Source organism: Bombina bombina, chromosome 4, assembly GCF_027579735.1.
Source record: "Bombina bombina isolate aBomBom1 chromosome 4, aBomBom1.pri, whole genome shotgun sequence".
Classification (NCBI taxonomy): domain Eukaryota; kingdom Metazoa; phylum Chordata; class Amphibia; order Anura; family Bombinatoridae; genus Bombina; species Bombina bombina.
In genome coordinates, this window is record NC_069502.1 from 638,774,048 (window position 1) to 638,846,136 (window position 72,089).

Here is a 72,089-nt window from a genome sequence, read left to right on the forward strand (position 1 = left end):
TCTTAAAATCCATCTCATTGTGTACCGCTATTTCTGTACCTAGAGCTACTGAATTTTGCGGTGGTATACAAATAAATGACATTAATAACTATAAGTAGGGTGGAACTACAGGGGGTGCAGAAGTCGCAATTGCGACTGGGCCCCTGAGGGTGGGGGCCCAGCTTAAATTTTTTTTTTTTTAATAAAAACGTTGACCTGCCACTGCCTGTACTGATATCATGTGAGTGTGACATGATGCTTCGCTAGTGTCTCTGACTACAGGGGTTAGTGTTTCTGTTTTACCCATTGGTGTTTATGTGTGTGTGTGTATGTATGTATGTGACTGTGTCTGTATTTATGCATGTATGTGTGTGTGTGTATGTTTGTGGAACCAGCAAATTACAGACCTTGTTACTACAGCATGGGGGGCAGGGGTAAAAAGTGTCACTATACAGTACCACTATATACAGTATGGGGGGGCTGGACCATGTCATTGACTACTGTGGTCACTTTATAAAGTACTGGGGCAGGTAGGGTCAGGCCAGCCATCTCACCAGCAGATTACAGACTGTGTCACTAACTCACTATATACAGTACTGGTAGGTTAAACAGTGTCACTATATACAGTAATAGGGGGTCAGACCATCTCACAGACTGTGGGCACAGGGCACCTCTTTTGCAGACATGATTCACATTTTTTTTCTGTGTTAAATGTAAAAAAAAAAAAAAAAGATATGTATCAAATTCACCTTTTTTTTGGGGGGGGGGGGGGCGGGGTAGGGGGGCCCTTCTTAGATTCTTGCACCTGGGCCCTGTGGTTTCTAGTTATGCCTCTGACTATAAACTTTGATGTATTGTAAAGATATTGGGGCATATGTATCAAGCTCCGAATGGAGCTTGATGCCCCGTGTTTCTGGCGAGCCTGCAGGCTCGCCAGAAATAGCAGTTATGAAGCAGCGGTCACAAAGACCGCTGCTCCATAACCTGTCCGCCTGCTCTGAGCAGGCGGACAGACATCGCAGGAAATCAACCCGATCGAGTACGATCGGGTTGATTGACACCTCCCTGCTGGCGGCCTATTGGCCGCGAGTCTGCAGGGGGCGGCGTTGCACCAGCAGCTCTTGTGAGCTGCCGGTGCAATGCTGAATACGGCGAGCGTATTGCTCGCTGTATTCAGCGATGTCTGTCGGAACTGATCCGCACTGTCGGATCAGGTCCGACAGACATTGATAACTGGAGGCCATTGACTCTTGCCTCAATTTTCTACTTTTTAGAAGTGGCCAATGCTACTTATCTAAAATGCGCAATATGAACCATAGAAAACATAAAGTGAAATTGACATAATATTAGGATTCCAATTAAATGTATTATTTATATCTAAATATATTCTTCTACATAATTTGAGTTTGCTTTTCCAAAAACAGAATTTTCACCTGCAACTAGTTACATAAATATTCATGTGTTCGTTTTTTTATTTAATGGATACACCAGAAATACAAACATATTTAAATTTTCAATATGAAATAAACATAACATTGAATGACTGTCCTAAATTAGTATTAATAATGTAAAATTGCTTTGACATGGTATATCTTAATTTAGGCTATAAGATAAATCACCAATAATGGGCCAGATTACGAGTTGAGCGCAAAATATCGCTTACGCGAAAGCCATATTTGAGCTCAACTGAGTAATACCAGTGCTGGTATTTTAATGGAGGTGCAATGCGAACGCGACCTTGCATTCGCATTGCACGGAAGCATTGTGCTCAAGAAAGTGCACTTCTATAGGCTCCAATGGAAGCCTTGTTCTCATACGATCAGACACGGCATGAGAACTAGCGCAGCAAAGGGGGGTATGTCACGCAGTGATGGGCAGCAATTTTAAATATATATGAATATGAATATATAGTTCTGTATGAAAAAATACCGGCACCCTCCTAGACGTTAACATTTTTTTCTTTTTTGGTCACATTAAATAACACAAAGGTAGCACGCCTGACATGTTTTGGCTTGGTAGCCTTAATCATTGACGTCTATGATTAAGGCTACCAAGCCGAAACATGTAAGGCGTGCTCTGGCTGTGGTACCTTTGTGGTTTTTAATGTCACCAATAAAGAAGAATTGTTTTAACATCCAGGAGGGTGCCGGTATTTTTTCATACAGAACTGTGCTATTATTTTCTTCCAAACACCTGGCACCTCCATATTGACTACTACGGATTCTTTTCCCATCCTGGATTGGCCAAACACGGTCAGGTGTGATACATACACCGTTCATAGCCCTTTCTGTGCAGTCGCACTCCAACGGAGGTTCTAATCCGGAATAGTGTACGCAGCCGGCTCTGGCAAGCATTGCTGAATCGTAGTGAAGACAAACAACAATCGGGTGTACTTGCGGACCCCAGAGGCATATGGATGCAGGAACAGAGCTCACTATAGCTTGCCCAGAGGATCGGTGAGGAACGGTTCATCTGGTGGGTAAGCTGTGCAGTGTTGCTTCCCCGCAAGTCTGAATGTGCCGTGTACTGGGGAGTCCGAACTTTCAAAAGTTGTTTGGGTTTGTCGATTCTGCTAGTCCTGTTTAGCTGTGTTCACACACTATAAGTTCTGGTGGTATGAACGGATAGCTGATAGTCACTAAAGGGGCTTTTGATTGTGGTAATCTAAAGAAGCGTTTATGAGTGGGCTTGACCTTAGAACACCAGTGTTGGACTTTTTATTTGTTAATATGAATATATACATATATATTTATGTGTTAATATGTGTTTCCATAGATCACAATGTAAAGGCACTTTTCAGTGCCATTTTTTTTCTAACACCCCTCATTCGCCACTTTCAGTCCCTTATAACTGTTTTTTGCAGTTACTTTAGTAAAAAATAAAGATGCTACCATTTTTATTTTTTAACAAAGATTACTATATTGAATTTTGGGGGCATTTGGGGCACTTTTAGAAAATTAACCAGAGATCTGATCTATACTTAATTTTCTGAGCAAACTTGTGGTAGCAATAACCAGCCATTTTTAATGGCTGGTTATTTATCGTGCCCGCAAACATCAAATTTGCCCGTTTGCATGTGCGCTCCACTTGTTATTTAGCCCAATATATATAAGCGCCAATCATTATCTTATGTGATCCAGACATTACTTTTAATAATGTAGAAATAAATAAACAGAAAACAATTCTATGCAAAAACGTTTGCTTTTAATAAAAAAAATATTGATTTTTACCACTGAGATGGTAATTAAAAAGCATTCAGTTTTCTATTAATTTATACAAGATACATCTGCCAGTATTTGTTCATAACATACTCTCAACCTACTGTAACTGCATATAATTCTATACCCACATTAAATCGCTGCGGGTGACCACAAGAGAGCACTAATTGTTGCCACCTTTGGGTCTTCCTTGAGGATCCTGGGAATACCACCATGAAGCGCAAACCTTTCATTTGTGACAATCTTGTATCCAAGTGTTTTGCTCTTTAGAGACATCTGTTTTATGTTTTATATGTGTGAGCACACCATGTTCAGACCAAACACTGACTTTAATGATGTATGTTATACAAGTTATGGACATGACATAAAATAACAAGTATTATGCTATAATTAACCTCACACACAGCAAGTCTCCATGTTATGCTGCTGGACACAGGTGTTATGGTTTCCTGTCTTCCACAGAGAAATGTCTGAAAATAGAACACACATCTGTGTACCATAATGAGGAAAAAGATTAAAAATGTTATCACAATAAAGGTTATGTTTTTCCTTTTTTTTCTCTCTGACTAAAGCAATTAACTATCCAGTAGGACAAACCTCCTCAAATGTGTTGTGTAGCTGAATTTTATAAAATGTAACCGCTAGATTTAGAGTTCTGCGGCCAAAGGGGTGCGTTAGCTACGCGTGTTTTTTTCCCCCCGCACCTTTTAAATACTGCTGGTATTTAGAGTTCACAGAAGGGCTGCGTTAGGCTCCAAAAAGGGAGCGTAGAGCATAATTTACCGCCACTGCAACTCTAAATACCAGCGGTGCTTACGGACGCGGCCAGCTTAAAAAATGTGCTCGTGCACGATTCCCCCATAGGAAACAATGGGGCCGTTTGAGCTTGAAAAAAATCTAACACCTACAAAAAAGCAGCGTTCAGCTCCTAACGCAGCCCCATTGTTTCCTATGGGGAAACTCTTCCTAAGTCTGCACCTAACACCCTAACATGAACCCCAAGTCTAAACACCCCTAACCTTACACTTATTAACCCCTAATCTGCCGCCCCCGCTATCGCTGAGCCCTGCATATTATTATTAACCCCTAATCTGCCGCTCCGCACACCGCCGCAACCTACATTATCCCTATGTACCCCTAATCTGCTGCCCCTAACACCGCCGACCCCTATATTATATTTATTAACCCCTAATCTGCCGCCCCCAACGTCGCCGCCACCTACCTACAATTATTAACCCCTAATCTGCCGACCGGACCTCACCGCTACTATAATAAAGTTATTAACCACTAATCCGCCTCACTCCCGCCTCAATAACCCTATAATAAATAGTATTAACCCTAATCTGCCCTCCCTAACATCACCGACACCTAACTTCAAGTATTAACCCCTAATCTGCCGACCGGACCTCACTGCTACTCTAATAAATTTATTAACCCCTAAAGCTAAATCTAACCCTAACACTAACACCCCCCTAAGTTAAATATAATTTTTATCTAACAAAATAAATTAACTCTTATTAAATAAATTATTCCTATTTAAAGCTAAATACTTACCTGTAAAATAAACCCTAATATAGCTACAATATAAATTATAATTATATTGTAGCTATTTTAGGATTAATATTTATTTTACAGGTAACTTTGTATTTATTTTAACCAGGTACAATAGCTATTAAATAGTTAATAACTATTTAATAGCTACCTAGTTAAAATAATTACAAAATTACCTGTAAAATAAATCCTTACCTAAGTTACAATTAAACCTAACACTACACTATCAATAAATTAATTAAATAAAATACCTACAAATAAATACAATTAAATAAACTAACTAAAGTACAAAAAATAAAAAAGAACTAAGTTACAAAAAATAAAAAAATAATTTACAAACATTATAAAAATATTACAACAATGTTAAGCTAATTACACCTACTCTAAGCCCCCTAATAAAATAACAAAGCCCCCCAAAATAAAAAATGCTCTACCCTATTCTAAAATAAAAATAGAAAAGCTCTTTTACCTTACCAGCCCTTAAAAGGGCCTTTTGTGGGGCATGCCCCAAATAATTCTGCTCTTTTGCCTGTAAAAAAAACATAAAATACCCCCCCAACATTACAACCCACCACCCACATACCCCTAATCTAACCCAAACCCCCCTTAAATAAACCTAACACTAAGCCCCTGAAGATCTCCCTACCTTATCTTCACCACGCCGGGTATCACCGATCTGTCCAGAAGAGGCTCCGAAATCTTCATCCAAGCCCAAGTGGGGGCTGAAGAGGTCCATCATCGGGCTGAAGAGGTCCATCATCCGGCTGAAGTCTTGATCCAAGCGGGGGCTGAAGAGATCCATCATCCGGCTGAAGTCTTCTATCAAGCGGCATCTTCAATCTTCTTTCTTCCCAATCCATCTTCATCCCGCCGACGCGGAACATCCATCCTGGCAGACGACTTCCCGACGAATGACTGTTCCTTTAAGGGACGTCATCCAAGATGGCGTCCCTCGAATTCCGATTGGCTGATAGGATTCTATCAGCCAATCGGAATTAAGGTAGGAAAATTCTGATTGGCTGATGGAATCAGCCAATCAGATTCAAGTTCAATCCGATTGGCTGATCCAATCAGCCAATCAGATTGAGCTCGCATTCTATTGGCTGACCTCTTCAGCCCCCGCTTGGGCTTGGATGAAGATTTCGGAGCCTCTTCTGGACGGATCGGTGATACCCGGCGTGGTGAAGATAAGGTAGGCAGATCTTCAGGGGCTTAGTGTTAGGTTTATTTAAGGGGGGTTTGGGTTAGATTAGGGGTATGTGGGTGGTGGGTTGTAATGTTGGGGGGGTATTGTATGTTTTTTTTTACAGGCAAAAGAGCAGAATTCTTTGGGGCATGCCCCGCAAAAGGCCCTTTTAAGGGCTGGTAAGGTAAAAGAGCTTTTCTATTTTTATTTTAGAATAGGGTAGGGCATTTTTTTATTTTGGGGGGCTTTGTTATTTTATTAGGGGGCTTAGAGTAGGTGTAATTAGCTTAAAATTGTTGTAATATTTTTATAATGTTTGTAAATTATTTTTTTATTTTTTGTAACAGTTCTTTCTTCTGTTAAGTGTGATCAGTCCACGGGTCATCATTACTTCTGGGATATTACTCCTCCCCAACAGGAAGTGCAAGAGGATTCACCCAGCAGAGCTGCATATAGCTCCTCCCCTCTACGTCACTCCCAGTCATTCTCTTGCACCCAACGACTAGATAGGATGTGTGAGAGGACTATGGTGATTATACTTAGTTTTATATCTTCAATCAAAAGTTTGTTATTTTAAAATAGCACCGGAGTGTGTTATTATCTCTCTGGCAGAGTTTGAAGAAGAATCTACCAGAGTTTTTGTTATGATTTTAGCCGGAGTAGTTAAGATCATATTGCTGTTTCTCGGCCATCTGAGGAGAGGTAAACTTCAGATCAGGGGACAGCGGGCAGATGAATCTGCATAGAGGTATGTAGCAGTTTTTATTTTCTGACAATGGAATTGATGAGAAAATCCTGCCATACCGATATAATGTCATGTATGTATACTTTACACTTCAGTATTCTGGGGAATGGTACTTCACTAGAATTACACTGTAAGAAATACATAAAGCTGTTTAATAACTAGAGATTATGTTTAACGTTTTTGCTGGAATGTAAAATCGTTTTCATTTACTGAGGTACTGAGTGAATAAATGTTTGGGCACTATTTTTCCACTTGGCAGTTGCTTAATCTGTTTTCTGACAGTTTCTGTTCTCCCTCACTGCTGTGTGTGAGGGGGAGGGGCCGTTTTTTGGCGCTTTTACTACACATCAAATATTTCAGTCAGCAACTCATTGTATTCCCTGCATGATCCGGTTCATCTCTACAGAGCTCAGGGGTCTTCAAAACTTATTTTGAGGGAGGTAATTTCTCTCAGCAGAGCTGTGAGAATTATAGTTTGACTGAGATAAAAAACGTTTATTCTGTAATTTGTTTCCTGCTTTCAGAATTTGTTATCTTTGCTAATGGGATTAAACCTTTGCTAAAGTTGTGTTATTTACAAGGATTGAGGCTATAACTGTTTCAATTTATTAATTTTCAACTGTCATAGATCTTCTGTGCTTCTTAAAGGCACAGTACGTTTTAATATTATTCTAATTGAATTGTATTTCCAAGTTACAAGTTTATTTGCTAGTGTGTTAAACATGTCTGATTCAGAGGATGATACCTGTGTCATTTGTTGCAATGCCAAAGTGGAGCCCAATAGAAATTTATGTACTAACTGTATTGATGCTACTTTAAATAAAAGTCAATCTGTACAAATTGAACAAATTTCACCAAACAACGAGGGGAGAGTTATGCCGACTAACTCGCCTCACGTGTCAGTACCTACATCTCCCGCTCAGAGGGAGGTGCGTGATATTGTAGCGCCGAGTACATCTGGGCGGCCATTACAAATCACATTACAGGATATGGCTACTGTTATGACTGAGGTTTTGGCTAAATTACCAGAGCTAAGAGGTAAGCGTGATCACTCTGGGGTGAGAACAGAGTGCGCTGATAATATTAGGGCCATGTCAGACACTGCGTCACAGGTGGCAGAACATGAGGACGGAGAGCTTCATTCTGTGGGTGACGGTTCTGATCCAAACAGACTGGATTCAGATATTTCAAATTTTAAATTTAAACTGGAAAACCTCCGTGTATTACTAGGGGAGGTGTTAGCGGCTCTGAATGATTGTAACACAGTTGCAATACCAGAGAAAATGTGTAGGTTGGATAAATATTTTGCGGTACCGACGAGTACTGAGGTTTTTCCTATACCTAAGAGACTTACTGAAATTGTTACTAAGGAGTGGGATAGACCCGGTGTGCCGTTCTCACCCCCTCCAATATTTAGAAAAATGTTTCCAATAGACGCCACCACAAGGGACTTATGGCAAACGGTCCCTAAGGTGGAGGGAGCAGTTTCTACCTTAGCTAAGCGTACCACTATCCCGGTGGAGGATAGCTGTGCTTTTTCAGATCCAATGGATAAAAAATTAGAGGGTTACCTTAAGAAAATGTTTGTTCAACAAGGTTTTATATTGCAACCCCTTGCATGCATTGCGCCGATCATGGCTGCAGCGGCATTCTGGATTGAGTCTCTGGAAGAGAACATTGGTTCAGCTACTCTGGACGACATTACGGACAGGCTTAGAGTCCTTAAACTAGCTAATTCATTCATTTCGGAGGCCGTAGTACATCTTACTAAACTTACGGCGAAGAATTCAGGATTCGCCATTCAGGCACGCAGGGCGCTGTGGCTAAAATCCTGGTCAGCTGATGTTACTTCTAAGTCTAAATTGCTTAATATACCTTTCAAAGGGCAGACCTTATTCGGGCCCGGGTTGAAAGAGATTATCGCTGACATTACAGGAGGTAAAGGCCATGCCCTGCCTCAGGACAAAGCCAAAGCCAAGACTAGACAGTCTAATTTTCGTTCCTTTCGTAATTTCAAAGCAGGAGCAGCATCAACTTCCTCTGCACCAAAACAGGAAGGAGCTGTTGCTCGCTACAGACAAGGCTGGAAACCTAACCAGTCCTGGAACAAGGGCAAGCAGACTAGGAAACCTGCTGCTGCCCCTAAAACAGCATGAATTGAGGGCCCCCGATCCGGGATCGGATCTAGTGGGGGGCAGACTTTCTCTCTTCGCCCAGGCTTGGGCAAGAGATGTTCAGGATCCCTGGGCGCTAGAGATAATATCTCAGGGATACCTTCTGGACTTCAAATACTCTCCTCCAAGAGAGAGATTTCATCTGTCAAGATTGTCAACAATCCAGACAAAGAAAGAGGCGTTTCTACGCTGCGTACAAGAGCTCTTGTTAATGGGAGTAATCCATCCAGTTCCACGATCGGAACAGGGACAGGGGTTTTACTCAAATCTGTTTGTGGTTCCCAAAAAAGAGGGAACTTTCAGACCAATCCTGGACTTAAAGATCCTAAACAAATTCCTAAGAGTTCCATCGTTCAAGATGGAGACTATTCGGACAATTTTACCTATGATCCAAGAGGGTCAGTACATGACCACTGTAGATTTAAAAGATGCTTACCTTCACATACCGATTCACAAAGATCATTATCGGTACCTAAGGTTTGCCTTTCTAGACAGGCATTACCAGTTTGTGGCTCTTCCATTCGGATTGGCTACAGCTCCAAGAATCTTCACAAAGGTTCTGGGTGCTCTTCTGGCGGTACTAAGACCGCGGGGAATCTCGGTAGCTCCATACCTAGACGACATTCTGATACAAGCTTCAAGCTTTCAAACTGCCAAGTCTCATACAGAGTTAGTGCTGGCATTTCTAAGGTCACATGGATGGAAGGTGAACGAAAAGAAAAGTTCACTCGTTCCACTCACAAGAGTTCCCTTCCTGGGGACTCTTATAGATTCTGTAGAAATGAAGATTTACCTGACAGAGGACAGGCTAACAAGACTTCAAAGTGCTTGCCGCACCCTTCATTCCATTCAACACCCGTCAGTGGCTCAATGCATGGAGGTAATCGGCTTAATGGTAGCGGCAATGGACATAGTACCCTTTGCACGCTTACACCTCAGACCACTGCAACTGTGCATGCTAAGTCAGTGGAATGGGGATTACTCAGACTTATCCCCTTCTCTGAATCTGGATCAAGAGACCAGAAATTCTCTTCTATGGTGGCTTTCTCGGCCACATCTGTCCAGGGGGATGCCATTCAGCAGACCAGACTGGACAATTGTAACAACAGACGCCAGCCTTCTAGGTTGGGGTGCCGTCTGGAATTCTCTGAAGGCTCAGGGACAATGGAGTCAGGAGGAGAGTCTCCTGCCAATAAACATTCTGGAATTGAGAGCAGTTCTCAATGCCCTCCTGGCTTGGCCCCAGTTGACAACTCGGGGGTTCATCAGGTTTCAGTCGGACAACATCACGACTGTAGCTTACATCAACCATCAGGGAGGGACAAGAAGCTCCCTAGCTATGATGGAAGTATCAAAGATAATTCGCTGGGCAGAGTCTCACTCTTGCCACCTGTCAGCAATCCACATCCCGGGAGTGGAGAAGTGGGAGGCGGATTTCTTAAGTCGTCAGACTTTTCATCCGGGGGAGTGGGAACTTCATCCGGAGGTCTTTGCCCAAATACTTCGACGTTGGGGCAAACCAGAGATAGATCTCATGGCGTCTCGACAGAACGCCAAGCTTCCTCGTTACGGGTCCAGATCCAGGGATCCAGGAGCAGTCCTGATAGATGCTCTGACAGCACCTTGGGACTTCAGGATGGCTTACGTGTTTCCACCCTTCCCGTTACTTCCTCGATTGATTGCCAGAATCAAACAAGAGAGAGCATCAGTGATTCTAATAGCACCTGCGTGGCCACGCAGGACTTGGTATGCAGACCTGGTGGACTTGTCATCCTGTCCACCTTGGTCTCTACCTCTGAAACAGGACCTTCTGATACAGGGTCCCTTCAAACATCAAAATCTAACTTCTCTGAAGCTGACTGCTTGGAAATTGAACGCTTGATTTTATCAAGACGTGGGTTTTCTGAGTCAGTTATTGATACCTTAATACAGGCTAGGAAACCTGTTACCAGAAAGATTTACCATAAGATATGGCGTAAATACCTATATTGGTGTGAATCCAAAGGTTACTCTTGGAGTAAGGTTAGGATTCCTAGGATATTGTCTTTTCTACAAGAAGGTTTAGAAAAGGGTTTATCTGCTAGTTCATTAAAGGCACAGATCTCAGCTCTGTCCATTCTGTTACACAAACGTCTGTCAGAAGTTCCTGACGTCCAGGCTTTTTGTCAGGCTTTGGCCAGGATTAAGCCTGTGTTTAAAACTGTTGCTCCACCATGGAGTTTAAACCTTGTTCTTAATGTTTTACAGGGCGTTCCGTTTGAACCCCTTCATTCCATTGATATAAAGTTGTTATCTTGGAAAGTTCTATTTTTAATGGCTATTTCCTCGGCTCGAAGAGTCTCTGAATTATCAGCCTTACATTGTGATTCTCCTTATTTGATTTTTCATTCGGATAAGGTAGTCCTGCGTACTAAACCTGGGTTCTTACCTAAGGTAGTTACTAACAGGAATATCAATCAAGAGATTGTTGTTCCTTCTTTATGCCCAAATCCTTCTTCAAAGAAGGAACGTCTACTGCACAACCTGGATGTAGTCCGTGCTCTAAAATTTTACTTACAGGCAACTAAGGAATTTCGACAAACGTCTTCTCTGTTTGTCATTTACTCTGGGCAGAGGAGAGGTCAAAAAGCTTCCGCTACCTCTCTTTCTTTTTGGCTTCGTAGCATAATTCGTTTAGCTTATGAGACTGCTGGACAGCAGCCTCCTGAAAGAATTACAGCTCATTCTACTAGAGCTGTGGCTTCCACTTGGGCCTTCAAGAATGAGGCCTCTGTTGAACAGATTTGCAAGGCTGCAACTTGGTCTTCGCTTCATACTTTTTCCAAATTTTACAAATTTGACACTTTTGCTTCATCGGAGGCTATTTTTGGGAGAAAGGTTCTTCAGGCAGTGGTTCCTTCTGTATAAAGAGCCTGCCTATCCCTCCCGTCATCCGTGTACTTTTGCTTTGGTATTGGTATCCCAGAAGTAATGATGACCCGTGGACTGATCACACTTAACAGAAGAAAACATAATTTATGCTTACCTGATAAATTCCTTTCTTCTGTAGTGTGATCAGTCCACGGCCCGCCCTGTTTTTAAGGCAGGTAAATATTTTTTAATTTATACTCCAGTCACCACTTCACCCTTGGCTTTTCCTTTCTCGTTGGTCCTTGGTCGAATGACTGGGAGTGACGTAGAGGGGAGGAGCTATATGCAGCTCTGCTGGGTGAATCCTCTTGCACTTCCTGTTGGGGAGGAGTAATATCCCAGAAGTAATGATGACCCGTGGACTGATCACACTACAGAAGAAAGGAATTTATCAGGTAAGCATAAATTATGTTTTTTTTATTTTTTGTACTTTAGTTAGTTTATTTAATTGTATTTATTTGTAGGTATTTTATTTAATTAATTTATTGATAGTGTAGTGTTAAGTTTAATTGTAACTTAGGTTAGGATTTATTTTACAGGTAATTTTGTAATTATTTTAACTAGGTAGCTATTAAATAGTTATTAACTATTTAATAGCTATTGTACCTGGTTAAAATAAATACAAAGATACCTGTAAAATAAATATTAATCCTAAAATAGCTACAATATAATTATAATTTATATTGTAGCTATATTAGGGTTTATTTTACAGGTAAGTATTTAGCTTTAAATAGGAATAATTTATTTAATAAGAGTTAATTTATTTCGTTGGATAAAAATTATATTTAATTTAGGGGGGTGTTAGTGTTAGGGTTAGACTTAGCTTTAGGGGTTAATAAATTTATTAGAGTAGCGGTGAGGTCCGGTCGGCAGATTAGGGATTAATACTTGAAGTTAGGTGTCGGTGATGTTAGGGAGGGCAGATTAGGGGTTAATACTATTTATTATAGGGTTATTGAGGCGGGAGTAAGGCGGATTAGGGGTTAATAACTTTATTATAGTAGCGGTGAGGTCCGGTCGGCAGATTAGGGGTTAATAATTGTAGGTAGGTGGCGGCGACGTTGGGAGCGGCAGATTAGGGGTTAATAAATATAATATAGGGGTCGGCGGTGTTAGGGGCAGCAGATTAGGGGTACATAGGGATAACGTAGGTTGCGGCGGTGTGCGGTCGGCAGATTAGGGGTTACATTTTTTTATTAGAGTGGCGGAGATGTGGGGGGGCCTCGGTTTAGGGGTACATAGGTAGTTTATGGGTGTTAGTGTACTTTAGAGCACAGTAGTTAAGAGCTTTATGAACCGGCGTTAGCCCAGAAAGCTCTTAACTCCTGGCTTTTCTACCGGCGTTAGGAAGATCCCATTGAAAAGATAGGATACGCAAATGGCGTAGGGGGATCTGCGGTATGGAAAAGTTGCGGCTGGAAAGTGAGCGTTAGAGCCTTTCCTGACTGACTCTAAATACCAGCGGGCGGCCAAAACCAGCGTTAGGAGCCCCTAACGCTGGTTTTGACGGCTAACGCAGAACTCTAAATCTAGGCGTATGTTAGTTATGCAAATCTTAATGAATCATTACTTTACACAGGAATGTGGTAGATACAGTATGTCCAACAGGACAATGATTTGAATCCTTCATGACTCTATGCTACTATGAAGCTATGATTGAAAGAGAATTTTCAAAATCTGGCATTTCCTGATTAATCTTCCTTTATGGACAACTTCTGATAAACAGATCATATGCAAAAATGGTGCAGTATAATTATACTTAATTAATTCACTTTTAATTAACTTTTTAATTTATAACAATACATTTTTCCCAAATCATTGCTGTTATTTTAAACAGTTAGTTGTCTTAAAATTTTATGACAAAATACAGTAGTTCCATTGATCAGAAAATAAATCAAAAGATTTCTGAAAGGATGATATGATTTCTTTATCTCATTCTACCAATGCCTTTAGCATTAGATGTGGCAAATAAGAATTCCAAATGGGAATAAAAAATAAAGTTTGTATAACTGGTGCTGAGAACGTGGACATAAATATTACTAGACGCAATGCATAATCAAAATATGTTGGCCTAGATTACAAGTGGAGCGCAACTGATTTAATGCCTTTTGAAACCTGAAATAAACCATTATCATTAATAGTATAGAACAGAACTGCATGAAGAACTCCGCTACTTGTGCACCAGCTGTTTAGCACACTGATGGCTTAGATTTAGAGCAATATGCAACATTAATTTTGCTGCAGGCCCCATAGATATCTATGGACTATTGCTCGAGCGATTAAAAAATAACTTTAGAATTTAATGTGAATACAAAAATAGAAGTGCTTTGTTTGTGCTTTAACAATATTAAAGCACAATAACTCATATTTCCTTCTAAAATGTGTTCCATTCTTACGATAACTTTATGCATATAAAATACCCCACTGAATCCCTTGATTTCCAACTGCCTTACACATGGGAGCAGAAAAACCAATACTTTAGAAACCTTTAGGGCAACATAATAACTGATCAGTATTAAAGGGATATAAAACCCAACATTTTTCTTTCATCTTTCAGATAGAGAATAAAATTTTAAACAACTTTTCAATTTACTTTAATTAGCAAATTTGCTTAATTCCTTTGGTATTCTTTGTTAAAGGAGCAGCATTGCACTACAGGAAGTTAGCTGAACATATTGGGGCCTATTTATTACGGTGCAAACGGAAATGATCCTATATAGCGGATCATGTCCGCTGCACATCGATAAATGCCGACAGCATACGCGGTTGGCATTTATCATTGCACCAGCAGTTCTTGTGAACTACTGGTGCAATGCCACCCCCTGCAGATTTGCGGCCAATAGGCCACTAGCCCCCCTGCAGGGGGTGGCATTGCAATCAATCCGATCGTATTCGATCAGGTTGATTTCTGTTCGCCGCCTCAGAGCAGGTGGACAAGTTAACTTTAGACCGCTGCTTCATAACTTCTGTTTCTGTTTCCGGTGAGCATGAAGGCTCACGGGAAACACCGGGTATCAAGCTTCTTACGGACCTTGATAAATATGCCCCATTAGGTGAACCAATGACAATAGGTATTTATGTGCAGCCACCAAAAAGCAAGCGCAACTCAGGTGCTGAAACAAAAATGGGCTGGCTCCTAAAATTAGATTCCTGCTTTTTCAAATAATGATAACAAGAGAACGAAGAAATATTAATGAGGAGTAAATTAGAATGTGGCTTAAAATTGCATGCTCTATCTGGAAGAAAAAATGTGGGTTTAGTATCCCTTTAAACACACAAATAATATATTTCTTAAAGCGTGCAGAGGCCCAGATTCAGACTTTGATAAGGTTGCAGGATACATCCTGTATGCTGTTTCCCCCTCCAAAGAGCTTTTTTTGAGTTGAGCCCACCTTGTTTTTACCCTTTTCTATAAATCCCCAAAGCACAAATTTTTTGTTCCAGTTTTCCCAGTTGACCATCCCTGCCTTTGAGCATTTGTTAATACGACCTCTATTGAAAGTTTGTTAATTCAACAACGCTTGCTGTAAAAAAGTGTTTCCTTAAATTGCATCTAATCTAAAACTATTTCCCTACATCCTGCAGCAAAGACCTGTTCTTTGGTTAAAACAAAAATGCTTTCATCCTAAATATAATTGAATTTTCCAATCATATCCTACTCTCTCCTGTAAGTTATATATATATATAGCATGAACAGTTTTAGTGGCCTTCCTTTGAACAGTTTGTAGTTAACATATACAGTAGGAGATATAGGGCACAATTACTAAAAACGTACTAGCAAGGAGAGAGATCACACAAAAACTTTTCTTCTTTTGTTAGCATTAAATTCTAATGTGTGTGTTTCTCCTTCACATCCAGAAACCCATTTAGTGAAACAGATCTCAAATTAAAATGTGTCTTTATACAATGTTTTGAGGGTCCTTACAATACTGACAAGACTTCTTATATAATCTCACCAGACTAGAGAGCTATGGGGGCATATTTATCAAGCTCGGTATGGAGCTTGATGCCCCATGTTTCCGGCGAGCCTGAAACAGAAGTTATGAAGTCCATAACCTGTCCGCCAGCTCTGAGGCGGCGGACAGAAATCAACTCAATCGAATACGATTGGGTTGATTGACACCCCCTGCTAGCGGCTGCAGGGGGTGTCAATCAATGGCTGCTAATCTGCAGGGGGCGGCATTGCACCAGCTGGTGCAATGATAAATGCAGCGTATGCTGTTGGCATTTATCGATGTGCAGCGGACATGATACGCTATATCGGATCATGTCCGCTCGCATCATAATAAATAGGCCCCTTAGAGTCAAGCCAATAGTCACTAGAACTGTACACAGTATTCAAGATGAAGTCTAACTAGTAACCTACATAGGCTTCAAGGTATAGGAAACCCAACATTTTTCTTAAATGATTTAGACAGAGCATACAGTTTTTAAAAAGTTTCTAATTTACTTCTATTATCAAAGTGTCTTTGTTTTTATGTTATTCTTTGTTGAAGAGATATCTAGATAGGTAGCGTGCACATCTGAAGCACTACATGACACGAAATAGTGCTGCCATCTAATGCTCCTGCTAATGTATAACATTCTTGCAAAACTGCTGCCATATAGTGATGCACACACGTGCAAGCTCCTGTGCTTAACTTCTTGCTTTTCAACAAAGGATACCACAAAAACAAAGGAAATTTGATAATAGATGTAGTAAACTGGAAAGTTGTTTAAAATTGCATGATCTATCTGAATGATATCTCTCTCTCTCTCGAGAGAGAGAGAGAGAGAGAGAGAGAGAGAGAGAGAGAGAGAGAGAGAGAGCTGCAAGGTGTTTTCTCAGCTCGGAGGCGCGCGTGCGAGGATCTAAGGCCAAGTGTGTTTGTCTCTACTGCGCATGACGGCTTCAGACAAACACACTTGGCCTTAGCCTTTTATAATATAGGATGGAATCCATACACCATACAACAGTTACCTTGCAATGTATGGCAGTTGGCACAATATGTTCTTTCTGCTTAGCCAAAAATAGCTATTGCTATGAGTTAATACAATTTTATCGTAAGCATCTTTATCTGCTTTATACACCAGACTAAATGAGACATTGATGTAATGAAAAAGAGGACATTTCAAATTTGGAGCATTGACATTTTCCAAAGCAGACTGGTTGATGCAGCAAACGTGTGTTTTCTTTTCATTTGAGTCATTTTGGTAAAACAGATTACATCAAATATCACAGTTTTGTTGCTACTCGTTACCTATGTTTGAAAACAAAACATTAGTGATGTCATCATGATTAGCTAGCAAGTTATTAATTATTTATATCTAAACAAACATTTGGGAACAATATTTACGTTTAAAACGTCTAAGACCACAAAAACAGTATTTTTTCGTAAATCTTTCCTGGTAACATGACAAACCTAAACATTATTATACATTAATTATAGTTAGATTTTACAAACTTTGTTTTAATGTGCTTTTGTGTATTTATGTATATATTTAAATTAAAGATAACGAACAATAATAACAAGGAAGAACTGTAATAAAGAAATAAACATTATTACTTTTTTTTTAATAGATATGAAATTACAATAGAGCTAAATACATTTTACCAATGATTTACTTACTTTTAACAAAATATTGTAAAATTTATGTATAGGTGTTGAACAATCAGCCAAGAAGAGTAAAAAAAACATTAACTACGCTTCTATAGTGTATTCATCTATGTGTGTTGCTATCACAACAAGATGATAAAATCTTCCTCTTTGCATGTTGATAAATACATATAAAGTATGTTGATAGTGCAAACAAAACACAGAAGGGCACCTCCTAGTGTAATACAGTACAGACTGTATACAAATATACAATGGTAATACTCACAAGTGTGGCAGCACTCACTCGTGCTTAGTAACACCTACTGGGATCTCACAGTGTCCCAGCTCACTGCTCTTGGGCTCCCACATACCTCCGTCTGGGGCGTTGTCTCCAACCGTAAAGAACTGTCTCTCAGTCAAGTGAAATGTATAAAATCACTTTAATATAAAATAATATAAAAACACAGTGTACAGAAGTTACCACTATGTATTAAAATCATGCAACTAGTTTCTCAGCTGGCACGCTGTTTCTTCAGCCATGTCTATTGCCATTGTATATTTGTATACTGTCTGTACTATATTACACTAGGAGGCGCCCTTCTGTATTTTGTTTGCACTATCACAGATTCGTTTTTGACCTCTTTTTGGGAAGGAGCGACCGTCATCTGAGGATAAAGACATCAATAGGTGCAAGTCCAAGTGGAAACCACATCAACAGAGACTGATCACTCTATGGACTGATAAGTCATAGCATTATATATGCACTGTAACTATTGATTTATATTAAAAGTAGAAAAGATGAGGCAGTAGTCGTTCCTGATGTGAATAAAAGTCCAATCTTTATTTCTCAATTAAAACATCACAGCAAAGGGTAAGAAGGTGCAGGCTGGCACCTTCTTACCCTTTGCTGTGATGTTTTAATTGAGAAATAAAGATTGGACTTTTATTCACATCAGGAACGACTACTGCCTCATCTTTTCTACTTTTGTTCATTTTGGGATAACAAGGAGTCCCTCAATTGGCAGCAGTTTTCCTTATGTTTCTCACACTCAAGCTAAACCAAGTGGATCAGTGATTTTCGAGTTTCCAGGAATCTGATTGGCTGACCGCGACACCCCCCCGGCTTCACAGGCCCCCGATGACGTCACACGTTACGCTACGGAGATCCGGAAGTCTGGCACTGTAGGAGAAACGGAGAGAAGCTAATCCTTGCAGGGGACCTGGCAGCTTAGCCGTTGTTTGTCCCCATTTAGGAGCACACCTCTGAAGAAATCCTTACTGACCAGACACGGACTTTAGCGAATCCTCACGGCAGAAGGGTGAGTTTTGAATTTCACCCTATTCCGCAATAGTGGATGCCTGAAAGGACTGGGGCTTACATGAATTCAAAAACAAGAAAAGTCCTTGATGGAGGTGCGCCCACGGTGACGAATGCGAGAATCAATAACAAACAATCCGATATAAGGCTGCTCTTCTGTAGCGTGCGTCGACGGTTAGGAAATCTGTAGTGGGGAAACAGGAAGGCGCCAATAGGGTGATAACGTAAGGAACCCTGACAGGTAAGTATGAAGAGAGAAAGGTACTCACAAGCAGGGCGGCACTTGAACGTGCCTAACCAAGCGGGCCGGGACCACAGCGTCGCCCGGAAGACTCACAACGGCAACAACAACCAATCCTCGAGCCGGACCAAGTTCCGTGTGGCCAATCAGGAACGCTGGATGATAACACACCTCCCTCTTCGTATGCCGATTCCGAACACTGGCAAAAAGGGTAGGAGATAGGGATATACTGTGTATGGCTCTCCCGAATACCGAGAGTTTGATTTACACAAGCCAACAAGCTGGAAAGAGGAAGGAGCAAACTCCAGCAAAGTTACTTAAACCAATTTATTAAAAAGTTTAAAAACAATGCTTAAAAGCAACGCGTTTCTCGGCTACACAGAGCCGTTTCATCAGGCTGTTATACATATTCTAAAATGCCTACTGCTTTAAACACTTCCTCTAACCAATCAAAACACTAGAAATTTTCACACACCCTCCCCACCTCAGCGTGCGTGTCAATCACAGCTGATATGGAGAGTGCAAGAAAACAATGCGTGCCATTTGAAATTAACAATTTGAGATCACCTTATATTTAGTGTCTATTCTAATTTAACATAATATTGTTGGTCACTTCACAACTAGGATCAAATACAGTTATTGCGATTTTTTCTGTGTGTTTCATGTGAATAGACATAACATATATTTACAGATGAGCATTCGTTTCAGAGTTAAATACACCATAAATCTAGCACATTAGCTGCTAATCGGAGCTTACATAATATTCTCGGTTGGTCAAATAACATATTAATAAATATTGTTCTTCATTAAAGACTCACAGATTAAACAGTAGATACTGTTCACCCATATAACATACAATAATTAATCAATCACAGTGGAGAAATTAATCTAAGCCAAACCGATGACACATTATTTAATCTCTATACTGATGATAAATGTACCCTAGAAACCCTACAGATCTACAGTTACACAAAACAAAAAAAGAGAATAATCAACTATGAAAAGCTGCAAGGTCAATATTGGCATTGAGACCTGAAGGATGTAAAGTCTGAAGCCTATAGATCCAAAAGGTCTCTCTCTGTCTAAGTCTATAAAAACGATTATAAAAGTCTGATCTAGGAATGTGTTCAATGGGAGTTATTTGTAAACAATGTAAGTTTCCACTATGTTTGATATTACAATGTCGTGGTACACTATGTAATTTGTAGTTCTTTTTGATGTTTCTAAAGTGTTCTGACCACCTAATACTCAGGCGTCTGCAAGTGCGCTCTATATATTGAAATCCACAAATGCAGGACAATAAATAAATCACATAATTCGACGCGCATGTCATCCGATAACTCATTTTATAAGTTTTGGAAGTTGTATTTGATTTAAACGTATCTACATTATGTGTTATATAGTCACACATTTTACATTTTTTATGGTTACATTTGAAACTACCCTTTCTTTGTGTTTTGCAGGTAACATCATTGGCCTTATTGGTATTACTACTAGTCATATTGGTCCTATTTTTAACCACTTTACTAGGTGCCAAAATCCTTTTCAAATTGGGTGCTCTTTTGTAAATAATGGTGGGTTTATTATCCAATAGTGGGCCTAAAATAGGATCTTTTAATAGAATTTTCCAGTGTTTCATGATACTCCTTTTAATTATACTGTGATTACAATTGTATTCAGTAATGAACATGGTCCTGTTACCCATGCCCACCTGAGTTTGTGTGTCAACTACCCTTTTCTCAAAATATTTATTTCTATCGTCATTTTTTGCCCTGTTAAAGGCACTGGTGATAATATGTTCTGGATATTTTTTCTCTTCAAATCTATCCTTGAGGATATTACTCTGTATCTCATAATCTGTTATACTACTGCAGTTCTGGCGAACTCGCTTGAACTGCCCATATGGTACATTTCTTTTCCAAGGGAGGTGGTGATTGCTTCTAAAGTCCAAATAACTGTTGCAATCAACCTGCTTGAAGTGAGTACTGGTCGAAATCCTCCCCTCAGTGAAACTTAACTCTAAGTCCAGAAATACCACAGTATTAGAGTCTATTGTGCTGGTGAATTTCAAGCCCTTGTTATTGCTATTCAAATGTCTCACAAAGTCTTCGGCTAGCAGTCTATCACCCTTCCACACCACAACCAGATCGTCTATATATCTGCCATAGTACACCAGGTTCGCCCCAAACGCAGAATTGTAAACATATTGTTGTTCAAAAGATCCCATAAAAAGGTTGGCGTAACTTGGGGCGAACCTGGTGCCCATGGCCGTCCCTTTTATTTGAAGGTAATAATCATCCTGATAGACGAAATAGTTATGATGTAGGATAAATTAAATTAATGACAAGATAAAATGTTTCTGGGTGTCTGATAAATACATGTCTGTTTCTAAAAAACTGGAAATCGCTTGTAGTCCAAGGCTGTGTGATATATTAGAATATAAGGCTTGGACATCACACGTAATCCAAATTAGGTCTTGTGTGATATTAATCTGTTCTAGTTTATTTATGAGGTCTGAGGAGTCTCGTATATAAGATTCAAGGCCAACGACATATTTTTGCAGGAAGAAATCGACATATGAGGATGCATTATCTGTTAAGCTGCCTATTCCCGATATTATCGGGCGGCCCGGGGGGCATTTGGGGTCTTTGTGCAGCTTCGGTAAGTGGTAGTAAAATGCACGATTTGGTTCTATCGGGATAAGATAATCTTTTTCTTTTTTGGTGACAATACCCCCTTTAAACGCACCCTCTACTAAATCCCTCAAAGTCGCCAAAAATTTGGAGGTCAGATCGAAAGTCATTTTGGTATAGTAATTTTTGTCATTCAGGATCCTATCGGACTCTAAAAGGTAGTCCCCAAGATCCTGGATGACAATCCCTCCGCCTTTGTCGGCTTGTCTAATGACTATAGATTTATTCTTTTTTAACATTTCTAAAGCACGTTTCTCGTTCCCAAACAGATTCCCTTTACCATTGATACCCTTCAGCAATTGATCAAATTCATCGCTCACCAGCTGCCTGAAAATCTCTATATGGGCATTATTCACTAGTTTTGGGGTGAAATTGGACTTGTTCCTAAAACCTGTATGTACAAAACCTTCACATAAGTGATTAAGTAGGGATTCAGGTTCATACACCGGAGTTATTTGATTATTAAGCCTAGAGTCCATTGAATCTGTCAAAATTGGTCTATTACCATCGTCTTTAATTTTCTTTTCTGCAAAATACTTCTGCATCGAGAGTTTTTGTGTGAACCTATTAAGATCTACAAAGAGTGAAAACATGTTATGTGTATTGGACGGGCTAAAAGAAAGCCCCTTTCCTAGGACCCTGATCTCATCATTGGTCAAGGGATGAGAAGATAGATTATAGATCCCACTACCTAGGGCCTGTAGTCGTGCCTTTTTGAGGGCTGTGTTTCTTCCTCTACATCCTCGTTTATGTGAGGTCTTTTTCCTTTGTATGAGGGGGTTAGGCTGACTACAGGCTCTAGGTAGCTCGCAATCTTTTTTTGTTTCCAGACCGGTTGTCTGGGGCGTTGATCTAAAAAATGTTGTTGTGAAGTTGCAGATTGTGGTATGCTATTAGCTTCACTATTGTCAAACTGTCTTGTGTCATATTCGTGTGGATCTAAATTGTTGAGAGCTTGGAACCTATTGGAGGTACTAGCCTCAACAAAATTGTAGTCTCTCCTGTCTTGAGGAGATTCAGAGTTCATCTCCCCTAATGTAGATCTCAAATAGACTTGTTGATTTTTGGGAGTGAGCTTCATGTTATACCATTGTTCATTCTCATGAGATTTATACCGATTGGATTGTTCAAAAGGGTTATTCGCCCTATTAGATTGTTGTTGGTAGTATCTTGCATCCCTATTATGCCCATATGGGGCAGAATAAGAGGGTCCATTCTGAGACCAATTTCGCTGGTATGCCTGATGAAAATGGTCAGGGAATCTTTGGTGGTGATGTTGAAATGGTCTATAGTCCCTATCCTGATGGGGCATTGATTGTCTGTTATTATTATGCCAATTATTAGGATTGTTTTTATTGCCATTTCTATTTTTATTTCTATTTTTGTGGTGGTTGACTACCGTCCACCTATCTTCTTGTTGTATATTGGGTATAGGTGGGGAAGTACCCATAGTCATCCTCTGTCCCTCGTCTATATGATTTGTCACATTAGGTGTTTCTATCTGTACTTTCTTTTTGTTGTATGTATATACTTCCCCTTTCAGATAATCTTCATTGTCTCTAGCTAATTTCCGATTTTTAATCTCCATCAATTCTTTTTGATAATTCTCAGTTTTTTGCAAAACTATATAATTAAGTTCTTCATATTGCTTTGTGTTTTTGAATTTATCAAGGCTTTGTTGGACAATCTCTATTTCCTTAGAAATAGTGTCCACTAAAGACTTGCGATATGTGATCAAAATTTTCATAAGAGTCACGGAACACGTGGTGAGAGTTTCCTCCCACTTTGTATTAAGGGACTGATCATCCTTAAAAGAACAACTTTTAAAGACTCTGAGGCCTCTCGGGACTAAATTAGAATCAACATATTTTTGGAGCATTTCTGCGTCCAACCAGTGTCTACATTCGTCATTGGTTAGATCCTCTAATTTAGCGAACAAAGTGTGAATGGGCATGTTTTCAATTGCCACATCTTCACTCGGGGCCACCACAGTGGATCCCACATGTGAAACCAATAATAACCTCTTATTTTGTCTTTCATTAATAGACAACATAATGAGGTTATAAGTCAAAGTGAAAGACTAATATCGGAAAAGTGTTTATAATAAAGTGATGAGCAAACCAAATCACAATAAGAATAATAGTGAGTGCTAAATTACAAAAATACGAAAATACAGATAATATGATCTAAACAAAACAAAAATGTAAAGGTGGTGATATAATGGTGATCTCAAATAATATAAAAAATATCAAATCTCTTTTGGTGTTATCATACAGTGTAAAAGTGTCAAGTGTATATATAAAATCTAAACAAACACACTTTTCAATATTTAAATGAGAGGTATGCCTCAAAAAATTATAAGTGATATGGTTATAAAAATGTGCCTTAGATAATTATAAGTGATATGTGCTTATTGTAAAATAGTCACAGACAGTTTGACTATGTAAAAGTTCAGACAAAACCTGCAGAAAAAACTTTCCACTAAGCCTCAAAATATTTGGCAAAGTAGATCTGCAATCGTAGATCTATAGCTGTGGTCATCTACTAACTCGCTGAAATATTTATACACTTAGTGTGTTGTGATGAATCTGTAAATCTTAAAAAATAGACAACCGTGCTGTAACTAAAGAACCAACGTTTGAAAAAAATATGCGTTAGATATTTCTGCCATAAATACGTAAATCCTACAAAAACATGTGCGTATACAAAATATTACAAAATGATTAAAGATAGCCCCAAGTGGGTGTTACACGCTCAAACAAAACTGAGCCCAGATACGCTATTGAATTAAGGCAAATAGTTAAGGCAAATAGTTAATGACACTGGTAAGCTGCTAATTAGGACAAATAGATACTTATCAAATATACATATATACTTAGCATATGGAAAGTCCTTGGTAGGAGACCTGGCAGCAACCTCAAGCTGAAAACAACAGCAATTCGTGGGAAAGAAATCAAAAACAAGAAAAGTCCTTGATGGAGGTGCGCCCACGGTGACGAATGCGAGAATCAATAACAAACAATCCGATATAAGGCTGCTCTTCTGTAGCGTGCGTCGACGGTTAGGAAATCTGTAGTGGGGAAACAGGAAGGCGCCAATAGGGTGATAACGTAAGGAACCCTGACAGGTAAGTATGAAGAGAGAAAGGTACTCACAAGCAGGGCGGCACTTGAACGTGCCTAACCAAGCGGGCCGGGACCACAGCGTCGCCCGGAAGACTCACAACGGCAACAAAAACCAATCCTCGAGCCAGAACCAAGTTCCGTGTGGCCAATCAGGAACGCTGGATGATAACACACCTCCCTCTTCGTATGCCGATTCCGAACACTGGCAAAAAGGGTAGGAGATAGGGATATACTATGTATGGCTCTCCCGAATACCGAGAGTTTGATTTACACAAGCCAACAAGCTGGAAAGAGGAAGGAGCAAACTCCAGCAAAGTTACTTAAACCAATTTATTAAAAAGTTTAAAAACAATGCATAAAAGCAACGCGTTTCTCGGCTACACAGAGCCGTTTCATCAGGCTGTTATACATATTCTAAAATGCCTACTGCTTTAAACACTTCCTCTAACCAATCAAAACACTAGAAATTTTCACACCCCCTCCCCACCTCAGCGTGCGTGTCAATCACAGCTGATATGGAGAGTGCAAGAAAACAATGCGTGCCATTTGAAATTAACAATTTGAGATCACCTTATATTTAGTGTCTATTCTAATTTAACATAATATTGTTGGTCACATCACAACTAGGATCAAATACAGTTATTGCGATTTTTTCTGTGTGTTTCATGTGAATAGACATAACATATATTTACAGATGAGCATTCGTTTCAGAGTTAAATACACCATAAATCTAGCACATTAGCTGCTAATCGGAGCTTACATAATATTCTCGGTTGGTCAAATAACATATAAATAAATATTGTTCTTCATTAAAGACTCACAGATTAAACAGTAGATACTGTTCACCCATATAACATACAATAATTAATCAATCACAGTGGAGAAATTAATCTAAGCCAAACCGATGACACATTATTTAATCTCTATACTGATGATAAATGTACCCTAGAAACCCTACAGATCTACAGTTACACAAAACAAAAAAAGAGAATAATCAACTATGAAAAGCTGCAAGGTCAATATTGGCATTGAGACCTGAAGGATGTAAAGTCTGAAGCCTATAGATCCAAAAGGTCTCTCTCTGTCTAAGTCTATAAAAACGATTATAAAAGTCTGATCTAGGAATGTGTTCAATGGGAGTTATTTGTAAACAATGTAAGTTTCCACTATGTTTGATATTACAATGTCGTGGTACACTATGTAATTTGTAGTTCTTTTTGATGTTTTTAAAGTGTTCTGACCACCTAATACTCAGGCGTCTGCAAGTGCGCCCTATATATTGAAATCCACAAATGCAGGACAATAAATAAATCACATAATTCGACGCGCATGTCATCCGATAACTCATTTTATAAGTTTTGGAAGTTGTATTTGATTTAAACGTATCTACATTATGTGTTATATAGTCACACATTTTACATTTTTTATGGTTACATTTGAAACTACCCTTTCTTTGTGTTTTGCAGGTAACATCATTGGCCTTATTGGTATTACTACTAGTCATATTGGTCCTATTTTTAACCACTTTACTAGGTGCCAAAATCCTTTTCAAATTGGGTGCTCTTTTGTAAATAATGGTGGGTTTATTATCCAATAGTGGGCCTAAAATAGGATCTTTTAATAGAATTTTCCAGTGTTTCATGATACTCCTTTTAATTATACTGTGATTACAATTGTATTCAGTAATGAACATGGTCCTGTTACCCATGCCCACCTGAGTTTGTGTGTCAACTACCCTTTTCTCAAAATATTTATTTCTATCGTCATTTTTTGCCCTGTTAAAGGCACTGGTGATAATATGTTCTGGATATTTTTTCTCTTCAAATCTATCCTTGAGGATTTTACTCTGTATCTCATAATCTGTTATACTACTGCAGTTCTGGCGAACTCGCTTGAACTGCCCATATGGTACATTTCTTTTCCAAGGGAGGTGGTGATTGCTTCTAAAGTCCAAATAACTGTTGCAATCAACCTGCTTGAAGTGAGTACTGGTCGAAATCCTCCCCTCAGTGAAACTTAACTCTAAGTCCAGAAATACCACAGTATTAGAGTCTATTGTGCTGGTGAATTTCAAGCCCTTGTTATTGCTGTTCAAATGTCTCACAAAGTCTTCGGCTAGCAGTCTGTACTATGTACTATGGCAAATATATAGACGATCTGGTTGTGGTGTGGAAGGGTGATAGACTGCTAGCCGAAGACTTTGTGAGACATTTGAATAGCAATAACAAGGGCTTGAAATTCACCAGCACAATAGACTCTAATACTGTGGTATTTCTGGACTTAGAGTTAAGTTTCACTGAGGGGAGGATTTTGACCAGTACTCACTTCAAGCAGGTTGATTGCAACAGTTATTTGGACTTTAGAAGCAATCACCACCTCCCTTGGAAAAGAAATGTACCATATGGGCAGTGCAAGCGAGTTCGCCAGAACTGCAGTAGTATAACAGATTATGAGATACAGAGTAAAATCCTCAAGGATAGATTTGAAGAGAAAAAATATCCAGAACATATTATCACCAGTGCCTTTAACAGGGCAAAAAATGATAGAAATAAATATTTTGAGAAAAGGGTAGTTGACACACAAACTCAGGTGGGCATGGGTAACAGGACCATGTTCATTACTGAATACAATTGTAATCACAGTATAATTAAAAGGAGTATCATGAAACACTGGAAAATTCTATTAAAAGATCCTATTTTAGGCCCACTATTGGATAATAAACCCACCATTATTTACAAAAGAGCACCCAATTTGAAAAGGATTTTGGCACCTAGTAAAGTGGTTAAAAATAGGACCAATATGACTAGTAGTAATACCAATAAGGCCAATGATGTTACCTGCAAAACACAAAGAAAGGGTAGTTTCAAATGTAACCATAAAAAATGTAAAATGTGTGACTATATAACACATAATGTAGATACGTTTAAATCAAATACAACTTCCAAAACTTATAAAATGAGTTATCGGATGACATGCGCGTCGAATTATGTGATTTATTTATTGTCCTGCATTTGTGGATTTCAATATATAGGGCGCACTTGCAGACGCCTGAGTATTAGGTGGTCAGAACACTTTAAAAACATCAAAAAGAACTACAAATTACATAGTGTACCACGACATTGTAATATCAAACATAGTGGAAACTTACATTGTTTACAAATAACTCCCATTGAACACATTCCTAGATCAGACTTTTATAATCGTTTTTATAGACTTAGACAGAGAGAGACCTTTTGGATCTATAGGCTTCAGACTTTACATCCTTCAGGTCTCAATGCCAATATTGACCTTGCAGCTTTTCATAGTTGATTATTCTCTTTTTTTGTTTTGTGTAACTGTAGATCTGTAGGGTTTCTAGGGTACATTTATCATCAGTATAGAGATTAAATAATGTGTCATCGGTTTGGCTTAGATTAATTTCTCCACTGTGATTGATTAATTATTGTATGTTATATGGGTGAACAGTATCTACTGTTTAATCTGTGAGTCTTTAATGAAGAACAATATTTATTAATATGTTATTTGACCAACCGAGAATATTATGTAAGCTCCGATTAGCAGCTAATGTGCTAGATTTATGGTGTATTTAACTCTGAAACGAATGCTCATCTGTAAATATATGTTATGTCTATTCACATGAAACACACAGAAAAAATCGCAATAACTGTATTTGATCCTAGTTGTGATGTGACCAACAATATTATGTTAAATTAGAATAGACACTAAATATAAGGTGATCTCAAATTGTTAATTTCAAATGGCACGCATTGTTTTCTTGCACTCTCCATATCAGCTGTGATTGACACGCACGCTGAGGTGGGGAGGGTGTGTGAAAATTTCTAGTGTTTTGATTGGTTAGAGGAAGTGTTTAAAGCAGTAGGCATTTTAGAATATGTATAACAGCCTGATGAAACGGCTCTGTGTAGCCGAGAAACGCGTTGCTTTTATGCATTGTTTTTAAACTTTTTAATAAATTGGTTTAAGTAACTTTGCTGGAGTTTGCTCCTTCCTCTTTCCAGCTTGTTGGCTTGTGTAAATCAAACTCTCGGTATTCGGGAGAGCCATACACAGTATATCCCTATCTCCTACCCTTTTTGCCAGTGTTCGGAATCGGCATACGAAGAGGGAGGTGTGTTATCATCCAGCGTTCCTGATTGGCCACACGGAACTTGGTCCGGCTCGAGGATTGGTTGTTGTTGCCGTTGTGAGTCTTCCGGGCGACGCTGTGGTCCCGGCCCGCTTGGTTAGGCACGTTCAAGTGCCGCCCTGCTTGTGAGTACCTTTCTCTCTTCATACTTACCTGTCAGGGTTCCTTACGTTATCACCCTATTGGCGCCTTCCTGTTTCCCCACTACAGACTTACATGAATTATAGTTCCTGTTTGAGGGGGGTGTGTTGTGCCACTGTTACAGCCTTGTTCTATGTGGTTTCTGCTACTCACCACTGATGTCCTGGCTTTGAGTGCTATTATCCTATTGAATGTGACTTTATACCTGGGACTAGTTTTCTCATTTCATATTGATTTATATTGTTATCATTATATTGTCTTGTATAGTGTTACTTGGACCATTGGGTCTTTTTGCGACCCTTGAGTGGTGACGAGGGATTGTCATCAGTCTGGTTTTAAAGTATGTTGATAAAGTACTTATGATTTGTTTATCATTTAATTTCCTAATAAATGTTGGGATTATTTTTTACACATATTAAGTCTTTACAAACTATTTGTTAAGTAAAAATAGTTTTATTTGGTCCAGGAACAACTTTAACCGCAAAACAAAGACATTTTACATCTGCTTCAGACTACACCTTGGGAAAGGATAGCCACATTCTAAAAAAAACATTTGCAGTGTTGTGATAGATGATTCACAGATTGTTTATTCTATCAACATATTTCCTAGTCCAGAATAAAATTGTGAAATTATGACACCATTGTACCATATTTGTGGAGGATCTCTCCACATCTTGTAGAATTATCCAGATGGACACAGGAAAACCATTATCATTATTTTACATGTGGTGACTCAAACGTTAACAAATATTCATAAGTCAGGAAAATGTTTATTTATATCAGGGCTGAAGATAAAATACAGCAGAGAGAACAGCATGCATGCAGGTGTGGTTTATCAAGTAGCTAAGAGTATTGCCCCTTCTTAATAGATCAATTTGTTTAATTTGTTAAAGGGACACTAAAGTCAATTTAAAAAAAAAAAAAACTTTCCAATGTACTTCTATTATTAATTATTAAATATTCAATCATTTTGTTAACTCAGCTGTACAAAGTCAGTAAATCAGAATCAGCAAAATTACAAGTTTTGTGGTACGACTATATCGCTGAAAAATTGGCCATTGCGCGCGGAATATGCAGGTCTCCCATATTACAAGTTGCGGCGGTACAGCTAGCGTTTTATCCGTTACGCAACTCTCTCTCAAAAAGATTAAACTATAAATTAACCTATCATTACTATTTAAAAAAAATGAAATAAACAAAAAATAAAAATTACAAAAAAAACCCACTAAATTACAAAAATTTAAAATAATCTAACATTACAAAAAACACTAAAATTATGAAAAATAATATTTTCTAAATTATAAAAAATAATAAACGAAATTATCCAAAATAAAAAAAATTATACTTATTCGAATACCCCTATAAAAAGAAAAAAGACCCCCCAAAATAAAACAATAAACTACCAATAGCCCTTAAAAGGGCCTTTTGTAGGGCATTGCCCTACATTAAACAGCTCTTTTACATAATAATCTTACAAAGATCTCCCTAAAAGTAAACCCCCCCACCCAACCAACCCCCCAAAATAAAAAAACCTAAGTCTAATAAAAATCTAAGCTACCCATTGCCCCTAAAGGAGTATTTGTATGGGCAATGATCTTAAAAGGGCAATTGGCTCTTTTGCAATCAGCTCTTTTGCGCCCAATAAAATAAAAAAAATCCTAATCTGAAAAAAAAAAAACCAAAAAAACTCCCAAAAACTAACACTAACCCCAGAAAATGTACTCACAGTTCCTGAAATCCGGACATCCATTCTTCATCCAGGCGGCGAGAAGTCTTCATCCAGGTTGCGGCATCTTCATCCATCACGGGGGAATCTTCTATCTTCATCCCAGTGGCGCAGAGCTGTGGCGGCGCAGAGTGGAGCTGACTGACTAGGACCGGTGGCGACATCCAGCGCAAAGCCTCCTCTTCATGCGATCGTCTGCCGCACACTGAAGCTTGAATGCAAGGTACCCGTTTTTTATAGGGGTACCATTGCATTCCTATTGGCTGAAATATTCAAATCAGCCAACAAAAGAAGGTTTTTCAGTAACTTGTAATGGCAGCACTATGGAGAGTATGATACCGCTCATTTTTTTGCGTTATTTACGCAACCCGGTTTAGCGCACAACTTGTAATCTTGGTCAAAATAACAAACAAATTATCAAAAATAATAAAAAGTATTCCTATTCTAATACCCATTTTAACAAACCCACCCCAAAATAAAAAACCTAATCTAGAATAAAGACCCACTAACATTACAAACCCCCACCCCCCCAAAACCCACAACTAATCTACCCATTGCCCTGAAAAGGGTATTTAGCTCTTTTGCTGCCCAAACCCTAATCTAAAAAAAAAACAACACCCAAAAAAAAACTTAAAAAACTAACACTAACCCCCGACGATCCACTTACAGATTTTAAAGTCCCGCTTGAACGATCTTCATCCAGAAGGCGAGAAGTCTTAATCTAGGCGGCCTCTTCTATCTTCATCCTGGCTGCGAAGTCCTCATCCAGGCGGCGAGAAGTCTTCATCAAGACGGCCTCTTCTATCTTTATCCAGGCGGCATCTTCTATCTTGATCCAAGCGGCGAGGAGCGGGTCCATCCTGAAGACATCCCGCTCGGAGCATCCTCTTCATACGGTCGTGGCCGTACACTGAATCTTCAATGCAAGGGAGCCATTTCAAAATTGCATTCCTATTGACTGAAAATTTTGAATCAGCCAATAGAAATTAGAGCTGCTAAAATCATATTGGCTGACAAATCCTTTTAAGGGCTATTGGTAGTTTATTGTAGGCTAGGGTTTCTTTTTATTTTGTGTGGGCTTTTTTATTTTTGGATAATTTCATTTGTTATTTTTTGTAATTTAGTATTTTTTATTTTTTGTAAATAGATAGTTTGTAATTTTTATAGTAGTGTTAGGATTTTTTTAATGTGTAGTTTAGTTTTATTTAGTAGCCAATCCAGACTACTTACTGTTTTAAAAACAAACATCCACAGTCATTTTGTTAGTAAAATCACAATTGTTTAGCAGTTTGTAACCTTATCATCCCTGTTGAAGAAAATTAGGGACAGGTATAGCAAGGTTAGCTTGTGAAGCCTGCTATATGTACTTAGGGCTCCATGTACTAAGCAGCGTAAACTGCTCTGGAGCCCTTGTAAAGCAGGTTCGTACATGTGAGCCTGCTTCCCACAGTGGTTATTAGACAGCTGCTTCTAACACTCTTTGCCACCTCTGAGGTGGTGAAGAGAGATTACCCCAAACTCACTTGCTTGAGGTGAATGACAGACCCATCTTTCACACGATTGGTCGCGCAAGAGAAGGGGTAGACTTTACATGCTCACTTGAGTGTGTAATGATACATAAGGGCAGGGGACAAACAGGATCCGCTGCTCATATGCCGCAAAGGTTTTCAAGTTAAGAAGCTTGTCCGCTTGACTTTTAATACATGGAGCCCATAAAGTTTTTAGAATTTACAATCCAATAATTTCAGACAAAAATTATGAGAGAAGTTAGCAATATAAATAATGAAAGTATACTGCAAAGTTTTTTGGTTTTTTTCCTATGCATATTTAATCATTTTTGGTCAAGATTGTTAAGTGCAAGGCCTCTATTTATCAAGCCGTCAACCGTAAATACTCTGGATTTCCACAGCGTATTTGTGGTGAGCCTGATTTGCCTTAGTTATCAAACCCTACAGACCGGCAAAAGTAGAATTTAGTTACGTAACATACGATCCGCCGAACTCAGTCCGACACAGAACGATGCTTACGTCACTACAGATGTTCCGAACGCAAGTTCGGTACTATCTGACTACTTTTGCTAGTTATCAAATAACTAGCAGGTATGCTCGCCACTATTCAGGCCCAGCGTACCAGGTTTTCAATCCGCCGCCCTGGAGGAGGCGGATGCCATAGGAATCAATGGGATTCGGAAAGCAGCGAGAGCTTATGTTCGCTGCTGCCCGATATCCCATTGATTCCTATGGGAATGTCTACACCTAACACCGTAACATGTACCCTGAGTCTAAACACCCCTAATCTGCCACCCTCTACACCGCCGCCACCTACAATATACTTATTAACCCCTAAACCGCCGCTCCCGGACCCCGCCACAACTAAATAAAGTGTTTAACCCCTAACTAGGTAGAATAGTTATTAAATAGTTATTAACTATTTAATAGCTACCTAGTTAAAATAAATACAAAAGTACCTGTAAAATAAAACCTAACCTAAGTTACAATTACACCTAACACTACACTATAATTAAATTAATTACCTACATTAACTACAATTAAATAAAATTATCTAAAGTACAAAAAATAAAAAACACTAAATTACAGAAAATAATAAAATAATTACAAGTTTTTAAAACTATTACACCTAAGCTAATCCCCCCTAATAAAATTAAAAAAAAAAAAAAAATAACAAAAAGCCCTTCCCTATACTAAATTACAAATAGCCCTTAAAAGGACATTTTGCGGGGCATTGCCCCAAAGTAATCAGCTCTTTTACTTGAAAAAAAAAAAAGAACAATACCCCCCAACATTAAAACCCACCACCCACACACCCAACCCTACTCTAAAACCCACCCAATCCCCCCTTAATAAAACCTAACACTAACCCCTTGAAGATCACCCTACCTTGAGACGTCTTCACCCAACCGGGCCTAAGTCCTCCACGAAGCCGGGCGAAGTGGTCCTCCAGACGGGCAAAAGTCTTCATCCAAGCCGGCCAGAAGAGGTCCTCCAGACGGGCAAAAGTCTTCATCCAGGCGGCATCTTCTATCTTCATCCATCCGGCATGGAGCGGGTCCATCTTTAAGACATCCGACGCGGAGCATCCTTCCTGGCCAACGACTAACCGGCGAATGAAGGTTCCTTTAAATGACGTCATCCAAGATGGCGTCCCTTGAATTCCGATTGGCTGATAGAATTCTATCAGCCAATTGGAATTAAGGTAGGAAAAATCCTATTGGCTGATGCAATCAGCCAATAGGATTCAAGTTCAATCCTATTGGCTGATCCAATCAGCCAATAGGATTGAGCTTGCATTATATTGGCTGTTCCAATCAGCAAATAGAATGCCAGCTCAATCCTATTGGCTGATTGGATCAGCCAATAGGATTGAACTTCAATCCTATTGGCTGATTGCATCAGCCAGTAGGATTTTTCCTACCTTAATTTCAATTGGCCAATCGGAATTCAAGGGACGCCATCTTGGATGACGTCATTTAAAGGAACCTTCATTCCTCGGTTAGTCGTCGGCCAGGAAGGATGCTCAGCGTCAAATGTCTTGAAGATGGACCCGCTCTGCGCCAGATGGATGAAGATAGAAGATGACGTCTGGATGAAGACTTCTGCCCGTCTGGAGGACCTCTTCTGGCCGGCTTGGATGAAGACTTCTGCCCGTCTGGAGGATCACTTCGGCCGGCTTCGTGGAGGACTTCGGCCCGGTTGGGTGAAGACGTCTCAAGGTAGGGTGATCTTCAAGGGGTTAGTGTTAGGTTTTTTTAAGGGGGGATTGGGTGGGTTTTAGAGTAGGGTTGGGTGTGTTGGTGGTGGGTTTTAATGTTGGGGGGTATTGTACTTTTTTGTCAAGTAAAAGAGCTGATTACTTTGGGGCAATTCCACGCAAAAATCCCTTTTAAGGGCTATTTGTAATTTAGTATAGGGTAGGGCTTTTTATTATTTTGGGGGGCTTTTTTATTTTATTAGGGGGATTAGATTAGATGTAATTAGTTTAAAAAACTTGTAATTATTTTATTATTTTCTGTAATTTAGAGTTTTTTATTTTTTGTACTTTAGATAATTTTATTTAATTATAGCTAATGTAGGTAATTAATTTAATGATAGGGTAGTGTTAGGTGTAATTGTAATTTAGGTTAGGTTTTATTTTACAGGTACTTTTGTATTTATTTTAACTAGGTAGCTATTAAATAGTTAATAACTGTTTAATAACTATTCTACCTAGTTAAAATAAATACAAACTTGCCTGTAAAATAAAAATAAACCCTAAGATAGCTACAATGTAACTATTACTTATATTGTGTTTTATTTTATAGGTAAGTATTTAGTTTTAAATAGGAATAATTTTATTTAGATTTATTTAAATTATATTTAAGTTAGGTGGTGTTAGTGTTAGATTTAGGATTAGGGGTTAATACATTTAATATAGTGGCGGCGGTGTAGGGGGGGCAGATTAGGGGTTAATAAATATAATGTAGGTGGTGGCGGTGTAGGGGGGGCAGATTAGGGGTTAATAAATATAATGTAGATGGTGGTGGGCTCCGGGAGCGGCGGTTTAGGGGTTAAACACTTTATTTAGTTGCGGTGGGCTCCGGGAGCGGCGGTTTAGGGGTTAAACACTTTATTTAGTTGTGGCGGGGTCAGTGAGCAGCGGTTTAGGGGTTAATACATTTATTAGAGTTGCGGCGGGGTCCGGGAGTGGTGGTTTAGGAGTAAACAGTATAGTATAGTGTGGGTGTTTAGTGACAGGGTACCAAGAAAGCTGTAAAAAAGCGTAAGAGCAGCGAGATCTATGACTGTTAGTTAACAACAGTCCGCTGCTCATCACCCCGTACTTGGTGCGTGGCTTTTTGACAGCTTTTTTGATAATTTTGGAGAACGTTTTCAGGTCCGCGGCAGCGATGTTAGGCGATCTTAGGCAAGCGTATTGGTGCCATTGAATGCAGGTAAGTTGACGGCTTGATAAATAGAGGCCCAATTGTTAACATGAGGTTTTGAGATCTGCATTGCGCAAAGATTAGCACACCATAGGGTGTAAGAAGTTGTTTGTTAAAATTAATTTTAACCAAAGTTAGATGTTTAAGCATTTTAATGCACCCAATACATACGAATGTGGCTGAAAATATTGGTAACCTTCTACATTTTTAGGAAAACGCACAATTTTCTCTGAATTAAGTAAAAATTGACAAAAGTATTTGGTATTCACCAGTCTTTATTACAATTGTAATAGAACAGAAACTTCACTTTTGATTTATGACTTCACATTACTTTAAAAGGTAAAACAAATGAAAATGGCACCAACAAAAATATTGGTACTCTTAACCTAATATTCCAAGGACGGCCTTTGGAGACAATAACTGCAATTAAGCTCTTTCTGTAGCTCTGAATAAGATTTCTACACTTTTCAACTGGGATTTTGGTGCACTCTTAAGGCAAACTGCTCCAGTTTGTTCAGGTTTGATGGGTGCTTTTTCCCACCTGCAAGTTTCAGCTCTTTCCCTAAAAGTTTGATGGGATTCAGATCTGGACTCATAGAAGATCACTTCGGAAAGGTCCAATATTTTCTTCTCATCCATTCTTGGGTGCTTTTTGAGGCATGTTTCAGGTCATTAAGCTGCTGGAGGATCCATGACCTGCGACTAAGACACAGCTTTCTGACACTGGGCATTACGTTTTGCTCCAGACTGTCTGAATTCATCGTGCCCTGCACAGATTCTAGGCACCCAGTGCAAGAGGCAGCAAAGAAACCCTAAAATATCACTGAGCCTCCTCCATGTTTCACAGTAGGGATGGTGTTCTTTTCTTTAAAAGCTTCTTTTTTTCCTTCCGTAAAGAGGGAGTTGTTGTGATTTGAAAAAAAGATCTACTTTTGTTTCATCTGTCAAAAGGACATTCTCCATTAAGGACTGTGGCTTGTTAACATGCATTTTGGCAAACTCCAGTCTGTCTATTTTGTGTTTTTCTCTTAAAATGCAAGGGTACCAGTACTCAAAAATGACTAAGAGCCTATTGCAGGCTTGAAATGTTGTCCTCTTATTTTTTAGACCCAATCCATGAAAATAAAGGTCTTTTAAAGAATTTTGCTGGTGGCTGGAGTGTTTCTCCCTGAAGTAAAACCATGTTGATTTTGGTCCTCTAGTTTTTATGTAAGTCATATTTCTTTATTTTAAGAGACTTTCAATTAATTTCCCTATTACTGAAGTTACACTAACTGCCCTGTACTTACCAGATTCTTTCCTACTGCCCTTTTTACAAAGAGGTACTACATTTGCTATTCTCCAGTTGGAACAACTCCTTTTAATAGTGACAAAGTGAATAAACAAATCAGTTAGTGGGGCACTTAGCACTGATCAAAGTTCTTTTAAAACCCTTTAATGAATATTATCAGGACCCAATGAGTTTTTTTACATTTATTTTTATAATGCTAACAAAACATTATCCTCTGTAAAAATATTAGTGTTAAGCTGGTTTCTATTTTTTGTAACATCCCTTAATGTAGACTATGGCATCTACTTATCAAGCCGTCAACCGCAAATACGCTGGAATTCCGCAGCGTATTTGTGGCGAGCCTGATTCCCCTTAGTTATCAAACTCTACAGACCAGCAAAAGTAGAATTTTGTTATGTAACATACGATCTGCCGGGCAAAGTCCGACACAGATCGATGCTTACGTCATTACAGATGCTCCGAATACAAATTCGGCACTACTTTTTGCAATAGGATTGAGCTCATATTCTATTGGCTGATTGGAACAGCCAATAGAATGCGAGCTCAATCCTATTGGCTGATTGGATCAGCCAATAGGATTGAACTTCAATCCTATTGGCTGATTGCATCAGTCAATTGGATTTTTTCTACCTTAATTCCGATTGGCTGATAGAATTCTATCAGCCAATCGAAATCTAAGGGACGCCATCTTGGATGACGTCACTTAAAGGTACCTTCATTCAACAAGAAGACGTCGTAAGAAGAGGATGCTACGCGTCGGATGTCTTGAAGATGGAGCTGCTCCACGCCGAATGGATGAAGATAGAAGATGCCCGTCTGGAGGACCACTTCTGCCTGTCTGGAGGACCACTTCTGCTGGATTTGTTGAGGACTTCGGTCCGGTTGGGTGAAGACTTCTCCCGGTAAGGTGTTCTTCAAGGGATTAGTGTTAGGTTTTTTAAGGGGGTATTGGGTGGGTTTTAGAGTAGGGTTGGTTGTATGGGTGGTGGGTTTTAATTTTGGGGGGTGGGTTTGTATTTTTTTTTACAGGTAAAAGAGCTGATTACTTTGGGGCAATGCCCCACAAAAGGCCCTTTTAAGGGCTATTTGTAATTTAGGGTAGGGCTTTTTTTTATTTTGGGGGGGCTTTTTTATTTTGTTAGGGGGATTAGATTAGGTGTAATTAGTTTAAAAATCTTGTAATTTGTTTATTATTTTCTGTAATTTATTGGGGGGGGGTTTGTACTTTAGATAATTTTATTTAATTGTATTTAATTGTATTTAATGTAGGGAATTAATTTAATTATAGTGTAGTGTTAGGTGTAATTGTAACTTAGGTTAGATTTTATTTTACAGCACTTTTGTATTTATTTTAACTAGGTAGTTATTAAATAGTTAATAACTATTTAGTAACTATTCTACCTAGTTAAAATAAATACAAACTTGCCTGTAAAATAAAAATAAAACCTAAGCTAGATACAATGTAACTATTAGTTATATTGTAGATAGCTTAGGGTTTATTTTATAGGTAAGTGTTTAGTTTAAATAGGAATAATTTATTTAATGATAGGAATATTTATTTAGATTTATTTAAATTATATTTAATGTGTTAGGGTTAGGGTTAGACTTAGGTTTAGGGGTTAATAAATTTAATATAGTGGCGGCAGTGTAGGAGGGGCAGATTAGGGGTTAATAAATATAATGTAGGTGACGGTGGTGTAGGGGGCAGCAGATTAGGGGTTAATAAGTATAATGTAGGTGGCGGCGGTGTAGGGGGCGGCAGATTAGGGGTTAATAAGTATAATGTAGGTGGCGGTGGGCTCTGGGAGCGGCGGTTTAGAGGTTAAACACTTTATTTAGTTGTGGCGGGTCCGTGAGCGGCGGTTTAGGGGTTAATACATTTATTAGAGTTGCGGCGGTATAGGGTGTAACAGTATAGTATAGTGTGGGTGTTTAGTGACAGGATACCAATAAAGCTGGGAAAAAGCCGAAGACCAGTGAGATCGATGACGGTTAATTAACAACAGTCCACGTCTCATCGCACCGTACTTGGTGCGCAGCTTTTTGACAGCTTTTTTTATCATTTTGGAGAGTGTATTCAGGTCCGCGACAGCGATGTTAGGCGATCTTAGGCGAGCGTATTGGTGCTGTCGAATGCAAGTAAGTTGACGGCTTGATAAGTAGATGCCATTCTATCTTCACAATCTTTTGTGAAAACAGAACAGAAGTTATCATTGAGACAATCTGCAATTATTGTCTTCTATTATTCTACCATCAACTGTTTTCAATTTTACTATTCCAACCTTATTTTTTCTTTTTTTCACTGATATATCTAAAGAATGTTTTGTCCCCATGTTTTACTGATTGTGCTATCTTCTCTTCCACATGAGCTTTAACCTTCCTAATTAACTGCTTAGTCTTTTTTTGTTGGAGTCTCCATATTTGAATATCATCATCTGACTGCGTGTGTCTGTAATTTTTATACGCTATCTTTTTTGCCTTTACAGCATGTGCTTCTTCTTTGGAAAACCCTATTGGGTTTGTAAGTATTAAATCTAACATAGCTTCCTTTCGAGTTGGTTTCTTAATTAATTGCTCAAGTGATTCCCCTTGCAAGGATTCAAGAATATACCTTCTTCTAGCTGATCTAGCAGAGGGAATCTTCCAGTCTATATCTGGCAAATTAAAGTCCCCCATTACTATAACCTTACCCTTCATGGTAATTTTGGTTATTTCTTCTAGTAACAGATTGTCCAGTCTTTCATCTTGCAATGGAGGCCTTAATACAACCCCTATTCTAAATACATTTTTATCCCCAGTTTCCAAAGTCACCCAAATACTTTCCACCTCATCATTAGTTCCTACAATTTCAGTAACCTTTATATTTTCTTTTACATAAGAGCAACTCCTCAACCATTCTTTCCTACTCTGATCTTTTTAAATAACTTGTATCCAGTTATGACTATGTCCCAGTCATGAGAATCATTTTACCATAATTCTGGTATAGCTACTAAATCCAAGTTGTCCCTAATCTCTAGTGAAGTGAGCTCAAGTAATTTATTTCCTAAGCTGCAAGCATTTGTGCTCATGGCATGAAGAACTTTTCTACTAGAATTTAGGAAGCTGAAACTAGGACTAATATTTTGGCATGCTGTGGGGGTCAGGTGGATATATTAATGCTACCCTCCTTTACTAGTTTAAATGATTTCTAATAAAGCATTTGAACTCCTCTCCCAGATACTATGTTCCATTAACATCCAAATGCAAGCAATCTCTCTTAAATAACCTATTATCTTGCAAAACAGAGCTATAATGGCCAATAAAGCCAAATCCTCTTTCCCTTCACCACTTGTTATCCGCTCCATCTTTCCTGCTTCCTGGCCATACACAGGTAAAATAGCAGAAAATGAGAGAGTTGATGCCCCATTCTCAAAATGATTGACTAGGTCACAAAACTCATTCTGAACAGCAGCAACATCATTACCAACGAGATCATTTGTTCCTAAATGAACAATCACATCTAACTCACTTTACTTTCTTGCTGCCTTAACAATTCTCAAAATATGATTCTTATCTCTGTGAGAAGTAGCTCCTGGAAGACATCTAACCTTCCTTGTTTCTCCTTTACTTTCACCTAAATGCACGTTCCTCAAAATGGAGTCCCCCTAACAGTCTTTTGCTCAAAAACACAACTGCAGATCTTACCTGTGTTATCTTACTTGGAGAATCAGGTACAAATAGATTTGACTTAACTGTTACAGTTTCAATAGCCTCAGGAGCATCAATCTTCTCATCACACATGTGTTCAGTAGGAGTGGCATGCAAGTTTTACAATGGCAGAGGTTGTGGGCAATGCTTCTGGTCTACTGCTCTAATTCTTCCAGAGCCTATAGTAATCCATTTGCCTCTCCTTGTTGATCTCTGGGGCAGAGGTGTTTTTTTGGATGCAGTTTTGTAGAGGTAACAGGTATGTAACTTACCTTAGCTTTAGTAAGAGGGAAAACTGCTTGTAAACAGGACAGCCCCTAAATCTCCAAAAAGTAGCATGATAAAAAAGTGCAAAACACCCATTGCACTGCATCTGAGACATTTAAAATGTTACAACACTTTTAACAATAAGTAAATTGAAAAGTTTTCTTTACTGACTGATTAACCCTGAATAACTACTGAAATAACTCCAATGTCCTTATTTATTTGATCCTTTTTTAGCTTGATCCTTTTTTTAAGAAACAAACTCAAACATGCAAGTGGTATGGATTATGTTCCAGCAATATTAACACTCCCTACTGTTTGCATTTATTTGCTCCACTTGTAATTTAGCCAAATATTTGAGATGACTGTCTATTCACTAGAAGTAATTTTGATTAAGACAGAATAATTCATTAATGTCTTGTTAAGAAATAATTAAAGGGAACATTAAAGCCATTGAAAAATTCTGTATGCAAAATAAATGCTTAAAATTAATTGCAACTGTCATTTGGGGACTAATCAAAGTCTATTATTTGATAATCATTGACTGTGGATGAGCCATTTTCTATGTTCACACAATCCCAATCAGCCACTTACTTCCATTGTTTATCAGCAGCATATGTTCATGACTGTTTAATTGAAAAATGACCCTATATTATCTTATACTCTTGTATTTTTTTTTTTTTTATGACAATCTAAATTCCTGATACATAACACCAAATTTACAGGCCCATTTTTTCACAAATCATTTTTCCCACAATTCCCTCCCTCTAGTCATGGATGCTGCCATGTTGAAATCTATTTTTCACAACATTCCTGTGCTGGTGTGTTTGCACATGTGCAGTGACTCTCCTTCAGACACCTGAAGTGTAACATTGGTTCCAAAATGGCAGCACCTATGACTAGAGGGAGGTGCATGAAATGTATTTAGTGTTCAGTGTCCCTTTAAAGAACAACATTTTTAGACTTATCACCAAGTACTGCAGAAAAGTGAAGGCAACTTCACCAAACAGGATACTGGAAAAGCACAGGAACAAGCAATCCCGCACTTGTGGTTTTAGTCTTTTATTTGAATTTGAGTAAAAGCAAAGTGCTGAACAATAAAAGCTGTAAAAGATCCAGCGAAGGTTTCGGGCAGATTGAGTGTGTTATGCCCTATGCCTTTTGGACTTTCTCTCCGCTCTTGTTCACTGGCATGGTTAAGCACTCTGACCGGGATGTTTCTTTAGACCTATATTACTGATTACAGCATATGTTATTGTTTTTAATTTTAAAGTGATATACACACATAATTACATATGTATATAACATCAAATATATTGCAACAATTTAAGTAGGACATATAACAATGTGAAGACTGAGCTGTTTATAAAAAAAGATCATTTTCAAACACAAAAAAATGTATTTATTCATAAAGAAATAATCGCAATATGTAACCAATATATTAAATACATTATTCACTATTACCATATTATGCACAAATTAATATTGATCAGTAGAACATATTGCCATCCATTTGGTAATTTAAACCAATGTATGTTTAATTTGTCATTTAAAAATCCAAAAGACCTTGTGTTCTGAAATGACAAGAAGAAAACAGCGCATCCACGAATCACAGCAGCGTTTATTCAGGTAAATGACACACACAGAAAATTGCACACTTACAAGATGACAGTAATGTATGAGCGGTAATGCCCTCTGGCTAGTTGTCTTTCGCCTGTAGCAAATCTCAGCGGGAACACCTCAGACGCCGACCAGCAGCACCAAGAGACTCACTTCCTGTCACATACGGCAGGTGCCAAAGAGAAACTCAAAAGAGCAGCAGTCCTAAACACTTTGATGGTAGGAGTTAGTTACCCTACGCGTTTCCTCTGCACACGGGCAGACTTCTTCAGGGGTATATGAAAATACAAGACCTTGTGTTCTGACCTGAAATGTTTTACTATAGGGGTATCAGAATCTGGGTTGTCAATGGACCTAAGATGTTCAAATGTCCTATTTCTGAGAACACCCGAGCGTTAACTCTGCTAGAAGTAAGCTTTTTGCACAAGTTTGGCAGTGCTCACATAACAAGTTGAAAGTAAACCGTTTTTGTTCGTGCACTAACCCGATGCACATAAAAAGCCGAAGTTTGAATATCGCGCACACGATAACATATGGAGCAACAAAAGTGGAAAAAACACCCTAGTCTCGCGCAAACCCAATCACATATTCTCAAGTGCACTAGCCAGGCATGAAAATATTAATATTTCACATTCCAATGTTCTTCACATAGAAGAATATGCTAATTTTTTTATTAAATACATATTTCTATCTATATATCTGATGATATTTTGCAGAAATATATAACATGTAACATATGTCCAGAAGTCTTACTCAGGAGGCTGAAGCAGACAGACCGCGGAGGAGCTCCCAGTGCTTGGTCTGAAGCAGGTCCTACTACGGCTTCTCAGGCCTTGATTGATATGGACATCCCTATCAAAAAGTCCATGAGGGTGACTTCTGTTGCCCCAGAGTGTGGCGCAGAGAGTGCCTCAGCCCCAGCTGGGGTGAGCCTTTTCATCGATGACCTTATGGCCCACATACAGGGAGTGCAGAATTATTAGGCAAGTTGTATTTTTGAGGATTAATTTTATTATTGAACAACAACCATGTTCTCAATGAACCCAAAAAACTCATTAATATCAAAGCTGAATAGTTTTGGAAGTAGTTTTTAGTTTGTTTTTAGTTATAGCTATTTTAGGGGGATATCTGTGTGTGCAGGTGACTATTACTGTGCATAATTATTAGGCAACTTAACAAAAAACAAATATATACCCATTTCAATTATTTATTTTTACCAGTGAAACCAATATAACATCTCAACATTCACAAATATACATTTCTGACATTCAAAAACAAAACAAAAACAAATCAGTGACCAATATAGCCACCTTTCTTTGCAAGGACACTCAAAAGCCTGCCATCCATGGATTCTGTCAGTGTTTTGATCTGTTCACCATCAACATTGCATGCAGCAGCAACCACAGCCTCCCAGACACTGTTCAGAGAGGTGTACTGTTTTCCCTCCTTGTAAATCTCACATTTGATGATGGACCACAGGTTCTCAATGGGGTTCAGATCAGGTGAACAAGGAGGCCATGTCATTAGATTTTCTTCTTTTATACCCTTTCTTGCCAGCCACGCTGTGGAGTACTTGGACGCGTGTGATGGAGCATTGTCCTGCATGAAAATCATGTTTTTCTTGAAGGATGCAGACTTCTTCCTGTACCACTGCTTGAAGAAGGTGTCTTCCAGAAACTGGCAGTAGGACTGGGAGTTGAGCTTGACTCCATCCTCAACCCGAAATGGCCCCACAAGCTCATCTTTGATGATACCAGCCCAAACCAGTACTCCACCTCCACCTTGCTGGCGTCTGAGTCAGACTGGAGCTCTTTGCCCTTTACCAATCCAGCCACGGGCCCATCCATCTGGCCCATCAAGACTCACTCTCATTTCATCAGTCCATAAAACCAGTGGTGGTCGTCTTTCAGCCTTTCTTACCTTGGCCATGTCTCTGAGTATTGCACACCTTGTGCTTTTGGGCACTCCAGTGATGTTGCAGCTCTGAAATATGGCCAAACTGGTGGCAAGTGGCATCTTGGCAGCTGCACGCTTGACTTTTCTCAGTTCATGGGCAGTTATTTTGCGCCTTGGTTTTTCCACACGCTTCTTGCGACCCTGTTGACTATTTTGAATGAAACGCTTGATTGTTCGATGATCACGCTTCAGAAGCTTTGCAATTTTAAGAGTGCTGCATCCCTCTGCAAGATATCTCACTATTTTTGACTTTTCTGAGCCTGTCAAGTCCTTCTTTTGACCCATTTTGCCAAAGGAAAGGAAGTTGCCTAATAATTATGCACACCTGATATAGGGTGTTGATGTCATTAGACCACACCCCTTCTCATTACAGAGATGCACATCACCTAATATGCTTAATTGGTAGTAGGCCTTCGAGCCTATACAGCTTGGAATAAGACAACATGCATAAAGAGGATGATGTGGTCAAAATACTCATTTGCCTAATAATTCTGCACTCCCTGTATGGGTGGCTGTGTCAGAAGCCCTGAGTGATAGCCATGTATCAGGGAATAGAAAGTGGGAGGTTGAATATTGTTCTCCAGTACATAGCCCAGGTGTGGCGGCGGAGGCCACGACTGATAGTTATGGAATCCTTCTGAGGAGGATTCCTTAATTGGCTCTGAAGGAGAACTTCTTTCCTCCTTCCATTCTGAGGATCCGTGGAGGGGATACTCAGGTTCGAAGTGGAGCAGATCAAGCTTTTGTTGCAAAATGTCCTATCTACCCTGGAGGTTCCGGCAGCTAGGCTGCCCGGGGAGGAGCAGGTTCCAAGACTAGAATCATGGTTTAGACCTATGCCTGTTCCAGATAACCATGCAGAGGTTTGGAACAGTGTCCCTACTGTGGAAAGTGCTATATCCACACTAGCAAAATGCACTACTATCCCGCTTATGGACAATTCTTCTTTTGAGGATCACTTAGATAGAGGTCTGGAGGGATACTTCAGAGTACTGTTTCTCTAGTCTGGTGCTCTGTTTAAATCAGCGGTGGGAATAGCTGCAGTCACAGAGGCAGCCAGGTCCTGGTGCGAATCCTTAGCAGATATGATTTCTGTGGAGGCTCCCCTGGAGGAGATACAGGATCATGTTTAATTACTGGGGCTAGCAAATGCCTTCATCAGGGATGCCATCCTGCAAATTATTCTCATTAAGGCTAAGAACTCTAGCTTTGCAGGCCTAGCTAGGCGGGCCTTGTGGCTTACGTCATGGTCAGTGAATAACGAGCCAGAGTCGCTGCTTTGGAGCACAGGTATTCTCACATGAGATTGTCAGCTTTTGAATAAGTAGTCCCAGTAGTGTTCATAAAATTCTCCTTAATGTAAAGTAACAAAATAGGGGTATTTCCAAAGCAAGTTGAAAGCAAAAAGGTAGCGTACAAGCGAAAGACTGAGTTGCGCTTACTTCAGGACTTCAGATATCTAGACCACGCTAACACATACTTCCCATAGACTTCTATTGGAAGCACTAAAAAAACTATAAGTTATAGTTTGCACACAAACCTAACACTGTGCTAGACTTACTGTGCTAAACCCGAAGGTGAGTTAGATTTATTTTATATTCCTATGTTCTCCAGATAGAGGAACATGTAATTTAAAAAAAAACATATATATATATATATATATATATATATATATATATATAGAGAGAGAGAGAGAGAGAGAGAGAGAGAGAGAGAGAGAGAGAGAGAGAGAGAGAGAGAGAGAGAGAGAGAGAGAGAGAGAGAGTTTTGGATGAAATTTTTATTCCAAATATAAAGGGAAATTAATTTTCCTGAATATTTGGCGGGTGCACTATTCGGTATTTGGTTTAAACAAATGTAAATATTTCAAAGCTACAGGTGAAAAGTTCACCTGTAGCTACAATACTTACCGTAATGTGCTCTGTGGAGCATGGAGAAGTATTAACCCCTTAATACCCCTTCTTTGTGTATTGATTTAGATATTCAACAATCAGATTTTTGTCACGAATATGCATTCATACAAAAACAAATGCACATCTCATATACATATATATATATATATATATATATATATATATATATATATATATATATATATATATATATATATATATATATATATACATTTGTATGCAAAGGTTTAGGCACCCCTGACAATTTCCATGATTTTCATTTATAAATAATTGGGTGTTTGGATCAGCAATTTCATTTTGATCTATCAAATAACTGAAGGACACTAATATTTTAGTAGTGAAATGAGGTTTTTTGGATTAACAGAAAATGTGCAATATGCATCCAAACGAAATTAGACAGATGCATAAATTTGGGCACCCTTGTCATTTTGTTGATTTGAATAACTGTAACTACCTAGCACTGATTAATTGGAAAACACAATTGGTTTGGTAAGCCCATTAAGCCTTGAACTTCATAGAGAGGTGCATCCAATCTTGAGAAAAGGTATTTAAGGTGGCCAATTGCAAGTTGGTGTTCTCTTTGACTTTCCTCTGAAGAGTGGCAACATGGGGGCCTAAAAACAACTCTCAAATGACCTGAAAACAAAGATTGTTCAACATTATGGTTTAGGGGAAGGTTACAAAAAGCTATTGCAGAGATTTAAGCTGTCAGTGTCCATTGTGAGGAACATACTGAGGAAATGGAAGACCACAGGCACAGTTCTTGTTAAGGCTAGAAGTGACAGGCCAAGTAAAATATCGGATAGGCAAAGGCAAAGGATGGTGAGAATGGTCGAAAACAGCCCACAGACCACCTCCAAAGACCTACAACATCATCTTGCTGCAGATGGTGTCACTGTGCATCGTTCAACAATTCAGTGCACTTTGCACAAGGAGAAGCTGTATGGGGGAGTGATGCGGAAGAAGCCTTTTCTGCACACATGCCACAAACAAACTCACTTGAGGTATGCAAATGCACATTTGGACAAGCCAGCTTCATTTTGGAAGAAGGTGCTGTGGACTGATGAAACAAAGATTGAGTTATTTGGTTATAACAAGGGTCGTTATGCATGGCGGAAAAAGAACACAGCGTTCCAAGACAAACACTTGCTACCCACAGTAAAATTTGGTGGATGTTCCATCATGCTGTGGGGCTGTGGGGCCAGTGCCATTACTGGGAATCTTTTTCAAGTTGAGAGTCGCATGGATTCCACTCAATATCAGCAGATACTTGAGAATAATGTTGAGGAATCAGTCACAAAGTTGAAGTTACGCTAGGGCTGAATATTTCAACAAGACAACGACCCAAAGCACTGCTCAAAATCTACTCTGGCATTTATGCAAAGGAACAAGTACAATGTTCTGGAATGTGTCCTTCAGTTATTTGATAGATCAAAATGAAATTGCTGATCCAAACACCCAATTATTTATAAATGAAAATCATTGAAATTGTATGGCCTAAACCTTTGCATACGACTGTATATATATATATATATATATATATATATATATATATATATATATATATATATATATATATATATAAATACAGTCATGGCCAAAAATAGTGGCACCACTGTATTTCTGTCAGATAATGCACCACTTCACCCAGAAAATTGTTGCAATTGCAAATGTTTAGGCATTTTCATGTTTATTTCTTTTGTTTGTATTGGTATGACACAAATAAGTTGAGAAAAAAAGCCAAATCTGACACATGGACTGGACAAAATTATTAGCACCCTCAATTTTATATTTAGTAGCACACCCCTTTGAAAAAAATAACTGAAATCAATTGCTTCCTGTATCCATCAATGAGTTTCTTTCACCTCTCTACTGGAATTTTGGACCACTGTTCTTTCGCCAACTGCTCCAAGTCTCTCTTGGATTGGAGGGTACTTTTTCCCAACTGCTGTTTTGAGATCTCTCAAAAGTTAATTCCAGAGGGCGCTATAAGCAGATAGGAAGTACATAAAAAATATATAAAAATAATATGAGTAAAGGGATATGTAACCCTAATAAAAATAAAAAAAAATAAATAAAAAAAATAGTGAATTTGATTGGGGGAATATTCAACCCCAATTTAAAGATGTATTTAGAGAATATTTAAATGTCAGGATAATTAATTGGTATGTATATACCCCTTAAATGTTATTGGGAGACAGCATTGTGATATCTTGGTGAAAAAAATATAATTAAAATGAATTTAGTTGATAATAATTGTTAATTACAACATTTATTATAATTGTTATGAATCTTGCATAAAACCTGTTTATCTAAACACTAAATTATGCAGATAATGGATTCAGATTAAAAATTTTAAATGAATTAGTTAGCAAATCAATGTTTTGAATAATACATAAAATTTGAATTCTTAAATTAATTACTTTCAAAAATATAAACACAATTGATCGATCGAACAAAAAAACCTCTATAAAATGTCCTTTACAGCATATAGGTAAAGGGACACTAAACTGTGACAAAAACTAATCTCCAATTGCAAGATAAATATATTTTAACTATATTTGTAATTGGCTTTGCGTTTACAATTACTCACGTTTGTTATATATCTTACTTTGAAAATAAATTGTTTTCAAAACCCACTGCTGGCTAGTCTTTATCATTCTCCAATCGTGACCAATAACCTAGGTTATGAAAAGGGCGGACAGATGTTGCTTTGCGCATGCGCAATATTCCTGACTCGTCATTGCATACGTCACACAGCATCAATCCAGCATCAAGCATTATTCTAACAGCATTCTAAGGCTAAGTGTGGTAACATATGCGCATGAGCGAGACAGTGGGTCGCAATGCACATGCGTCGAGTGACAAAATTAACAGTTAATGATATGCAATAGATAGCATTACGATTGGCGATGGAGTTTGCTAGGGAATGTCCCATAAAAGAGGGTTGGATTAAATGACGTCACTGTGAAAATATAAAATATAATTTTATAGTATTATGAACTATCGTTTTGCTGGTAGAGTTGGTAATTTTGGCAATATAAACGTTTGTGATTGGAAAAGGATGGTCATGTTGTGCAGACAATATTAAAGTTTTGGAATCCTTTAATTAATTGCCGGTGTGTCTCTTGCTAAGAACGTTACCTTTAACGGTTAGTATTAAATGAGTGAAATCAATTTCGTAAATATACAAACTTCTGTTGGTTAGTTGTTTCCTTAGTTTGGTTAGCTTATAATGTCTGTTTTTTTGGGGCACCGAGTATACTTGAAGACCAGACTTATCTGTGCTTAAAAATTGAAATATGATAGGATTGTTTGTTTCAATTAAAGTCCTTAGTGCTAATGCCTTACCGGACTCCCCTTTCTCTTGGGAGGATTCTTTCTCCGGCCCTTCTTATAATCCATTGTATTGCGGCTTCTTCCTTACTTACAGCCGGTGTAGTTGTCTAACCTTCAAAGCGGTAATGTCACAACCTTTTCGTTGTACTTGTGCAAGTATGTGGAAAATTCACAATTCAAATAAATCAAACAAATCTCCCTCACCGCTGTATCGGCTAGATTTAGAGTTTTGTCGGTAAAGACCCGCGTAGCTAACGCCGGCTTTTTTCTGGCCGCACCATAAAAATAACTCTGGTATTGAGAGTCCACATAAAGGCTGCGTTAGGCTCCAAAAAAGGAGCGTAGAGCATATTTAACGCAGCTTCAACTCTCGATACCAGAGTTGCTTACGCAAGCGGCCAGCCTCAAAAACGTGCTCGTGCACGATTCCCCCATAGAAAACAATGGGGCTGTTTGAGCTGAAAAAAAACCTAACACCTGCAAAAAAGCCGCGTTCAGCTCCTAACGCAGCCCCATTGTTTGCTATGCGGAAACACTTTCTATGTCTGCACCTAACACTCTAACATGTACCCCGAGTCTAAACACCCCTAACCTTACACTTATTAACCCCTATTCTGCCGCCCCCGCTATCGCTGACACCTGCATATTATTATTAACCCCTAATCTGCCGCTCCGTAAACCGCCGCTAATTACATTATCCTTATGTACCCCTAATCTGCTGCCCTAACATCGCCGACCCCTATATTATATTTATTAACCCCTAATCTGCCCCCCACAACGTCGCCTCCACCTGCCTACACTTATTAACCCCTAATCTGCCGAGCGGACTTGAGCACTACTATAATAAAGTTATTAACCCCTAATCCGCCTCATTAACCCTATAATAAATAGTATTAACCCCTAATCTGCCCTCCCTAACATCGCCGACACCTAACTTCAATTATTAACCCCTAATCTGCCGACTGGAGCTCACCGCTATTCTAATAAATGTATTAACCCCTAAAGCTAAGTCTAACCCTAACACTAACACCCCCCTAAATTAAATATAATTTTAATCTAACGAAATTAATTAACTCTTATTAAATAAATTATTCCTATTTAAAGCGAAATACTTACCTGTAAAATAAATCCTAATATAGCTACAATATAAATTATAATTATATTATAGCTATTTTAGGATTAATATTTATTTTACAGGTAACTTTGTATTTATTTTAACCAGGTACAATAGCTATTAAATAGTTAAGAACTATTTAATAGCTAAAATAGTTAAAATAATTACAAAATTACCTGTAAAATAAATCCTAACCTAAGTTACAATTAAACCTAACACTACACTATCAATAAATTAATTAAATAAAATACCTATAATTATCTACAATTAAACCTAACACTACACTATCAATAAATAAATTAAATACAATACCTACAAATAACTACAATGAAATAAACTATCTAAAGTACAAAAAATAAAAAAGAATTAAGTTACAAAAAATAAAAAAATATTTACAAACATAAGAAAAATATTACAACAATTTTAAACTAATTACACCTACTCTTAGCCCCCTAATAAAATAACAAAGCCCCCCAAAATAAAAAAAATGCCCTACCCTATTCTAGATTACTAAAGTTCAAAGCTCTTTTACCTTACCAGCCCTGAACAGGGCCCTTTGCGGGGCATGCCCCAAGAAGTTCAGCTCTTTTGCCTGTAAAAAAAAACATACAATACCCCCCCCCCCAACATTACAACCCACCACCCACATACCCCTAATCTAACCCAAACCCCCCTTAAATAAACCTAACACTAAGCCCCTGAAGATCTTCCTACCTTGTCTTCACCTCACCGGGTTCACCGATCTGTCCAGAAGAGCTCCTCCGATGTGCTGATCCAAGCCCAAGCAGGGGGCTGAAGAGGTCCATGATCCGGCTGAAGTCTTCATCCAAGCGGGGCAAGAAGAGGTCTTCCATCCGATTGAAGTCTTCATCCAAGCGGCATCCATCCGGAGCGGAGCGGCAGCATCCTGAAGACCTCCACCGCGGACCCATCTTCATCCGGCGACGTCCAACTGAAGAATGACGGTTCCTTTAAGGGACGTCATCCAAGATGGCGTCCCTCGAATTCCGATTGGCTGATAGGATTCTATCAGCCAATCGGAATTAAGGTAGGAATATTCTGATTGGCTGATGGAATCAGCCAATCAGAATCAAGATCAATCCGATTGGCTGATCCAATCAGCCAATCAGATTGAGCTCGAATTCTATTGGCTGATCGGAACAGCCAATAGAATGCGAGCTCAATCTGATTGGCTGATTGGATCAGCCAATCGGATTGAACTTGATTCTGATTGGCTGATAGAATATTCCTACCTTAATTCCGATTGGCTGATAGAATCCTATCAGCCAATCGGAATTCGAGGGACGCCATCTTGGATGACGTCCCCCGTCATTCTTCAGTTGGACGTCGCCAGATGAAGATAGGTCCGCGGCGGAGGTCTTCAGGATGCTGCCGCTCCGCTCCTGATGGATGCCGCTTGTATGAAGACTTCAATCGGATGGAAGACCTCTTCTTGCCCCGCTTGGATGAAGACTTCAGCCAGATCATGGACCTCTTCAGCCCCCCCCTTGGGCTTGGATCAGGACATCGGAGGAGCTCTTCTGGACAGATCGGTGAACCCGGTGAGGTGAAGACAAGGTAGGAAGATCTTCAGGGGCTTAGTGTTAGGTTTATTTAAGGGGGGTTTGGGTTAGATTAGGGGTATGTGGGTGGTGGGTTGTAATGTTGGGGGGGGGGTATTGTATGTTTTTTTTTACAGGCAAAAGAGCTGAACTTCTTGGGGCATGCCCCGCAAAGGGCCCTGTTCAGGGCTGGTAAGGTAAAAGAGCTTTGAACTTTAGTAATTTAGAATAGGGTAGGGCATTTTTTTATTTTGGGGGGCTTTGTTATTTTATTAGGGGGCTTAGAGTAGGTGTAATTAGTTTAAAATTGTTGTAATATTTTTCTTATGTTTGTAAATATTTTTTTATTTTTTGTAACTTAGTTCTTTTTTATTTTTTGTACTTTAGCTAGTTTATTTCATTGTATTTATTTGTAGGAATTGTATTTAATTAATTTATTGATAGTGTAGTGTTAGGTTTAATTGTAACTTAGGTTAGGATTTATTTTACAGGTCATTTTGTAATTATTTTAACTATTTTAGCTATTAAATAGTTCTTAACTATTTAATAGCTATTGTACCTGGTTAAAATAAATACAAAGTTACCTGTAAAATAAATAATAATCCTAAAATAGCTACAATATAATTATAATTTATATTGTAGCTATATTAGGGTTTATTTTACAGGTAAGTATTTAGCTTTAAATAGGAATAATTTATTTAATAAGAGTTAATTTATTTCGTTAGATTTAAATTATATTTAATTTAGGGGGGTGTTAGTGTTAGGGTTAGACTTAGCTTTAGGGGTTAATACATTTATTAGAATAGCGGTGAGCTCCAGTCGGCAGATTAGGGGTTAATGTTTGAAGTTAGGTGTCGGCGATGTTAGGGAGGGCAGATTAGGGGTTAATACTATTTATTATAGGGTTAGTGAGGCGGATTAGGGGTTAATAACTTTATAATAATAGCGGTGCGGTCCGCTCGGCAGATTAGGGGTTAATAAATATAATATAGGGGTCGGCGGTGTTAGGGGCAGCAGATTAGGGGTACATAGCTATAATGTAGGTGGCGGCGCTTTGCGGTCGGCAGATTAGGGGTTAATAGGTGTAAGTAGCTGGCGGCGACGTTGTGGGGGGCAGGTTAGGGGTTAATAAATATAATACAGGGGTCGGCGGTGTTAGGGGCAGCAGATTAGGGGTACATAAGGATAACGTAGGTGGCGGTCGGCAGATTAGGGGTTAAAAAAATTAAACCGAGTGGCGGCGATGTGGGGAGACCTCGGTTTAGGGGTACATAGGTAGTTTATGGGTGTTAGTGTACTTTAGAGTACAGTAGTTAAGAGCTTTATAAACCGGCGTTAGCCCAGAAAGCTCTTAACTACTGACTTTTTTCCTGTGGCTGGAGTTTTGTCGTTAGATGTCTAACGCTCACTTCAGACACGACTCTAAATACCGGAGTTAGAAAGATCCCATTGAAAAGATAGGATACGCAATTGACGTAAGGGGATCTGCGGTATGGAAAAGTTGCGGCTGAAAAGTGAGCGTTAGACCCTTTTTTGAGTGACTCCAAATACCGGCGGTAGCCTAAAACCAGCGTTAGGAGCCTCTAACGCTGGTTTTCACGGCTAACGCCAAACTCTAAATCTAGGCCTATGTTAGTAACCCTCGAGATCTTCGAAAAACTGGTTCTTGATGATCAGTAATCAGTCACAATCTAAAAATCTCTCCACAGGTGCTCTATGGGATTGAGATCTGGACTCATTGATGGCCAGTTCAGTTTTCTTCAGCGCGTTGTCTTAAACCACATAAATACACATGCATACACATATATAGACATGTATACATACACACATACACACACACACACATATATATATATATATATATATATATATATATATATAACACACAGAGAAAACCCAGCACTCACTTACAAGCTCTCAGCTAAGATTTAAAAGCAAAACTGGAAAGGTTAGTCACCGCATCTGGCCAAATGGGACAAGCTCAGGTACCACGTCAAGGTCCTTTCCAAATACCTGAGACCCTATAACAGCCACACAATGCAAGCTTTCAAATCCAAACAAACTGAAAACAAAAAAAGGGTGCACAGGAATATGTAATCACCCTAGACATATACAAAACACGGAAGGGAACTGCACTCTCATACCGGACCGGGTACACATCTTATGACCCTGCAACATGCCCAGCCCTGGGTGCCACTGGCACTCACAGGAAGCTGTGCTGTCCCCAGAGCCACAAGCAGTTAACCCCAGACAGGTCTGGGTGCAAGAACCATAGGGAAAATTACAAAACAAATTAATACAACACACAGAGAAAACCCAGCACTCACTTACAAGCTCTCAGCTAAGATTTAAAAGCAAAACTGGAAAGGTTAGTCACCGCATCTGGCCAAATGGGATAAGCTCAGGTACCACGTCAAGGTCCTTTCCAAATACCTGAGACCCTATAACAGCCACACAATGCAAGCTATCAAATCCAAACAAACTGAAAACAAAAAAAGGGTGCACAGGAATATGTAATCACCCTAGACATATACAAAACACGGAAGGGAACTGCACTCTCATACCGGACCGGGTACACATCTTATGACCCTGCAACATGCCCAGCCCTGGGTGCCACTGGCACTCACAGGAAGCTGTGCTGTCCCCAGAGCCACAAGCAGTTAACCCCAGACAGGTCTGGGTGCAAGAACCATAGGGAAAATTACAAAACAAATTAATACAACACACAGAGAAAACCCAGCACTCACTTACAAGCTCTCAGCTAAGATTTAAAAGCAAAACTGGAAAGGTTAGTCACCGCATCTGGCCAAATGGGACAAGCTCAGGTACCACGTCAAGGTCCTCTCCAATACCTGAGACCCTATAACAGCCACACAATGCAAGCTGTGTACCCGGTCCGGTATGAGAGTGCAGTTCCCTTCCGTGTTTTGTATATGTCTAGGGTGATTACATATTCCTGTGCACCCTTTTTTTGTTTTCAGTTTGTTTGGATTTGATAGCTTGCATTGTGTGGCTGTTATAGGGTCTCAGGTATTTGGAAAGGACCTTGACGTGGTACCTGAGCTTGTCCCATTTGGCCAGATGCGGTGACTAACCTTTCCAGTTTTGCTTTTAAATCTTAGCTGAGAGCTTGTAAGTGAGTGCTGGGTTTTCTCTGTGTGTTGTATTAATTTGTTTTGTAATTTTCCCTATGGTTCTTGCACCCAGACCTGTCTGGGGTTAACTGCTTGTGGCTCTGGGGACAGCACAGCTTCCTGTGAGTGCCAGTGGCACCCAGGGCTGAGCATGTTGCAGGGTCATAAGATGTGTACCCGGTCCGGTATGAGAGTGCAGTTCCCTTCCGTGTTTTGTATATATATATATATATATATATATATATATACACAGTATATATACACATACACACACACATTGGAGCCCTTTCCACTTTTCAAACACCTTGTCATACACCATATTTCTTTTAACCCTTTTAAAATCTTGTAATATTAGCGCAAGTTAGAGTGTTTGCGATCTCCATTCAAAGCATAGGTTGCGCTCAAGCAAAGTAGCCTGTGTTTACCTTTCTCTGGTAAATGCCACCTGTTATCTGGAAAGTAAGTAATAAGTATATCCTTACTCTTAAGATTTTGTTACTTCACTTGGATGTGTTGCAGCCACTTAACACCATTTACTGTCCTCATAGTTGCCCATTTCAAAGTTGAGAAGATAGAGGTTTTAAAACTATGGATTTCACTATTAGTTATTACATGTCTCTTGTTATCTTAGCGAGCATGTGATTTACACCTAGATTACGAGTTTTGCGTTATGAGTCAAAAAGCAGCGTTGTTGCCCATAACACATAATTTTCCCTAACGCAGCCATTACAAGTCTTGTCGGTATAGCTGTACCGCAAGCCTTTTAACCTGTACCGCAACGTCAGTACCGCACTCGTAAAAATTACGTTTTTTTATGGGATTCCCATAGCACCGGTATTAAGAGTTTTTTGGTGAGGCTAAATAGCAAGCGTTACAGCCTAAAACAACAAGATCTGTACCGCCATCTAAAGTCAGTAGTTATGAGTTTTATGCTACTAAGCTGTAACATAAAACTCATAACTAATGTGTTACAAAGTACACTATCACCCATAAACTACCTATTAAGACCTAAACCAAGGCACTCCTGCATAGTAAACACTATTTTAAAGTTTTTAACCCCTAATCTGCCGCTCCCGATATCGCCGCCACTTTAAAAAAATACTAACCGCTGGTGGAGCTGTGAAAGGGCAGCCTAAGTGGAGAGCTCCGTGCAGTATATTTGACACTTTGGCACAAAATAGATGTTGGGGGCAAGTGAACCAGCAAAAAGGAGACTATAAGTGAGGAGACACATCGACAACCCACATGGATTGAAGGAGATCAACAGCCTCTTAGTAATAAAGAACCCTTCAGCGGAGGATCGTGCAGCGGCGGGGCAGACGCCATCTATACAGCCCACGTGGCGCTACAAGTCTTACGGCTCCCATAGCGGGCGATCAGCTCAGAGGAGAAATCGGAGGGGGATGCTAACATTATAACAGCGGAGAACCGCATCTAAGCAAGAGATAAGGAGCTGCGGCAGGAGAAGAGAGGATTGAGAGGGACCGGCTTCTGCAGCTCCTGAGCCCCGGAGTAACAGGTACGCAGGGAAGGCCTGATCACACTGGCCTGAGAGAATGGGGACAGCAACCGGACAGTACATAGAGGGAATATAAGGAGGTGGCATAAATAAAACAAGCCTATAACTAATACAGGAGATCACGCAGTAAGGGGAGAAGCTGCTCCTAAATTCCCATATTGTATTAGCAGGCTGTGCGGAGCTTCAGGGCACAGAGTGTGTGACTTTTTCCTTTTGCCTGGTTTTACTTTTCTTTTCATCTATCAGCAGTCCCTGGTCTTAGTATTCCCTCAGCCATATACTAATAAAAATGGCACAGAGACCCAAATATTTAAATTAGACATAAGTCTAGAAATAAAACTACAGAAAACAGCCTGAAAAGAGTCAAGATAGAAAAGATAACGATTTAGACTGGAGGGCTGAAGTTAAGATGGCAAAAAAGGTTGCACTATAACGCAGATGAGAAGGATCACATAGTCACCAGGATCATAGAAATTTAAAAGAGACTTTATGGAGGCCCACACTCTATATTACATACTCCATATTTGTTACAACTGTTCCAGATGATTCTTATCACACTTCTCTGGTAGGAAGATAAACTCTATAAATATGGGCAGACACTGAGGTGGCATGCTGATCTCTTGGGAAACTTTATACACTGATAAATACTAGTGGGAACTCTATCTGCAACCCTGCGGAGAATACAATTTTTGACATTTATCTACATACAGTCAAACTGCCCCCAGTACAACATTGTGCGCCACAACTGACAGAGTGACAAGAGGATTCTAAGATGGCGGCTAGGAAAAATTCCAAAACACCTTCACTAAATAAACAGCCCCCATCTAACCTCTTCTTCAAACCTATGAGAGGAGATAAGTTAGCGGACACACAGATGCAACATTCAGACGAGGAGAGGGGGGAGGATGAGGGCCCTAAAGATAACATGGAGGACTCAAGGCCCATCACTAAAGCTGATCTGAACCATCTTGTCTCCAAGCAGGATATTAATGTAAATTTTGAAAGAATGCTAGAAAAAATGGAGAATCTGCAAAACTCTGTGACTAACAGCATAACAGAATTGAAGCAAGAAATAGTTGATTTGGGTTCACGTGTGAACTCTCTGGAAGAAAGTGGTGACTCAATGGTAGAAGATTTGAATGCTGTAACAGATAAAGTCTCTTCTCAACAAGCAGAATTAGAAGATGAATTATAAGATATATACAATAAATTAGAGGATCTAGAGAATCGTAGCCAAAGATCTAATATACGATTGAAAGGAGTCCCAGAATCGATTGGTCCCAAAGAGTTGAATTCATATCTGCACAACCTTTTCCTAAGTATTACTGGCTCGGAGGGAGATGACAAATATCAAATGGAAAGGGCCCACAGGGCACTTCGGCCCAAACCTAAAGGGGAAGAACCCCCCCCAGAGATGTCATTATCAAGATGCTGTGCTTTCAAGAGAGAGGAAATACTAGCAGCAGCAAGGAAGCACCTCACTTTTAAGTACCAGGGAAACGTTATTCAGTTTTTTCAGGATCTTTGCCTGAGGACTCTACAAAGAAGAAGTTCTCTCCGTCCACTTACTTCCTTGCTGAGGAAAAATCAAGTTCCATATTGGTGGGGCTTCCCCTTTGCTCTTCACATAATGTGGGAAAACAGATCATTTTCTATCAAGATTCCTCAAGAGATTCCAGACATATGTCGTAAGATGAAGATAGAACCCCCAGCTATGCCACATCAGGAAGTAACCTCTGATCAGACCAATCAGGGGAGCAAACCTCGTCAGAAGCAATGGTCCAAGATACCGGAGAAGAAGCGTAAAAATTGACCTCACTAAAGCTTTTAAAAGGTTTATTTGCATAAGGGAATTGAATCCCTTCCCTCTGGATATAACCTGGCGGAACCAGAAGAATTAATGTTGAACTCTTACAGTCCGTAAGGTCGTATACCAGGGATCAGATAAGTATAATGACATTCTGTAAAAGTCTTGAACGTTATTACTTGCATTCTCCTGTTTACTTTGGCCTGGAAGGGGGGGGAGTTTTTTCTGTGAGGTCTCTGCTCAGGAGACTATCATTACAAGTATGAGGCTATGCCTGAATAGACAGACAGTTCTCTTGGCTCTGGTCATCCTTCCACCCCCACAGGCATCGTGCAAGGACAGAGTGTTACGAGACTTGTTTCTGACTGACATGCTTTATTTCCCACAAAATGTTAATATTTTCATTGCAGGGTGATTTTTCTTTCTCTTTGTCTTTCTTTTTCTTCTTTCCTCTTGCCTATACTTAAAATAGTTTAAACGAGTGTCATGCCATAATGTTTAAGTGATGTTGATAACTGCACTCAGGTAAACAATGTGTTGGAATCCTGTTGGGATTAACAAAGTATATGTTTATATGTTCAATGTTTTTTATTTAATTTTTAATTTTTTAAACCAGGTGTTTCCTTACAGAATTGGAGGAGGGATGGTGTGGCGGTCTCGAGGTAGTAGAAGGTACCAGTACTATGGCTTCAAGAGGGTTGGAGGGTTCGGTGGGGCCCTGACAGGCTTTTTGAGATAAGATGCACATGGAAACGGGAGAGGGAGATGGGGAGGACTTCCGATGTCGCATAACATTAGACTAATCTCCCATAACGTTAGGGGGTTGAATACAGATATTAAAAGGCGAACGGCCATGACACATTACCTGAAGTTAAAAGCAAATATTATATTTCTCCAGGAAACGCACTTTGTATCCCAGACTGTCCCAAAGTACTGGGCACGCCAGTTCCCCCATCACTTCCACTCCACGACAGATTCTAAAAAAAGGGGGGGGTGACCATTTTACTACATAAATGTTTGGATTTTATGCTTGACAGTGAGATTAGGGATAAAGAGGGCAGGTATTTGATAGTAAGGGGCACATTTCAAAATACTAAAGTTACTCTTTGCAACGTGTATGCACCCAATGAAACACAGAATGCCTTCTTTGGGAAAATATCGCAACACCTTACCCAATGGTCACACAGAATAATATTGGCGGGGGATTTTAATGTTCCCATGATTTCCTTCAGGGGGGAGGGAACTAAGGGTCAGTCAAGTAAACAACACCACCATAATGCAATTGTTATATCAATTAGAGATTCACTGGGAGCACACACTCTAGTAGATTCATGGGAGGCAGTTGGTAACTCTAAACATGACTACACATATTACTCTCCGGCACATAATTCATATTCAACGTTAGATTATATCTTTGTAAGCCAAATACTAACCCCAAATTTAGTAACATCAAGCATGCACGTGTTTGGTCAGACCATTCACTAGTAATTTTAGAATTATCAGGTATCTTAAATTTCTCACGACCAAGATCATAGACATATAACCCAACACTCCTTAAGAAACCAGGAATACACAAGAGGATTAGAACAGCGCTGAGGGAATATTGGCAGTTAAATGAAGGGACCACAAGTAACCCGCTATTGATTTGGGCAGCACACAAACCGGTGTTGAGAGGTTTTCTTATCAAAGAAAAAGCAATGGCGGTAAGATAATCTACACTAACAGTGAACACACTCCAGAAAGAGGTAGAGACACTTGAGCTAGAACATAGGCGCACTTTATCCTCAGGGACTTATAAGTCCCTTCAGTCTAAACGTAGAGAATTGTCCACCATGTTAAACGAAAATTCGATGCGGGCAGCTTTGCGGCTGAAAGCGCACTACTATGTGTACGCAAATAAGACAGACAAATATCTAGCATATAAATTAAGGGAGAGAACTAAGTTCTTTGCAATACCCTCTATCCATAGACAGGACGGGGCCCCTACTTCAAATCCGCAGGAGATAACTGAAATTATTGCTCAATATTATGAGAAGCTCTATGATGGGAAGAAGGTGGCTAGTGGGGACCTCACTTGGCAGACAAACGATCTACTAGACCAGGCTAAATTACAGATAATCCAAGAAACTGACCTAACAGCACTTAATGCAGATATCACAGCTATGGAAATACTAGCAGTAATTAAAGACCTTAAATCAGGAAAAGCGCCAGGCCCAAGTGGACTGACAGGAGAATACTACAAATTGTTTAGGAAAGAGTTATTATCCCATTTGCTAACCTTTTGTAATGGTATATTGGCGGGAGGGGAACTACCCTGGGATATGTTACAAGCAAAGATAGTGGTAATACCCAAAGCAGGGAAAAACCCTAAGCATTGTCAAAATTATAGGCCCATCTCCTTGATCAATACAGACCTCAAAATATTCACTAAAATTATAGCTAACAGACTTAAATTGATTCTACCGACACTAATTCATAAAGACCAAGTGCGATTTATTAAGGAGAGGGAAGCCCCGGACAACGTGAGGAAAATTCTGACCCTAATTGACTATCTAATGCAGACTAAAACACTGTTGCTGCTTCTATCACTCAACGTGGAAAAGGCGTTTGATAGGGTGGATTTGTCTTTTATGTTTAAAGTTTTAGAAAAAATGGGTTTTGAGGGAGCCTTTATGAGGGCACTTACAGCTATATACTCAAGACCAACGGCAGTGGTGGGAGCGGCAGGTTATATCTCTAGATCCATAAATATCTTAAATGGAACCTGTCAGGGGTGTCCTCTTTCGCCACTTTTATTTGCCATTAGTATAGAACCACTTGCAGCGCTTATTAGACACTCGATAGATGTGTCGGGGGTGAAGATAGCAAATGACGAATACACTATTTGCGGATGACGTATTATTGACGTTAACTAGACCCTTGATTTCTTTACCTAACTTATATGACATCTTGGGGAGATTCGCAGAGATCTCAGGCTACAAAATCAACCTAGATAAGTGTGACTCTTTGCCGATTTCTCTCCCATCACATACAAAGAAGACGGTAGAACTAAATTTTAATCTCACATGGGCAAACACTCACATTATTTATTTGGGAGTTAAGATAAATAGTGCCTTCTCAGACCTTTATGGGTTAAACTATATACCTATTTATAAAGCCATTAGGAGAGACATTAATAACTGGAAAAAGGGCAGATTTTCATGGTATGGGAGATTATCGGCCATAAAGATGAATATCCTTCCAAGGATCCTGTACCTCTTTAGAGCTCTGCCGATTGGGGTTCCCCTAGCAGACCTGAATGCCTTGCAGTCTGATTTATTTCGTTTTCTGAGGGGAGACGGAAAGCCAAGAATAGCGTCGCAGCTGCTCAAACAACATAGACAGATGGGGGGAGTGGGAGTCCCAAATCTGGTAGATTATTATCATGCCTCCAGATTGGCACAAACTGTTATCTTGGGGATAACAGGGGGTAATCTGGCCAAAGATAGAATCAGATATCGAAGGCTGTGAGAGTCCGGCAGATATATTATGGGATCCATCATGGAATGCAAAAAAACTCACATACAGATCACCAGTGACACATGAGATGTTATATACATGGAATAAGATAGCCAAACAGATGCATCTTTTTCATCCCCATTCATTATTACTACCCTTAAAGTTCTTGTTACCCAGAGAACTTAGAAAATGAGTGGGGAAATGGGAAAATAAGGGTTTGTTTAGGTTGGCGGATTTTCTAGATAAAACAACGACACTTACTTTTAATCAGATTCGGGACAAGATCCAACCAGACACATTGAATTGGTTTCTCTACTTACAGATCACATCAGTTATTTCTAAGTATATGGCCTACACACTAAACCAATCCTTAACCCCCCTAGAACGGATCTGCAGCACACAACCTAGGGGACAACATGTGATATCTCAGATTTATCTGATTTTGCAGGAAAAGAAAACCACACTTAAGGCCCCCATTATGGAAAGATGGGAAAGAGATGTAGGGGAAATAAGAGAAAAGGAAACTTGGGAAAAGATCTTATCTGAAACCGGGAAGGGTTTGCTCAGTGCAGACATGAGGGAAAACTGTTTGAAGGTGGCCTTTAGATGGTACCTTATGCGAGAAAGGACAGATGTGGTGGGATTGCCCAAAAATAAGACCATTGTGGGAGAAACTTTCGAAATTGCTAAGCGATACACTAGATGAAAGGATTGAGCTGATAGTGACCCAGGCGCTTTTACATGAGAAGGTGCAGCCGCTGAATTCAGCGATCAACACCTTCATCAAGTCTTTATGTACTTGTCTTCGCATCTGTATAGCTAGACATTGGAAAGAGGGGGCACCAGGGTGGATAGAAGTAATAGATAAAATAAATGATACCTACTTAATGTCAGAACTAGCGGCATGGACACAAGGGACCACTGAACAGTTTCAAAAGGTATGGTTTTACTGGATCATGAAAGGCTACACTAGACCACACATAAATCAGGAAGGAAGTGAGAGAGAGAGGTTAGGACAGTAAGATAGATGAAAAGGGAAAAAAAGGAGATCCCCTAAAGATTGACATAGAATACCTGGATGACTGAGACATATCTGATTTCTTTAGCAATAGTTTGACGACATGTTTTAATAAATAACTGAGAGACATTTGGAGAGTACGGAAACACCTGGTGGGGGGAGGGGGGGAGAGGGAGAAGTTAAGTTTAAAGTTTAGAGTGTTTTGTTTATTATATCATAATATATAAGGTGAGGCAATGTTATGTCTACTGGACTCTTTATGATGTAGATGAGATACCTGATGTAAATGTAAGGGAGCCACATTACCTGTTGTCTTGTTGTATGTGCATACTTTTGCCCACCTTTTCTCAATAACCCATGATTTGTATATTGTCTATAAGAAATTCAATAAAAAGTATTTCAATTAAAAAAATACTAACCCCTATTCCGCCGCTCCCTGACATCCTCACCACTATACTAAAGTTATTAACCCCTAAACCGCCGCCCTCCCATGGCAGTTTAGGGGTTAAACTAATATAATTAAATATAATAATGAAATATAATAATTAAACTAAAATTAAACTAACTACCAATTAAATTAAACTAAACTACACATTAAAAAATCCTAACACTACTCTAAAAATTACAAATTATCTAAATACAAAAACAAAAAAATACTGTAACAAAAAATAACAAACACTAAATTATGGAAAATAACAAATGAAATTATCCAAAATAAAAAAGAATTACACCTAATTTAATAGCCTTATCAAAAAAAAAAGCCCACCCAAAAAACCTAGCCTACAATAAACTACCAACGGACCTTAGTAGGGCCTTTTGTGGGGCATTGCCCCAGAGATATCAGCTCTTTTACATGTAAAATAAAATACAAAGACCCCCAACAGTAAAACCCACCACCCAACCAACCCCCCAAAATAAAAAACCTAAATCTAAAAAAACCTAAACTACCCATTGCCCTGAGAAAGGCATTTGTATGGGCATTACCCTTAAAAAGGGCATTTAGCTCTTTTACTGCCCAGACCCTAAAATAAAAAATATGCTTTGCACAGCCAATAGGATTTTAGCAGCCCTCACTCTATTTGCTGATTCCAACTTTTCAGCCAATAGGAATGCAAGGGATGCCATCTTGAATTGCGTCCCTTGCATTGAAGATTCAGTGTATGAAGAGGATGCTCCGCGCCGGATTTCTTCAGGATGGACCCGCTCCGCGCCTCTGGCACCAAGGTAGAAGATGCCGCCTGGATGAAGATTGAAGAGGCCGTCTGGATGAAGACTTCTTGCCGCTTGGATCAAGACTTCACCACCGGGATGAAGATTTAAGAGGCTGCCTGAATGAAGACTTCTCGCTGCCTGGATCAGGACTTCAACTCCGGGATTAAGATTGTTCAAGTGGGACTTCAAAAACTGTAAGTGGATCTTTAGGGGGTTAGTGTTAGGCTTTTTTAATGGTTTTTTGGGTGTTTTTTTTCTTTATTTTTTAGGGTCTGGGCAGTAAAAGAGCCAATGCCCATCCAAACGCCCTTTTCGGGGCAATTGGTAGCTTGGGTTTTTTAGATAGGTTTTTTTTATTTTGTGGATTTGGGGGGGGGGGTTTGTAATGTTAGTGGGTATTTGTATTTTTTCTTTTTTCAGAAAAAAAGGTCTTCAAAAGGCCCTTTTAGGGGCCATTGGTAGTTTATTCTAGATTAGGTTTTTTATTTTGGGGTGTTTTTTTATGGGTATTAGAATCGGAATAATTTTTTTATTTTTGATAATTTCTTTGTTATTTTGTGTAATGTATATTTTTAGAGGGTGGGGGTTTCTTTTAGCAAAAGAGCTGTTTAACTTAGGGCAATACCCTACAAAAGGCATCTGATGAAACAACCACTGGTTGGTTGAGAAGCGCGTTGCTTTTAATAATATTTTAAATAAAGTAAGTTTTATTAATACTTACCACTTGCTGCTGGATTATTTCCTAATTGCACCTGATCTATTCATCACGCTTGGATCACTGGGAGTTCCAGATTGCCTGAGATAAGTCTGCTGGGTGACTATATTGATCCCAGTCTGCCCTGAGTGCACCATTGAAGGTGCTCTTCTAAATGTGAGTGCAATATTTATTATTGTTGGATATTTACTTGCCTACATAAGCAATACTAGGCCATATAGGCACCTCTGTGTTTCTACCACTCCCTGCAGATTACTGAATAACCACTGGAGGTCAGTCTTCTGGGTGACTGCTAATTGATCCCAGATCGCTCCTTCTGCACCACTAGGGGTGCCACAGTAAATGTGAGTGTACCCATCACATACTACTTCCACTCTGTACCAAACAATATTGGGCTATGTGGCGCTTCTGTGTTTTTGTATTGTTTGTAAACCCTACAAAAGGCCCTTTTAAGGGCCCCTCAAAAAGCCCTTTTAAGGGCCCTTGGTAGTTTGGGGGGTGGGGGTTTGTATAGTGTTAGGGGGTGTTTGTATTTTTGTTTGGCGCAAAAGAGCTGTTTAACTCAGGGCAATGCCCTACAAAAGGCCCTTTTAAGGGCCCTTGGTAGTTTATTCTATATTAGGCTATTTTATTTTGGGGTGTTTTTTTTTTTTTTTAATGGTATTAGAATAGGAATAATCTTTATTTTTTGGGATATTTATAATGGTAGGTTTTTTTTATTTTTTATAATGTTAGGTTTTAGTGTAAGGCAGGTTAGGTTTTATTTCACCGGTAAGTTTGTATTTATTTTAGCTAGTTAGTTAGTTAATAGTTAATAACTATTTACTAACTAGTCTACCTAGTTAAAATAAATACAAACTTACCTGTGAAATAAAAATAAAACCTAAGCTAGCTACAATATAACTATTAGTTATATTGTAGCTAGCTTAGGTTTTATTTCACAGGTAAGTATGTATTTAGTTTTAAATAGGTATTATTTAGTTAATAATTGTAAATTAATTTAGTTTTAATTTCATTATGTTAAAGTTAGGGGGTGTTAGGGTTAGATTAAGGGTTAGGGTTAGGGTTACATTAGTGTTAGGTTTAGGGGTTAATATAGTTTAATTTAAGTTGTTGCGATGTGGGGGGCTGGTGGTTTAGGGGTTAATAGGTTTATTTAGTTAATAATTGTAAGTTTAAATTAGCTCTATTTTAATTATGTTAAAGTTAAGGGGTGTTAGGGTTAGGGGTTAATAGTTTAATTTAGGTTGTTGTGATGTTGGGGGCTGGCGGCTTAGGGGTTAATAGCTTTATTTAGTGGTAGTGATGTGGGAGGCCAGAGGTTTAGGAGTTAATAGATTTATTTAGGTGGTGGCGATATCGGAAGCGGCGGAATAGGGGTTAATAACTTTAATATAGTTGCAGCGATGTTGGGGTGCAGCAGAATAGGGGTTAATAACTTTAGTATAGTTGCAGTGATATCGGGAGCGGCAGATTAGGGGTAATAATTTTATTTAGGTGGCGGCGATATTGGGATCGGCAGATTAGGGGTTAATAACTGTAGGCAGGTGTCTGCGATGTCGGGGGCAGCAGATTAGGAGTATTTAGACTCGGGATTTATGTTAAGGTGTTAGGTTTAAACTGTATTTTCTTTTCCCCCATAGACATCAATGGAGCTGCATTACGGAGCTTTTGTTTCCGCGATCGCAGGTGTTAGACTTTTTTTTGCCAGCTCTCCCCATTGATGTCTATGCGGAAAGCATGCACGAGCACGTCAAACACAGCGCTTGTTTTGTGTGCGGTATGGAGCTCAAAATCTCCATATCGCCTGCACAAGCTGGGTTTTTTTAAACTTGTAATGGCGGCGCTATAGGGGGTTAAATAACGCAACTTTTGTTGCATTCTTTACTTTCCCTATAGCGCTCAAAACTCGTAATGTAGGTGTTAGATTTTTCCAAAGCCTTTCTCAAGTTCTACTATAGCTGGTAAAGCGAGGATGAACACAGTAAGTAATGGCCAGCAGGGAACAATATGCAAGCAAGGGGCAAAGGATACTGTTGACAAGTGATGGCATGCACAACAATGTGAGTAGGTAATGGGACAAGCAGGAACCAAAAACAGACAGGATATGATGAGATCCAGAGGCAAATGCATGCATAGTTGATAGAATGACAGCATCTAAGAAACACTTGAAATGATTTTAATTAGCAGAATACTATAAAGGCAGATGCATGATCACACCACCAGTGGCACTGAGTCTACATCTCAGGGACTCTGTAGAAGCATCAATGGCAGATAAATATGGTGTTCCCTCAGATGTCATGACATGTTATTAGTGAACCTTAAAAGAGAATAAGGGATTGAGTAGTCTTAGAAAGAGTGGTTACTTAATCAACTGGGGAAAAAATGAACATTCTCAAAACCTATAATACAATCAATGTAATATATATTAAATACTGAATTAAACATGCACAACAAAACATTCCATAACAAAGCCAGTGTGGAGTAATGATCACTAGTTCAGATTGATCCACACAAAGATACAAGCCTAAAATTAATAACAAAGGCAGATGTGTGTCACCCTGTCCTTGATGAAATAAAGACCACTGTTGGGCTATGCTTAGCTTTTGGACAGCATTAACAAATGAGATTCAAAGAGAAAGCGGATCAAACCTTAGTGTGACAGTGAGTTGTACCAACAAATCCAAAGAGAGTCGTCAATCCACCCAACCAATGTAACAAACCTACCCTCTATCCCAGAATAAAACACAAAACACATTATTGTGGTCATGAAATTGTCCATATCATGTTTACATGTTTATTAGAAATTATGTATAAAAATGTATAAAATATCAATAACAGTAAATAAATTACATAAAGACATCAATATTATTGACATGAAAATGTTTTCTATTAACCCCAGGGGGACTCCTCTCCTATAATCCCAAATGACTATAATCTAATCATTTTAAGAGGACACAGTTCACCATCTCCATTATTGCCTAAAATATTTTACCTGCAAGGAACTCCATGTCCATGCAGTACCTCTACTGGTCACCCAACCCATGGAGAGTCTACCACGAACACTAAAACTGGTCATAATAATTTTAACCTACAGGAAGGAAGGTTAGCACCCCTGCTGGGACAGTAACACAACAGATATATTATATGGGAGGGTTGGAGGGAGATGCTGCAGTACTGTCTCACACATGTAACAAGCATCTACTTCTGCCTAAAGTACCCCTTATAGCTCCACCCCCTCTCCTTTACCTAACATGAGAAGACTTCCCTCTTCCTTTAATTTCCAGGTGCAACCTGGATTAAAGGTCCCTTTAATCTTTGTGGTGTCAGAAATGCATAGAACACTTCTATTTCACCTAAAGGGCTTTCAATTAAATGTTTACCATTTTTTCATCCTGTGTTGGACATTGTCAGATGTGGGCAATTTTGTCTTTCTAATCATGATCGGAGTAAACAGACTTGGACACCTTGACCATTGTACTTGATGTAACTGCGCCTTCACTGATGATGCCCATTCAAGACAAAATGCACATCTGATGGATAGTTTAAACTATGGCTGCATGGTAATGAATGCTATGTCATAAGCTGTTAATAACTAGGGTAAGGCCAATTCCTCCAATTGACTTGTAAGGCCATATTGTCAGCAAACCCAAGCCCTTCCCTCCTGGTGCTAAATAGAGCCTCTGACTTCATAGTAATGCCAATTAGCTTTGTTGATTATACATAAAACTAAAATATATACATTGTAGAATAAGAATACTAAAAACAATATTTTTATACCTTAGCTTAATATACTTTTTTTTAGGCTATAAATACATTAGGTATAAGGGAAGTCTGTAACATTCCATACATTCCGTAGGCTAAAAAATATTTTCCTTGGGTGGCATAAGGCATTTTAAAATAACAAATTAGCAATTAGGAATCCCCATGACTTGCTCATAATCTTTCCACACTACATGATTAAAGTACAGTTTGCACATCATTTATATTATATATCATAACGGTATTCTATTTCTAACAGCTTGTGGTATAAGACTGATTCCAACACAACACACACACATGATTCTAATAAACTAAGAATATTTTTTACATCTTAATAAAACACAAGTAACAACTGCAAGGAATACAAGCTTCTTCTGTTCTTTCCAGACAGACTTGTTTACAAGTTATAAAAAAAGCCTGGTTTCCTTTTGTATGAAATAGGTCTTTGCAACCTCGTACTCCCCCGTGTGGCAAATTCATAGGAGAAAAAAAAAATCTATTAAAATACATATCTACAAAATAATTATATTCAATATATTCTGTTAAAAATGTACTTTGTTGTAAGCTTTTAATGCTTTTGTTTGTATTGAAAATAAAGATTGTGAAAATTGGACTTTTTAGGACATAGAAAAAAAAAATAATAATCTCTAGTTATTTCTGTTCTCAAAATATTTTGGTAAATGTCTAACATTAGTGTTAACTGGATAGCCAAGGTGCTATGCTGAAATCTGAAGGGAATCCCCATATTTACAATGATATTCATACAGGGGTATATGGTTTCACACTAACATTTTCTCATCTTCATGTCAAAAAGTGCCTGGCAGGAAGTATTTCTCGACAAGCAGTTAAATTAATATTGTCTTATGACAACTTGGACTCCAGCTTAATAGTTGTTACTTTTCTCAGACATCTGCAGGTAAATAGGATGATCAACCTTAGGATACCTTTAGCTGGGCAAAATGAAACCAGATTTTCTATTTGCGTCACTGTCTGCAGCGTCATATTTGTATAAACTACGTAGACTCTATTACATTCCGTGAACCCATTCAGTTGTAAAGGCATTTTTATCAACAAGGCGTAGCTATGTGGGAAGTACAAAGGGTGGATAATTAATCAGTAGCATTAGTATGTTTTAGTAATATGGTGATAAATTGTATATCACGGTACAGGAAGTAAAAGGATGAAGCTGTTTTGTGCTTCTATTATTATTATTATTATTATTATTATCAGGTCTATATTATTATTGCAAATTAAATATTAGAGGGACACTGAACCCAATTTTTTTTCTTTCGTGATTCAGAAAGAGCATGCAATTTAAGCAACTTTCTCATTTACTCCTATTATCAATTTTTCTTCATTTTCTTGCTATCTTTATTTGAAAAATAAGGCATCTAAGCTAAGGGGCCAGCCATTTTTTTGTTCAGACCCTGGACAGCACTTGTTTATTGGTGAGTGAATTTATCCACCAATCAGCAAGGACAACTCAGGTTGTTCACCAAAAATGGGCCAGCATCTAAACTTACATTCTTGCTTTTCAAATAAAGATACCAAGAGAATGAAGCAAATTAGATAGTAGGAGTAAATTAGAAAGTTGCTTAAAATTGCATGCTCTCTGAATCACGAAAGAAAAAATTTGGCTTCCATGTCCCTTTAACAACATATTGTTCACTTATCAAGTTCCACAGCAAAAAAAGACTTGGTAAACCCAGGGCAATACTTTTAACGTATTACTGGGTACCTGTTAACATTTGTTTAGTGAATATGAGCATACTGTATATAATGAAATTTATTGAGATAGGTAACTTGGAGAAAAAAAAAGATTTATATTTAATTGCTTTGAAACACTTTTTGCAAAAATTCTGATGTGGTTATTATTAGTTTTATTTGTAATCTTATAACATACTATACATGTTAGATATATCTATCTATATTTATCTATTATCTATCTACTATCTATCTATCATCTACAATAAAAGTTAAAAAAAAAATAATAATAATAAGCACTTTCACACTATGAAGAATTAGGGAACTCAAATACCCAATAAAAACATACACTTCACCTATAATCCATTTTAGAGAAAAACACATATCTCTACAGTTTTGGAGCACAATGAGATAATTGTGTACTATTAGCTTTACTACACACAGTGAGAGAGATATAGCAACATATAGGCCATTCAACCTCTGATGTATTCAATAAACTCCTATTATCATTATTTTGTTTGTCTTTAATCTTGTCCATTTTATTATTTATGTTAAAATAATTTTTATTAACATAACATCACATAGTATAATAATGAACATATACTTTTCGATACATCGGTGGACCATCAACTAATACAGCTAGTTAACTACTTTTATCAACATCAAATCGTCCATCGACCATGCTTAGCCGTATATGTATCTTCTGAATTGAGATACAAGATCAAAATGTCCAAACACTTATACATCATGTCTTGTAGTATGGTCTTGTCTCAAATATCATAACAAGTCCTTTAGTTCGACGCACCAAAAAGGTCACCAGTTAACAGAGATGTCTTTTATATGACTATCTAAACAGGTAATTAACAATTTAAAAAAAAACAAAAAACAAAAGAGAACAATCATTGGTCACTTTGAAATCTAAATATGCGTGTCATTGTTAATCCATTTTATTATTTAAAGGGACAGTCAACACCAGAATGTTTGTTGTTTAAAAAGAAAGATAATCCCTTTATTACCCATTCCCCAGTTTTGCATAACCAACACTGTTATAGAAATACACTTTTTACCTCTGTGATTACCTTGTATCTAAGCATCTGCAAACTGCCCCTGTGTTTCAGTTGTTTTGACAGACTTGCATTTTAGCCAATCAGTGCTCACTCCAGGGTAACTTCACGTGCATGAGCTCAATGTTATCTATATGAAACACATGAACTAATGCCCTCTAGTGGTCAAAATGCATTCAGATTAGAGGCAGTCTTCAAGGTCTAAGAAATTAGCATATGAACCTCCTATGTTTAGCTTTCA